General features: G+C 48.5%; 2 protein-coding genes and 1 pseudogene across 5 annotated transcripts; 2 read left to right on the forward strand and 1 right to left on the reverse strand.

The window, feature by feature from the left end:
* The first annotated feature begins 727 nt into the window (after positions 1-727).
* Positions 728-16,783, forward strand: COIL (coilin). Of its 2 annotated transcripts, XM_041001088.1 has the most exons (7): positions 728-984; positions 7,197-8,304; positions 8,413-8,499; positions 9,072-9,119; positions 11,151-11,220; positions 14,897-14,985; positions 15,812-16,783. In XM_041001088.1, exons 1-7 carry the CDS (start codon positions 740-742, stop codon positions 15,881-15,883), a joined length of 1,719 nt encoding a protein of 572 aa, XP_040857022.1. In that variant the 5' UTR covers positions 728-739; the 3' UTR covers positions 15,884-16,783. The 2 variants fall into 2 exon arrangements, with proteins under 2 accessions (XP_040857022.1, XP_040857023.1); XM_041001089.1 differs by lacking the exons at positions 11,151-11,220; positions 15,812-16,783 and having other exon boundaries at positions 14,897-14,977.
* Positions 16,784-20,692: 3,909 nt separating this feature from the next.
* On the reverse strand, positions 20,693-21,120 carry LOC121170018 (annotated as a pseudogene).
* Positions 21,121-21,849: 729 nt separating this feature from the next.
* TRIM25 (tripartite motif containing 25) lies at positions 21,850-40,629 on the forward strand. Of its 3 annotated transcripts, none has more exons than XM_041000284.1 (8): positions 21,850-22,507; positions 24,965-25,060; positions 28,104-28,337; positions 29,870-30,038; positions 31,928-31,987; positions 35,196-35,279; positions 35,364-35,456; positions 37,698-40,629. In XM_041000284.1, exons 1-8 carry the CDS (start codon positions 21,914-21,916, stop codon positions 38,219-38,221), a joined length of 1,854 nt encoding a protein of 617 aa, XP_040856218.1. In that variant the 5' UTR covers positions 21,850-21,913; the 3' UTR covers positions 38,222-40,629. The 3 variants fall into 3 exon arrangements, with proteins under 3 accessions (XP_040856218.1, XP_040856219.1, XP_040856220.1); XM_041000285.1 differs by having other exon boundaries at positions 35,214-35,279; XM_041000286.1 differs by lacking the exon at positions 35,196-35,279.
* The last annotated feature ends 16,988 nt before the right edge of the window (positions 40,630-57,617 follow it).

Genomic DNA, 57,617 nt, shown 5'->3' on the forward strand with positions numbered 1-57,617 from the left:
ATTGCTTTCCCAGGCCACAAGCAGGGAGCTGGATGGGAAGTGGAGCAGCCGGGATTAGAACTGGCACCCCTGTAGGATGCAGGCACCTGATGGGGGAGGATTAGCCAACTGAGCCATTGCACCAGGTCCTGACTCTCGGGTTATAAATCTTCTGAATGAAGATAACAATTCACACCCTTGTCACAAAAATTAAGAGTTAATATATATTATGCAGGAAAACAAAAAATTCTACTAAGAAAACAACAAATAATGTGAATTTTTGCACTTACCTATATACAGATAAATAACTTATTTTTGTATTTGATAATATGGATGCCGTGGGAATTAAAAAGGTATTTATAGCTCTCTGGGTATATTTACAAGAGCGATTCATGAGTCTGCTTTCAAATGTCAGTCTTGACAGCATGCTAGAAAAGACATTTCTTTCAACTCTTCTGGGTGGAAAAAATGGTCAACTAAACCTATTGGGAGGGAAAAAGTCTCTGAAGTACCTTAGAATACCACTGGTGACTAGTGCTGGTTCATCCAGCGACTTGCTCTAATTTGAGCTGGAAGGAAAGGAATTTTTTAAAAGCATTTATTTCTCTCTTCCCTTGCCCTGTCCCGAGGGGAGCTATCCGCGGCGCTCCTGCAGTGGCCGCCTGCTGCCGGCAGGGGCACGCCGAGGCGGCTCCGGGGGGCGGGCCGCCGGAGCACGAGAGCTTTGTGGTCGCTCTCGGCTTCCGTTGAGGACGGCAAGATGGCAGCCTCCGAGACGGTTAGGTTACGGCTTCAATTCGATTATCCGCCGCCAGCCACTCCACACTGTACAACCTTCTGGCTTCTGGTCGACCTGAACAGATGCCGAGTCGTCACGGATCTCATCAGCCTCATCCGCCAGCGCTTCGGCTTCAGTTCGGGGGCCCTCCTGGGCCTCTACCTGGAAGGGGGGCTCCTGCCCCCGACGGAGAGCGCGCGCCTGGTGAGGGACAACGACTGCCTGAGGTGCGCGTGGCGGCGGCGTGGACTGGGGGCCGTGGACTGTGGGCGGTGGGCTGTGGGCCGTGGACTGTGGGCGGTGGACCGTGGACTGTGGGCCGTGCGCGGTGGGCCGTGGACTGTGGGCCGTGCGCGGTGGGCTGTGGGCCGTGACTGTGGGCCGTGCGCGGTGGGCGGTGGGCGGTGGGCGGTGGGCCGTGCGCTGTGGGCGGTGGGCTGTGGGCCGTGGACTGTGGGCGGTGGGCCGTGGACTGTGGGCCGTGCGCGGTGGGCGGTGGGCGGTGGGCCGGGCGACCCCGCGGCCCCGGAGCCCGGCGCGGAGCTGGGGGAGGCGTGCCTTGTGTTGCCCAGGCGTTGGTTAGATCACTCAGGTGTTTGGGGTTCAGGTAGAGGAATGGAGACATGCAAAGATAACCCCAAGTGTGCTTTTGGAAATTAAACAACAAAGGTTGCACGGGTTGCCTGTCCAGGAGCCGCCGGATGCGTGGACTGTTGTGTGGCTGCCTGGAAGATGCGAAGTGGAAATGTGGTCATTCCAGTTCAGATCGTTCTGGGGCTTCCTCACTTCCCCTGCTCCACTTTAGACTTTTTTTTGTTTTTAATGTATTTGAAAGACAGATACCCCATCTGCTGTTTCGCTCCCCCAAATACCCACAGAGGCCAGAGCTTTACCAGAAACTCAGTGCAGGTCTCCACCATGTGTCAGGCAGGAATCCAGCAAGAGTCGTCACTGCCACCTCCAGGGGCACGGATTAGCAAGAAGCTGGAGCCGGAGTCGGAATGGGCGTGGAGCCCAGGCATGGGAGAGGTGGGCAGGCATGGGAGTGATGGGCATCCCAAGCAGCAGCATCTTTTTTGAAGTTTTTTTTTTCTTTTTTTTTTTTTTGAAAGGCAGATTTTACAAAGAGGAGAGATAAAGATCTTCTGTCTGCTGATTCACTCCCCAGGTAACTGTAATGGCCAGAGCTGAGCTGATATGAAGCCAGGAGCCAGGAGCTTTTTCTGCGTGTCCCATGCAGATGTCTCCCAGGTATAGGGTCCCAAAGCTTTCGGCTTGATGCTTTCCCGGCCACAAGCAGGGAACTGGATGGGAAGTGGATACAAACCGTAGCCCAAATGGGATGCCACCACCTCAGGTGGAGGATTAGTCAGTATTCCAGCCTCTCTACTTTTTAAAATGTCCAGCTTCAGGTAAATTTTAGCAACTGAAAACAGACAATACTGTGTTATGTTCTCAGAGTTAACCTTAATGTTGTTGGAGTAGACCAAAATACATATTTTCATGATTCTAAATGTTACCTTCTCATGTGATACAGATAGGTCGAATAGTTAGACTAGATTACACTAAGAACAGGAAATAGTTGAGAAAGGAGATGTTACTGTTGGAATCTCAGGGTACATGTAAGGATGGATAGGAGCTGCTGAGTGGTCCAGGTGCAGCTATGCAGGCAGATGCCAGCCTGGCTTGGGGGAGAGATGCTTTCAGCCAGCAAAGGATTCTGTGGAAATGCAGGAGTTCCTGAGAGAAATTCGGGGCAGGCCTGAGGAATAACCTTGAGTTTCTAGAGGCATCGCTGACTCTTGCCCCAGGGCTCTGATGTCATCTGCTTCCAGGCTGAGGAGGGTGAGCTCCTACAGGTGACACCTGACTCTCCTGGGAGGAGGAGGTGCTGCCCGAGAGGGTGCTGAAACAACACCGCACACTGTGGCTAACTGGACCGTTTCAGCCGTCCAGGATCAAGGTGCTGGCAGGTGTCTTTCTCCTGAGGCCTTTCCCGTTGGCGTTTGGACGGCTGCCTTCTCCCTGCATGGTCTCACAGTCTTGCCTGCTTGTAAGGACACAGGTGAGATGGAACTAGGAGTTACCCCAGGGGGCTCATCTTGACTTGATCCACTCTTCAAAAGGCCTTGACTCCATATAGTCACATTCTAAGGTGCTGGGAGTTAGAATTTCTTTTTTTTTTTTTTTTTTTGAGATTATAAATTTTTTTTTAATATTTTGACAATCTTTACATAGTTAATTAGGGTAAAAAGGTTCAAGGGCTATAGGAAAGTGGGTAAGACTATTACTTTTTCCATATTGTTTCCTTCCTGTTTAAAGGGGGGTATTAAGGGAGAAGGCCCACCCAATTTCCCACCCTCCCCATGTCCCAGATGTAGGGTCTGCTCTGAGGTTCTTGCTCAAGTGGATTCGATATTTCAACAGTTACGAATCGCTGCCAATCTTGCCACTCCAAGCACTGTGAGGTCCTTGAAGAATCCACTGATTGACATAGTCCATCATAGAGTCTCTGTTTGCCTCGTATTTCGTTGCCAAGATATAGCTGAGATGATTGGTTGACCTGTCTTTTCTCTTTTCTTGGTTAGGGGGGAGTTAGAATTTCAAATAAGAATTTTAATGGGATGCGGCCAGCTCATAAATTCCCCGATGAGAGCTGGTTACAACAATTGATTTGGAGAGTGACAAGGTAGAATAGAGATTTCCTTCAGGAAAGAAGTTAAGGGCATTCTCTTTTAGCTCTTTGAATTCTATGGCATTTAGTGTCCAGTGAAGTGGTACCGATGGGTTCTCATTTCATGTTACTGTTAAGCGAGGCTCCTCGGATGTCCACTCAGGCCATGTCGGTGAGGCACAGGGATCTCGCGCAGGGTGAGGACAGTTGGCTTCCTGGAGCCTCGAGTTGCGGTTGCCCACGCTTACACAGCTCTCAGTCAGCCGACCCTGGGTGTTGTCTGCAGCGCGCTGGCAGTTTCTGGGATGTCAAATACAAGAGCTGTTCCCTCATGTCAAGGAGCATGCCTGTCTAATGCCCATGGATAAAGTTGGACATAGACTGCTTTTGTTTCTGGAGCATATATAACCATTCCTTTTCATATTTCTCTTAAACAAAAAATTGTTGTTAATAGTTTAAGGGTCCCATGCTGTAGCATAGTGGCTAAATCCGCGTCTTAATTCTCACCTTGTAAGCGCTGGGATCACCTATGGGTGCTGGTTCATGTTCCAGCTATTCCACTTCTTTCAAGCTCCCTACTTGAGGCCGGGGAAAGCAGTGAAGCATGACCCCAAAGCCTTGGGACCCTGAACCCATTGGGAGACCCGAAAGAAACTCCTGGCTCCTGGCTTTGGATTAGCTCTGCTCTGGCCATTGTGGCCACTTAGCAAGTGAACCAGTGGATGGAAGATCTTTTTCTTTGACTTCTTTCTGTAAATTTGACCTTCCAACAAAAATAAGTCTTTTAAAAAATTATACTTTAGGGCCTGGCGTGGTAGCTCTGCAGCTAAAGTCTTTGCCTTGCATGTGCTGGGATCCCATATGGGCACCAGTTCTAATCCCGGTGGCCCTGCTTCCCATACAGCTTCCTGCTTGTGGCCTGGAAAAGCAGTCAAGCATGGCCCAGCCCTTTGGGATCCTGCACCTGTGTGGGAGATCTGGAAGAGGCTCCAGGCTCCTGGCTTTGAATTGGTGCAGCTCTAGTTATTATGGCTACTTAGGGAGTGAACCATCAGACAGAAGATCTTCCTCTCTATCTCTCCTTCTCTCTGTATATCTGCCTTTGCAATAAAAATAAATAAAAAAAAATCTTAAAAAGCACAGATTGAACAAACAAAAGACAAGGAAAAGTCTGGTATTCTGATCTTCAGTACTTTTTTTCTCCTAAGATTCATCTATTTTAGAAAGGGGGAGACAGAGATTTCCACCTGCTGCTTCATCTCCCAGATATGCTCCTATGGGATGCCAGCCTCACATGCAGCCCCTCCTTTATAGTTCTTGATTCATGAGACGCCAAGCTGTCATTTGGCAGTTCAGGAATTACTTTCTTGGGGCTGGCACTTGGAACAGTGGATTAAGCTGCTGCCTGCAAAGTCAGCATCCCATGTGAACAAATGTTATATCAAGTTCCAGCTGCTCCACTTCTTTTTGCATATCTTATTTATTTTTATTTTAAAGGCAGAACAGATTTCCGAGGACGCAGAAAGATCTTCCATCTGCTGGTTTACTCCCCAAATGGCTACAATGTTTGGAGCTGGTGCATCCCGAGCCAGAAGCTTCTTACAAGTCTCCCACATGAGCACAGGGTCCCAAGGCTTTGGACAATCCTCCACTACTTCCTAGGCTATAGGCAGGGAATTGGATGGGAGGTGGAGCAGCTGAGACACAAATTGGCAACCATATGGGATCCCGTCGCGTGCTCGGTGAGGGGATTAGCCATTGAGCCATTGAGCCATTATGCCAGGTCCCACAGGTCCACTTCTGATCCAGCTTGCTACCAGTGGCCTTGGAAAACAGTAGAGGGTGGACTGAGTACTGTGTCTCAGCACACAAGGGGGATCTAGATGAGGCTCCTTGGCTCCTGGCTTTGTCCTGGCCCAGCCCTGGCTGTTGTAGACGCTTGGGGGGTGAATCAGCAGATGCTCTAACTCTGCCTTTCAAATAAATAAATAGTTTTAAAAGGAAGGGAAATTACCTTCTTATTGTTAGTTGCCCAAGTTTCCAGTTGGGAACAGAGGGGAATGTGTTTTTATTGTTTAAGTTCCTGGTCATTCAGAGTTGATCTTATTTCTGTACACTAGCTCTTTATCTAGATTTGTATATGTCTGGATAGTTGTGTTTTCTGAAGAATTTTTTTTTTAATTTCCACATTACTGTACTTTTAATATATACTTTTATCATTTATCTGCACCTTTCCCTGGTAACTAAAAAAGGTTGGATGAAATACAAAGCTAGATGTTAATGCAGCATGAGTTTAATGTGTGTTTTAGTATGCATTTTTGAGATCCACTGTTTGCCCCACATTGAGGATACTGTCAAACTTGGCATCATCAGGGTGCACATGAAAAGATTAGCTGTTGCCGGTTCGTGGAGGAACAACATTGCCTTGTAGTAGTGAAGTAGTTATGAATGAGTGTGTATTATAGTTCTTCAGAGTCATAGAAAAATGAAAGATGCACACACACACAGACACTATAAGGAATTGTGAAGGCTGAGACCCCATGAGCTGCAGTTGATCAGCTGGAGAAGGAGGAGAACCTGAGCTAAATCGCACAGTCAGGCAGTAAGAGCATTTTCGCCTTACTTTGGCCGTTGTGTTCTCTTTTAGGTCCTCCTGGGTTGGCGGAGGGTCATTGCACTAGGGAGGCAGTTTGCTTTAGCCAGCTACCAGTTTGATCTCATTCAGAAACACAGTCACTGACATACCTAGAATAATGCTTAACCCGATATCTAGGCATCCTTAGTCTAGTCAAGGTGACGCACACAATTAACCATCACAGAATCAGAATGTCATGGAATATTATAGGTGGCTGTAACTACATCACAGAATGTAAGTTGCTCAGTATCTCCCTAATTGTAAACAAAATGAACACAAAACCTAGTTCTAAAAACAACTTGCATTTCTTCCTTTAAAAAAAGATTCATTTTTTTTTTTATTTGAAAGATAGATTTTACAGAAAGAGAAGGAGAGATAAAGTCTTCCATCTGCTGGTTTACTCCCCAAGTGGCTGCACAGCCAGAGCTAAGATGGTCTGAAACCAGAAGTTACAAGCCTCCTCCGGGTCTCCCACATGGGGTGCAGGGTCCCAAGGACTTGGACCATCCACTGTTCTTTTCCTAGACCGTAAGCAGGAAGCTGGATTGGAAGTAGAGCAGCCAGGACATGAACTGGTGCCCAGTTCATATGGGATGGCAGCATCACAAGGTGGTGAGTTAGCAAGCTAAACCACTGTGCTGGCCCCAAACAACTCACATTTAAAAGCAAAAAAAGATAAATCAGTATAATCCCCTTTTAGGTTTGGTAGCATACACATAGATACAGTAGAAAGACTATGTGTGTATGTTTGTTTGAAGTTAGACAAATTGAAGATCAGTTGCTTTTCTGCTTTTTATCAGCTGGATTTTGGGAAGATTGCTTGTCTAGGCTGTACTGAATATGATTCGTAAAGTGAAAGAACTTCTCCTTTGTGGTGGTTTTTAGATTAGAGATAATCTGTAGGGAATTTTTGGGGTGTGGTCAGTATTGGAAAGTTGAGCATAAGTGACATCATCTAGGCCATTTTGTCCAAGGCAGTCCTTTGTCCATAAGCAGTGCAACATTTTATCACTCTTACCAGGAAGGAGGGACAGGTCAGTGACACTGTGCAGCATCCTCTGGATGTATAGCTAAGCCCTGGAGACGTATTTATGCAGTTCTCATTCTAGCTTTCTCTTTTCTTTTGACAGAGTTAAATTGGAAGAGAGAGGAGTTGCTGAGAATTCTATAGCAGTCAGCAATGGTGATAGCACTAATTTATTACCTAGAAAAGCAAAGAAGCGGGCATTTAAGTTGGAGGAGGATGAAGAAGCTGACATGGGTAGCAGGTATTCAAAGAAGCATTGGAAAAGTCAAGAGAACAGTAACAATAATGAGAAAGCCTTGGTTCTGCACACAAAAGCTGTCACAGATCAGGCTGTGAGGACAAAAAAGAAGAGAAAGAAGAAAACAACGTGTGTCACAGTGGACAATGAAGAAGACACCAAAAGGAAATCGCCAAAGAAAAAGGAAAAGTGTGAATATAAAAAGCAGACCAAGAGTCCCAAGTCTCTGAGAGTGCAGGTGGCGAAAGAGTGGCGCACCCGGAACTGCAGTCCTCCAAAGAGTCCTGCTAAAAACAGCCTGGTGAAGGCCAGAAGGAAAGGTGGTGCAGGCACTGCTTCCAAAGACATTCCCACTTCCTCCTCGGAGTCAGAGTCCATCCATGAATCCATCAGCGATGGGCTCAGCAATGCCCCCTCGGATGTCAGAAATTCCTCAGAGACAGCAGCCACTGAGTTAGCGAAAGAAGAATCCTCTACCAAAAACGTCCCTGCAACCAAACTGCCTGCCAAAGGTGGCTTTAGTCTCACTCCAAGCCAAGGCAAGGCCACCAGAACATCATCCTCTAGTTCAGACTCCAGTTCGGACTCGGATGACCAGCGTGTGTTGTCTAAGAGCACCTCAGAGGGTGCTGTAGGCTTCTTCAAGACAGCTGGCCTCTTTCCAGCCAAAGTCTGCCCAGGGCCAGGACTGTCCTCGCAGGTGCCAAGTGCTGCCGGATGGAAGTTTTCCGACCTAGGTGGTGGCAGGCAGGCTCCTGGTCCTCCTTCCATCGCCAGTCTCTCCACTGGTCTAGGAAGAGGATGGGGTCGAGGAGAGGACCTTCTTTCTTTGAAGGGAGCCAGGGGTCGGGGCATGCGGGGCCGGGGGCGGGGACGAGGGCATGCTGTGTCAAGCGTTTTAAACAGAAATGCTGACTGTCAGAAGCAGAGGCAGTTGAATGAAATAGTAACAAACTCATCAACTTTTATCCAGGTAAGTATGATGACCTTTCTCCATTCCCATGGACTGTGTTTAGAGTTCATGTTCTGAGTTTGGTTTTTCATCAGTACCCAAGTCACTTGACTAAGAACTGTTTTCCAGAATCCAGTAGAGACACACAAGAAGGATTACAGTCTGTTACCACTCTTAGCAGCTGCCCCGCAGGTTGGAGAAAAGATTGCATTTAAGGTATATTTAATTTTATTTATCCATTTAGTTTTTTTTTGTTGTTGTTGTTGGAGAGACACAGAAAAGAGAGAGTTCCCATCTGCTAATTTACTCCCCAGATGCCTCCAGCATGGCTGGACCAGGCCAGAGCTGGGAACCTGGACCTCAGCCCACGTCTCCGAGCTGGGTGGTGGGAACCCAGTCCCTAAGCTGGCACCACTGGCTCCTGGGGTCTTCGTTGGTAGGAAGTTGGAGTCACGAGCCATAGTCAGGCTTCAGAGCAGGTACTCCGGAAGGGAACATGACTTTTTGAATGGTGTCTTAACTGTTAAGATAAAAAGTCCATTCTTATGGTATGTTTTAAAACAACAAGAGTTACAACAAAAATGGCTAACTGCATTTCCAAATAAACTTGTCGGATCACCTGAAATGGTATTTGTAAGATCCCTTCTCCCTGAACCCCCGACTGTCACAGATTGATAGGTTGTAGGGCCCTCCTGGTTTATTGTGGATGCAGTTACCCTTCATGGGAGGGAAGAGCTATGCAAATGTGCAAGTATAAGTGAGCTTGTGTATCTGTGGCTTTTTAACAGCTTTTGGAATTAACATCCAATTATTCTCCCGATGTCTCTGACTACAAGGTAAGGTTGTTTATTTAAAAATCATTAAGCTGTTAACATATTTAATAAAACTAAAATCATATTTAATGCTACTCATGTGGATAATATAGAATTTTTGAGTAAACTATGTTATAAAATTGAAAAGTAGCAAATGAAAATACTAGAATATAAATTTTGAATAATTAAAACCTTTCTATACTGTTTTCCTTGTCCTTGAAAGGAGTGTGGAATGCGAATTGATGAGCTTTGTTTTTCGTTAAATTTTTTCTAGTCAGTTTGAACACAGAAACTTTTAGAATATCCACTCCCTCACGATCCTAAATTTTAATTTAAAAATAGTAAATAGCTCTCACCCAGAAAATTGGATTATTTTTATCATGGCACCTACTTTATATATTTGTGAATGTCTTTTGGTTCTAATAGTCTAATATGGTCCCTTTTGCATTATCAGTTAACCATGGTGCATTCACAGGTATCATCCTTGAAATTCACTCTTTATCTGTGTGAGACCTGACCCTGACATATGAGCTTTCTCATGATTCAATAAAACCTTGTCTCAATCAGTAGGATTGCTTTTCCTGCTCGCCTCCCCCCCACTACTTTTTTTAAAAAATAATTTTATTTTGAAGAGTTTTATTTTTATTTGAAAGGAAGAGCTACAGAGAGAAAGAGAGACAGAGAGGGATAGTCCATTCACTGATTGACTCCCCAATGGCCACAGTGGTTAAAGCTGAGCCAATCTGAAGCCAGAAGCCAGGAGCTTCTTCTGGATTGGCCACATGGGTCCAGGAGCCCCAGGACTTGAGCCATCTACCAGTGCATTCCTAGATACGTTAGCAGGGAAATAGAGCAGCTGGGACCTGAACTGGCACCCATATGGATGCCAGGGCTACACCACAGCACCAGCCCCATTTGTTTCTCCTTTTTCCAGCCACAAAATTTTGTTAGTCTAATAAAATAAATACATAACTCCTAATGTGTACAGTGTTTATAACAAAATTTTTTACTTTCTTTTCTTGATATGATATATAGGATGATGTCTGTTTTTAATGTGATCATTGGTGATTTAACGCAGCAGTGTAGTTTGATTTCATCTGGATTAGTACCTTGAAACACTTAAAACTCCTGGTAAAAACCTTGCCTCAGAAACAGGCTAGAAGAGTCAGTTAACAAAAAGTCCTGGTAGGTTAGTTCTGGGTAACAAGTATTTTATCTTCTTGTTAGTTCTGGGTAGCAAGTATTACATTTTATCTCCTTAGCCATTTAGTATCTTCTGTGGCTAGGTGAACATATAATTTATCATCAGGGGATTTGTGAGTGAAAAGGGGAACACTATTAAAAATCATGCTGGAGGGAAGGATGTTCTGAAATAGCTTGGGAGACCAGGATGTTTCGTTAGCCTATCATAGATGATTGATTTGATTCTGTGATGTTTGAGGGAGTGACATGGAATATTGAATTGATAGATTTCATAAACTCTAAATTATAATCTTTTGGATTCTGTAGGTCAGTGCCTGCTCTGTGTAATTCAAATGCTTCTGAGAATAATTCTGGTTGTTCTTAATTCACAGTGTTAAGTCAATCTATAATTGTATTTAAAGACTTATTTGTTAGGTTAAGTGACAGAGAGAGAGAGGTCTGCCTACTGTTTCACTTCCCAAATGGCCACAAGTGTCAGGTCTGGGCTAAAGCAAGCCAGGAGCCAGGAACTCCTTCCCAGTCTCCCACATGGGTGCCAAGGGCCCTCATTCTTGCAGTGCTTCCCCAGACACATTTACAGGGAGCTGGGTTTGGAGCAGAGCAGCAAGGCCTGGGACCAGTGTTGCAGTGTGGTGGTGGCTTCACAAGCAGCAGCTTAATGCACTGTGCCACTGAGTTAGTCCTCCATGTTTACTTCCCCTGCTCGTTGATTTACTTCGTTTTTAAAAATTGAGGTAAAATTCATTTAATGAAGAATTTGCCAGTTTAAAGTCTAATTCAGTGATTTTTTTTTTTAGTATATTTACAATGTCATATGTGTTGACTTTTGACTTGGATTTTTATTTTTGAAAGGAAGGAAAAATATTAAGCCACAATCCAGAGACCGAGCAAGTAGACATAGAAATTCTTTCATCCTTACCTGGTGAGTCTTTTAGAAATGAACTTAAAAATTCAGCTTTTGCATACCTCAGTGGTTTTCTAAATGACCAATTGGGAGACGTTGTCTTTATTGTCCTCCACTTGGCTGGCCACCGCAGTGGACTGGCACTGTGTGCACACCCGTGTGAGCCCGCTGCAGCCCCGGGGCTGGTAGTCCTCCTAGCGGCATGTATGCAGGCTGAGAGGTGTGGGATTGTTCTTAAAGCTGTCGGGCAAGTTCTTACGCTTTATAATTACGTACTTTTATAAGAGTTGATATGAATGGAAGAAAACCAATTACAAAATAATTATTTCTTAGGTTGAGTGCTATCTTAGCATTACTTTAAAAATGCTGTTAAATTATGTGTGAGTGAGTCAGCTGTAAGAGATTGGGAGCCATTCTGAAAAAATTTTACAAGATTCTGTACTTAAATTGCCTTGCAAGTTTTGGTGTTCTTGAATACATTAAAAAAAAAAAAGAAGAAGAAGAAGAAATTGCAGGTAGTATATTAAAAGGATATGGGTTAGTTAGTGAACTCCTAAGGCTTAGCTTTATTTCAGAAGTTTGGCAGATGAACATACTTTTGTGTATTAAGTCAAAGCAAAATTCTTATAAATGCTTCCCTGTTTTATCCCTAATTAAGCCACTGTTGGTTCTGAAACCCGGAACAAGAGGGCTTGTGCTAACCCTGAGCTGGGCTGGAGGGTCCCTGACCAGAAAGCAGATGCACCTCTGGATCTTGTTCCTCCCTCCCTCCCTTCTTTCTTTCCTTCCTTCCTTCCTTCCTTCCTTCCCAGACCCTGAAACAACTATTTTTTTAATATTAATTTTTTATTCATTTGAAAAGCGGAGTTAGAGACACAGAGAAAGAGAACATTTTCCATTTCCTGGTTTCCATTCACCCCAAATGGCTGGGGCTGGGCCTGGCCGAAGCCAGGATCCCAGAGCTTCTTGCAGGTTTCCCCTATAGGTGCAGGAGCCCAAGCACTTGTGCCATATTCTGATTTCCTGGGCACATTATCAGGGAGCCGGATGAGAGGTGGAACAGCTGGGGGACCAGCACAGTGGCTCAGTTGACTAGTCCTCAACTGGCAAGCAACAGCATTCCTATGGGTGCTAGTTTGTCTTCTGGCTGCTCCACTTCTCACCCAGCTCCCAGCTTAGGGGTTGGGAAAGCAGTAGAGGATGGCCCAAATCCTTAGAACCCTGCAGCCACATGAGAGACCTGGAGGAAGCTACTGACTCCTTGCTTCAGCTCAGTTCAGCTCCAGCTGTTGCGCCCACTTGAGGAATGAACCAAATGGAGGATCTTGCCCTCTGTCTCTCCTTCTCTTTGTAAATCTGCCTTTCCAATGTGTGTGTGTGTGTGTATAAATATCTTTGAAAAAAAAAAGCTTGAAGAAGTAGCAGCAGGTAGAACTTAAAGCATCATCTATATGGGATGCTGGTACCTCAGGGGGCAGTTTTATCTGCTGTTTCACAATGTAGCAGCCCTGTTTTTTGTCTGTTTTTAATTAAGGTAAGGAATAAGAGATTCAAAATTCTAGTAGATAGAAATGTCACAGGGCCAATATGGTGACCTATCAGGGTTAATTTTCTGCTTGTGGCACCAGCATTCCAAATGGGTACTAATTTGTGGCTTGGCTGCTCTACTTCCAATCCAGCTCCTTGCTTGTGGCCTGGAAAAGCAGCAGAGGATGGCTCAAGTCCTTAGATCCCTGTCCATACATGGGCGCCCCAGAAGAAGCTTCTGGCTCCTGGTTTCAGATTGGCTCAGCTCCGGCCATTGCAGCCCTTTTTGCAGTGAACCAGTGGATGGAAGACCTCTCTTTCTCTCTGTGAATCTGCCTTTCAAATAAAAATAAATAAATCTTCAGGAAAAAAAACAAAGGATAAAGAAATGTAACAAGGTTTTTCAATAGAATTCCTATCTGACCTATACAGTATTAAGCAAATGATAGGACGTAACTTGTTTTTAAAGATTTATTTTATTTATTTGAACAGCAAAGTGGCAGAGGGAGAGGGAAAATGAAATCTTCCAACTGCTGCTTTACTTCCCAAATGACCCCAGTGGCTGGGGATCGGCCAGGCCATAGGCAGCAGCCTGGGTGGAGCTCCATCTGGGTCTCCCACGTGGGGAGCAGGAGTCCCTATATTTGGGTCACCGTCTGCTGCTTCCACTGCTTTCCCAGGTGCATTTCACAGGGAGCTGGATCAAAAGTGGAGCAAGTGGCACTTAAACTGGGGCTCTAATAAGGGACACCAGTATTGCAAGCAGCGGATTAATTCACTGCACTGCAACTCTGGCCCATGGATATACTACTGCAGTTTTTAGCCTCTTTCTGGTGAGGCTGCATTTGTAGAGGCCCCTTTCTTGGGAAGGGTAAACAGAGGAAATACCCTTGGTCAGATTCCCCAGCCATAGCCTGTCAGGTGCTGGCTGGTGATGGCAGTCAGAACTTCTCTCCGGGACACCAAGAAGTGGCTTCTTTTGTTCTCTAGTACAAGTACAAGGATTTTAGTTACTGCCCTTTAACACCAGTCTGCCAACACTGCAAGTCCACAGAGTACTGCTGGCTGTTCAGTCCACAGGTCTCTGTAAGTAACACATAACTCGTGACCAATCATATCTCTTTCCAAGTCTGTCAGGGATGGGTCATGGTACATGTGACACTGGGCTTACTTACACAAGCAGCAGAGTTGTACTGCCTCCTTAACTTGGAGTGACAACCCCACACAACAGTTTACAAAAATGGGTCATTACCATAGAGGATTGAGCAGCAAAAATAAAAGCACAGTGAATGAAGAGCAACAAGTGACAAAAAGTGATGATATTGAAGGTGCCATGCAAACGGAATTGTAGCGGCATTATAGAAGAAATGGCTGGTGGAGCGACTTTTGACAGCACTCTTCATGTGAACTGATTGACACGAACAAAGTAGCTGCGAGGAATAGGATGCTCGTGGTTCTGGACATGGCCCTGCCCATCCGAAATTTTCCATGAAGATGTCACAAAATGAAGAGGAAGCACACTTGCATTGCTATGTTATATTACAAGTTCAGAGGATAAAAGTGCTTGGAGCTGATTGAAACTTAGGTGGGTGCAGGGCAGTGGTGCAAGGAAGGCATAGAGAAGACCTCCCAAGTCATCGGACAGGAGGGCAAGCAGCATTCAGACCACTCTTGATGTATTTCTTACAAAGAAATTAAAACACTAAATTTTGATTTCTAATGTTAACATATGTTTGTTTCGGTGAAAGCTTTTGAAGCTCATGAGACCCCCATCCTCTTTCCCCTTGCAGTGATTTTGCATGGCTTTAGCTTGCATGGTCACATTCCACTGGTCTCATACCACTGTGCACATAGGTGCCTGGTGGGGGCAGGGCAGCACTGCACGTCCGCTTCCAAACACAGAAAGGCTGTCTGGGGATTGTCTTGTTCCCCTTTCTATCCTGGGACTGCTGGTGACAATTCCTCAAGCTCGTTTCTTTCGGATCGCCTCTGGCCAAGATGGCGCAGGCTGTTCCATGGTTTCCTGTCCTACAGAGCATCCCTTGCTTTTGTTTTCACACCCAGCTGTCTTACTGACCGCTGTTGTTGTCCTAATGATGTAACGTCCCTGCAGCTTGGGACTCATGAGAGGAGACTTATGTCTTTCCTCCCTGCCTTCTGGTTTCAGCCCTAAAGGAACCTGGGAAATTCGATCTGGTTTATCACAATGAAAATGGCACTGAGGTGGTGGAGTATGCTGTGACGCAGGAAAAGAAGGTGGGTGTGTCTCTCTCAGCTGATTACCTGGATCCTGGGAGTTGGCCTTGCTGTTTCCCAGACTGCCTGTGTTCAAATCATAAAGTATTGAAGTCCCAGGGGAGGAGGCCTCTCCTGTGGGGAGGGCAACAGCAGGTCCAAGTGTCAAATCGAGGCTCCGTCATGGACTCCAGAGAGCCTGTGGAACAGTCGTACCAGCAGGGCTTTGGTGGGCCCATTTCCTATACTCATTTATTTGCAGTATATACAGTCCCACATTTTTGATGAAATGTATTCCTGGAAGCAGTACTGGAAAATTGAATCTTGTAGGCTGCTTATTCCTGTATGAAGCAATCCTGAAGTAGACGCAAACGCCTGTAATCACCTTTTGTGCCGCTAGATGGCGCTCTCTATTCATCCATATGGCCAAGCATCAGGGTTGTTTTGTCCTATGTTGGTGTAATAGTTGCTGTTTTTAGGCAGCTTAGAGTAAGGGATGCTGGACTGCACAAGAGGGCATCAGTGGCCTGTGATGTTGCCAGGGCTACCTCGAGCTTTCAGATTTGGGGCCTCGTGCACTGGACAGATCAGATGTCCTGACCACCTTGGAGCCGGCCCTTACCGCAGCCTCCCACTCCCCTGCTTTTAGATCAAGGAAGATGAACTATGTGTAACATAAGACTTAGTTGCAAATTCTGGGTAAATGAGTTCCTGTACCCTGATTGAATTCAGTTTCCTTAGGACTCAAATGATTCTGGTTCTTGCTGTTAAGTACAAATGGAAATTTACTTGACTGAATTGTTTTAATTACTGAAAACTGTATGATCTGTTTTATGTCTTTCCTCAGATCACTGTTTTTTGGAGAGAGTTAATTGATCCAAGACTGATTATTGAACCTGCAAGTAATACCTTGCGTTAAGGACTCGTCAGAGTACAACTGTTCCAGTCTTAGTTTGTAAATGTCTTGTCTGTGAAAGTGGCTATAACCTGAAATTTTAAAAACAAAAAAAAAATAAGGATTTGAAAGTTGTATGGGTTTTTGTGTTATCTTCACTGCATAGGAAAAAAATCTACCTCATCATCTGAGAAACATGGGTATTGGTTTTGTAGGCTTTCCTTCTTCTCCTCCTCCTCCTTTTCCTCCTTCTTGTTCAGGTTAATTCCAGTTAACAAAATTCAAAACAGGACATTCCATGCAGGCATTGTGGATACCAATGTTTATGACTTTGTATTTTTTGGGCCGTCAACTAGCAACCATCGGTAGGAGTTAGTAATATCAAGTACAAGACAGTGCTGCATATCTTGTCTCAGTAAGTTTTATTCAGTAACATTCTAAAGCACTAAAGCATGTTACCTGACCTAATTTTTAAAAATATTTGAGTTCCATTAAATGTGGAATAACTTATAAATTCCAAGTATACTGTACTTGAAATGGTTGAGAATGAACAGTTAGTTAAGGACAATGTGTTAAAGAATCCTTCCACACCTTTCCCAGTACTAAAGTGAAGGATTCTCTAGCCCCTGTGTAGGGCCACAAAGCCAAGACCTCTTGCTCATGCCTGGAGAACAGGCTGTGCTTGTGAGAGAGCATGCGCCATCAGCTACAGGGCAGGCGGCAGGCTCTCACACAGCAAGAGGCCGAGCCTCTGGCTCCCGTGCTGCAGCAAGCACCAGACAAAGAAACATCCTTTTCTGTTACTATTCAACACAGAGCTTAAAAAGGCTGAATATATGCTGTAAAAATCGCTTTCTTCTATCAAAAGATCATATCCCTCCTTCAGCTTTGCAAATTTTTAAATAAAATCATCTCAAACTGAAAGTCCATGCCGGGTCCTCTTGTTGAGCTAAGCGTGGCAGGTCATGCTGCTGGTCTGCAGTCGCAGGAATGGCAGGGTTTGCTTTGACGAAGGATCTGGCGTTATCACAGTTGGGCCACTGTGGAATTCTCCAGATCCAGGAGCTGTGTGACCAGGGAAGGTGCCATTGTGGGTTAATTTGCTTGCACCGCTTGTGTGTGTATTACAGTTGGCTTTGTGTATTTGGGTGGAAAGGGCACCCCAGGAGGAGAAAGATTCGCGTAAGTGGTCTTGAATTTCGAACCATATTCAGTGTATTCAGCTTTGCTCTGTAGGACTTAACATTCCATTTACATGGAGCCACATGTCTTCTGGATCACCACAAGGTGCAGATGTATTTCTCACTGCTTGAGATTGAGAGGCTCAGGGTTGTATTCTATTTGGATTGGGAAACCAAGTAATATCACTTATCAGTGTTGAATGAGAAGAGGAGAGAGGAAGGTGAGGGTTTCGCATGAGAAGTACTATTGGGGATTGACGTTTGGCCTTGCAGTTAATATGTTGGTTAAAATACCTGTATCACGGGGCTGGTACTGTTGTGTTGTAGGTAAAGCCACTGCCTGCAGTATCTATCCATGTGGACACCAGTTCAAGTAACAACAGCTCCACTTCTGATCCAGCTCCTTGCTGATGTGCCTTGGAAAGCAGCAGAGGATGGCCCAAGTGCTTGGGCCCCTGCACTCATGTGGGAGACCTGGAGGAAGCTCCCAGTTCCTGGCTCTTGACTTCAGCTCTGGCCATTGCAGTCATTTGGGGAGTGAATCAGCAGATAGAATCTCTACCTGTGTGTGCAACTCTGCCCTTCAGATAAATAAATAGGTCTTTAAAAAAAGCAAACTTGTACCACACATGAGACTCTGGAGCAGCTCTGGCTCCTGGCTGTAGGCTGCTTCTGACACAGACGCTGAGGGAGTGGTGATGGCTCAGGTCATTGAGACCTGGATTACATTCCTGGCTTTCAGCTTTAACCTGATCAGACCTAGCCATTGTGAGTATTTGGGGAGTGAACCAGCCGATGGGCACAGCAGCTGGCTGGCTGGCTCTCTGCGTCTCAAAGAAGTCCGTGCCAGGGACCTTGCTTCATGGCTCCTGAGCTGTGGTCCAGATGCTGGCTTCCAGATGAGGAAAACAGGAAGTACTCGTATGTCAGCTCCTGTACCTAGAGGGCTGACCCATGGCTTTAGAGCAGTGACTCAGACCACCCGCTCAACCCAGTGCTGAATGACTGCCCAAGAGCTCCCAGGAGGCAGAGGGAGCACTTGGTGAAGTCACAGAGCAGCTCTCTGTGTCCCCAGGGTGCTTTGGTGACCATGCTGTCCTGAGATAGCTCTGTCCTGGACGTGAGTGGGAGCAGCCGTAGAGCACCTGCCTCAAATGCCCACCTCTCGCCTTGGGAGCTAGAATTTGTGACTTGGCCTCTACCACCCCCTGTGACTCAACTTTTTGTCCATATTTTGATTTTTAAGATGTTATTTATTTGAAAGAGTTGAGAGAAAGAGGGAGACAGATCTTCCATCTGTTGGTTCATTCCCCAGATGGCCACAGTGGCCAACGCTGGACCAGGCTGAAGCCAGTAGTTTCAGTTTGGCTTCCTAAAGGACTGCCAGAGCCCAAGCCCTCGAGCCACTTTCTGCTGCTTTTCCTAGAGAACTGGATTACTCCATGAATGCACAGCTGGTTTGATATTCAGTGTACATCATTTGTCACATTATCCATACATAGAAGAAACAGGATCACTGTTGCTTAGAAGATGACTTGATCAAGTTTAAGAGTGCCTCAGGTAAAGCATGATCATAAGGTTATGGAAAAGGTAACAACTTCACACTTAGGTTCAAGAACACGTCTGGTAATTTCCTCTTGGGAGGTGGACACCACAGGGCTTTCCACTGAGTGCATGTCAAAATCAGGAGGCCAGCAGCCCAGGGCCTTCCCCATCTGTAGGCGCTCTGCAGTCTTTTCAGGCCATCCTGCAAATAGGAGCAACAACCCACTGCCTCCCTAAGGGTTTTAGGATTGCAAATTGGATGCTGGCACCATGGCCACACTCTGAGCATCAATTCCTTGAGGGTGGCATGAATGGGAGTAATTGACAAATAGTTATATTGGCAGGTGAATTAGGTTTATCAAATCTGCTCTCCCTGTTTAACATTGCCAGCCAGGTGCTAGCTAGCCCAGGCCACATGTTCCCTGGTGACCAACAAGTTCACCTCTGACTTGAGAACATTGTCCTACTGGGGACCCTGATGATGGATACAGCCTATGTCCCCGAGCAGTCCAGGCTCACTGTAAGCCCAGGGCTCACGTGCCTGGGGCCCCGTTGGCACCCAGGTCTGCTGTGCCTGTGCTTCCTTTGTGCCCACAGTGTCTCCACTTGGGAGGCACCACTCGGCTCCACAGGAGAAGGCCAGGCTGTGACTGCATCTTGTTTCCCCCTTCAACACAAAGGCTGCTGTACACAGTGTGTGGCCTTCTGCTAATCTGGGCCCTTCTAACCCTCTCCGCGTGCTGGCCTGAGAACCAGGCCATCTCCCCCACGGTAACTAGTTAGAGCGCATGTCACAGCTTTCACTTTCTGGAAGCTGCTCCAACTCCTTCCTGCTTGCTTCCATGGCTCTTTGTCTTTCTCCTTTGCCTTGGAACAGCAGTAAAACAGAACCACTAAGGGAGCTAGGGTAGCCAGAGCCTGAATGCCAAGGTCAGTAGGCACGTAACAGTTGTAGGTTCCTGCTGCATAAGCAGCTCTGGGTGGTGAGATGACAGGCACACCTGGCCCAGCCCACCTCCAGGACCCTGCATGTGTGGTCAGGACTATGGAATCTGAAACTGGTTTTGTCATTTTTGCTGCCCAACCTGGCTCCAATGTAAACTCCATGCAGCTCCTCCCCAGACTCTGTGACACTGTCCCTTTTGCTCTTGAACACTTCAGCTTCTTGGGCGCATCCCCATTACCTGTACCCAGTTCAGGGAGGTGAGAAACACAGCTGAAATCATAAAAGGAAATGAGTTTAAAGGCAGTTTTGAAGAGAAAGAAAAAAAATCTTAAATTCCAATGATCTATATGTGTGTGTGTGTATGTTTGTTCGGTTTGGTTTCTCCAAATCCCAGAGATGTGATCACAGGTATTTTCAAATGCATCATGCTGTGCTAACAGAATGGGAGATCTTCCTGCCCATGTCTGGAGGTGTGGCCATGGGCTCCAGGCTTCACGGACTGTATGCTGGGAGAGCTGAGTGAGGAAACAGGAAGTATATGTGTTAAAAGGCAGGGTCACTAATGCCAGTGCAATGGCTCAACTGCAAGCCCCAGCATCCCATATGAACATTGGTTCGCATCTGTGCTGCTCCATTTCGCATGCAGCTCCCTGCTTATGGCCTAGGAAAGCAGTGGAGGAGATGGCCCAATGCCTTCGGACTCTGCACCCCACGGAAGGCCTAGAGGAAATTCCTGACTCCTGGCTTTCCATTGGTTCAGCTCTGGCTGTGGTGGTCATTTGGGGAGTGAACCAGCAGATGAAAGATCTTTCTCTGTCCTCTCTCTAAATCTGCCTTCTCAGTAAAAATAATTTTTTTCTTTTTTAAAAAGATTTGTTTATTTTTAATTGAAAGATATACAGAGAAAAGGAGACACAGAGAGGAAGATCTTCTGAGCGATGATTCACTCCCCAAGTGGGCACAACAGCTGGAGTTGAGCTGCTCATAATCCGGGAGCCCAGAGCCTCTTCTGGGTCTCCCATGCGGGTGCAGGGTCCCAAGGCTTTGGGCTGTCCTTGACTGCTTTTCCAGGCCACAAGCAGGGAGCTGGATGGGAAGCAGGGCTGCTGGTGCCCATATGGGATCCTGGTGCGTGCAAGATGAGGACTTTATTTATTTAAGTTTTGTGTTTTGTGTGTTTATTGCATTGCCACCGCTGGCCAGGCTCAGGCCTTGACCGCATACTTGCGCAGCGGGTACAGCCGCTCTTTCCGCTGCTGCCTCTTGGTCTTGAGGTTCTCCTCGTGCTTGTTGAGACGGTGGCGCATGGCGCGTGTCTCCTTGGGCTGCAGGTCCGGGGGCTTGTACTTCTTGCCCTTGTAGAACTTCCTCAGGTTTTCTTTCTGGGTCTGGTTGATGACTGTGAGGACCCGGGTGATGGACTTGCAGACAACGCGGATCTTGGACAGCTTGGACACCACGCCGCCGGTGACCTTGGCGACACGCAGCGGCGACAGCTCCACTTTGAGGTCAGCAGCTCCTCCTTCTTCTTGCCCCGGAGGTCCCGAGCCTTGATCTTGGCCATGACTGTCTCTGCCGCTGCTGCTCCAAGGGAAGGATGAGGATTTTAACCGCTAGGCTATCATGCCTGGTTCTTTCTCTCTCTCTCTCTCTTTTTGTTAAAGCAATGCCATTTGAACAGCTCCCACAGTGTACTTGTTTTTCAACTTTTGTTTACTCAAGAGAGAAATGGATTCCTTAAAGGATTACTTAAATGTTCACAAGGTCTGGGCCTGGAGCAGGCTGGAACCAGGAGTTAGAACTCAATCCAGGTGTCCCACATGGGGTGGCAGGGAACCAAGCACTTCACCCCACCTGCTTTCTTCTAGGGCCTGGGTCATCGAAAGCTGGAGGTGGGAATCTAGAAATACCACCGAGGGAGAAGGTTGTCTGAGTCACTAAATGGCCCCTGTCAGCCTCAAAGACAGAAAGGGGGAAGTCAAGAAGGGAGGATGAGGAAGACAGGAGAGGAATGCCAAGAAAAGAGATTAAAGAAAGGGAGACAGACACAGAAGAGAAAGTAAAGGTTATTCTTAAAACTGGTTGGAAACAGTAAGATCCACGCTGGAGTGTGCACCGCCCGGGGCGTTCTGCACCACCTAGGAGTGCCCCAAGAATACCAGGGAAGCCCAGGCGACGTGCGCCTCCCCACCCCCAGCCTTCTCGCCACCCCTCCCACCAGGGAGCGACCTCGGGCTCCCCGGCCGGTTGGGGTCCGCCCTCTCCCCGCCCCCACGTGACTTCCTGGAAAGGTACCTCCCTCCCCTGCTGAGTTTCTTTTTTCCTCCGGAGCCTCCGAGAGATCACTCAGCTCGCTGGCACCGTCAGGTCGGCAGGAACGCGATGGCGGAGCTCCCACCCTTAAGTGAGGAGCTGTCGTGCTCCATCTGCCTGGAGCTCTTCAATGAGCCGGTTACCACCCCGTGTGGCCACAACTTCTGCGGTGTGTGCCTGGACAAGACGTGGGCCCTCCAGGGCCCGCCGTTCCTGTGTCCACAGTGCCGCACCAGCTTCCAGGTGCGCCCGCAGCTGCACAAGAACACTGTGCTGTCGTCCTTGGTCAAACGGTTAGGGTCCGCGGAGCAGGCCCAGGCACCCCCCGACGGCTGGATGCCACCCGTGCGCCCCAGGGCCCCCAGCGTGGCTGCCCAGGTGGCCTGCGACCACTGCCTCAAGGAGCTCGCTGTGAAGACTTGCTTCGTGTGCACGGCCTCGTTCTGCCAGGAGCACCTGCGGCCGCACCTCGACAGCCCCGCTTTCCTGGATCACCCGCTGCAGCCGCCGGTCCGCGACCTGCAGCGCCGCAAATGTCCCCAGCATAACCGGCTGCGGGACTACTTCTGCCCAGAGCACGGCCAGTGCATCTGCCACGTCTGCGTGATAGAGCACAAGACCTGCTCGCCTGTGCCCCTGAGCCAGGCCTGCGCAGACCTGGAGGTAGCGTGAGAAGCGTCGGCGATGGGGAGCGGGGTGTGCACGGGGCCTTTCTGGGTGGTGCAAGGCATCTCTGTCAGGTCCTGGTGCTCCTGCAGACAGACTTTGCTGGGGCCTGAGATTGGGGGCAGACTGTTCTTCCTGGTGACGCAGTCCCCACCTGCCCAACCATCTCCCAGGTCCTACACATAAACCCTTTATTTTGCAGGATGAACATTGATGGCCTGCTGGAAAGGTTGCTGGCTTTAAACCCAGCCTCCTCCACTGGTGTTCAGGAGTGGTTACCCCTTTTCCCTCATTAGGTTCTGGCAGCACCCGGGAGGCGATTGCTCCAAGTTTCATTTCCTAGTTGAGTCAACTGACGTCAGAGGATGGTTAAGTTAACCTGAACCAAGGCAGTGTGACCAAGCAGATGCTGGGCTGACCCATGGTTTTTCTATTCAGATCTGTGGGATCCAGAGCATGAGATGTCTCTAGAGGCTTAAGAAATCTTGTGGTCTGAGCAGAGGCCTGAGCAGAGAGCTCTGGCAGGGGTGCTGGAGGTCTCTCTCTCTCTCTCTCTCTCTCTCACACACACACACACTCACCCCACACCATAGTCAGCTGGGCTGAACTTTGGCCCTGGTTCCTCTGCTGGGTGGTGAGAAGGAGGAACCAATGCACGGTGGGTGGTGAGGAGGAGGAACCGTGCGAGATCTTCTAAGCCTGAGATGGTTGTAGTTAGTAGACAGGGGAAGCCAGACCCCAGCAGGAGACTGCAAAGGTGTCACCCTACCCCCAGCCCGTTGACTTACACAGGCTCTGCTCCCCACTGTTCTTGGAGCCCACTTGCCTGTCCAGGAGAACAAAAGGGCAAAGACTGGCCTCAGGTTACAAAAGGACACCTGGGCCTGGGGCGGGTCAGCGCGGAGCTGGCAGCTTGTGTGGCGCAGGGGAGAGGTCTGGCTCACTCCTGGCCACAGCCCATGTTTGCTTTCCTGGGTCTGAGCTGGGCTGCTCTGGAGCTGGACTTCAAGGCATGTGATCTGCCTGGGTGCGGGCCCCTACCTTATCTCAGCCCTGTTAAAGGCCACAAAGGGAAAGGCCCTGTGAGACATCATGGGGTCACGGGCTTTCTGGCTTGAGTGAGTTTGGCCCTGGGTGCCTGCTTCCATTCCTTAGATTGTTCATTTCTAGATTCAAGATGAGGGCTGATCACAAATATGATAGGTATGGTAGGAGAGGCGGCCTGCTGCTTAAAGGAAGGAAATGTTTTTTTCCTGGACTTCTGGCATGCCCGGTTTGGATATGTGTCTGTGAATTTCAGTCGCAGCACACTCAATGGCATTGTCCTTGGTTTTAAAGTAGAATTGTGGAAAGCAGGGCAGAGATCTGGGGTGCCCATGGTTGAGGATTTTCCTTCCCATTTCTGGGCCCTGGTGGCTCATCTGAGCAGGGTTGTGTCTGTCTCACTAGCAAGTGATCATGCATGACCAACCCTTGTTTCTGGAGGTGGCCAGGGGCCACACCATTCTCCATGAGCTCAACTCGGGTCAGGAACCAAGCTGTTGGCGCCTGGGTTTCTCCAGATGAGCCTTGGAATTTCAGAGGCTGGCAGTGTAGCTACCTAATTATGCTCCTTTCCTCAATTTTAGCAGCTATAGAAGGGATAGGATGTAGAACATTAGCAGGAATGTGTGGAGTACAAGGTCCTTGCCTTTGCATCAAGAATTCAGGTGTGAGCGAGGGAGCAAGGTTCTGCTTGGGGAGTATCCAAGACACCTGTAACGCCTTCCTCCTTCCCCTCCTGCTGCCGGGTGTAAAGTAGGTACAGTTCTTCCTGAAGTTTTATTGCCAAGTTTTATCAGACTGGGTAGCTGACCTGGTACCTGGCATTGGGGATTCCCACTAGGGTGCTTTCCTTGGGCTTTGCAATGCTGTCAGGCTGGGTAGCCCATTGGTACTGGGCAGAGAGGATCTTGTAGGGTTCCTTCCTTGGGGACAGGAAGCAGGGAGGGAGCATCGTGGTGTGAAATACAAGGCTGCTGGAGTCTGCCCGATTCCTTTCCCCAGCTGCTTTGTTTACCTTGGGTCCCCTCACACAAACTAATGTTTAACTTTGTGCCTGGCCACAGTTCCAGTGCAAGTTGAGTGTGTCCACTGTTCCAATGAATCCTCCTAATAGCCTGTAGGGTGGCAGTGGTTGTATTTATTTTATGGCCATGGAAACAAAGGTTGTGACAGTTGTACAGCTAAAAACTGGAGCCTGAGCTGACATGTTCTGTCTGACCCCAAATCCTTTTCTTTTTAACTTCCATACTGTACGGTTCTCCCAAAGGCTGGAGGATTGCCTTAAAATGTTACACTCCAGGCAAAACTAGGGCTGGCCAAGTATCTGTGGTATAGAGACTGGGATGGCTCCTGGTGCAGGTGGCAGGGTGAGGCTGAACACAAGCTCTCTCTCCTTTGCTTTCCTTGCAGAACAAGCTGCGACATAAGCTATCCATCATGTTCGGTCAGATCAATGGAGCATCGAAAGCTCTGGGTGAAGTGCAAGCCAGAAAACAAAGTGTGCGGGTGAGTGGCCAGGCCGTTTTCCACCAGGTCAAATTTGGGACTTTCAGGCATGGTAGGGGTGGCTCTGACCTTGACCAGGCTGGTGTTGGGTGCACTCACAAAAACATTGGAATTCAACAACAGCAAGCGAAAAACTGTGTCCAGTAGAAACCCTCTGCAAAGGCAAACTGAAAATCACCTACAGGCCCATCCTTGGAAAGAAATCTTCAGAACCGGAACTGGGAGTGGATGGTGTGGTGCATCAGATTAAAACACTGTTTGGAGGCTGGAGACATTTGGCTGAAGAGTTGGGTCCTTCCACACACACAGCAGAGCCAGGTGGAATTCTGGGCTCCCAGTGCCAGCCTGGCCCAGCATTGGCTGCTGTAGGCATTTGGGGAGTGGATGGAAACTCGCTCTCTCTTTCTGTTTGTTCCTTTCTCTGTGTTTTGCCTTTTAAATCCATAAGTATTTAAAAAAAAAAAAAAAAGAGGGGAGGCAAGATGTAGGAATATGAAAAAACAATTTGGTTACAATCTGAAATGGGAGAAAAACAGGAAGGGAGTCATCTAGTGCAGTTGTACCAGGCAGGAAGGGTAAGTTTCCTGGGGATGTTGTAACAAATTGTCACAAACTTGGCACTTACACAAAAGAAATTCATCCTTCCACAGTGCTGGAGGCCTTGGGTTCCAACGCCTGCCTGGGCAGGGTTAGCCTCCCTCCAGGGACAGTCCTTCTTTGCCTCTAGCAGCTCCGCCCTCTCAGGCCAGGCTGGGTGGTGGCTCTGGGGCTCCAGGCTCCAGGGTTCCCCTGTTCTTGGGTTTAGGGACCACCAGCTTAACCCAGGAACATTTCATTTTGGGATCCTCAATTTAGTTACATCCCCAAAGACTTTCCAGAGGGCAAAAGGTGGCGATGGGTGAAATTTGACCCACTACAGGAAGTGTAGAAAAAAAAATTGAAAGGAAAATCATGAAAGAATAAAGTGGAAGTTGAAGTGGTAAATTTGGGATAGTCTTGTTCCTTTAATTAAAGAAAATTAATAAATTGCAATAGCCTTTAAATTGAGAGAAGATTTTATTATTTTTCTAAAGATTTCTTTTTATTAGAAAGTCATATCTACAGAGAGGAGAGACAAAAAGATCTTCCGTCCGCTAGTTCACTCCCTAAGTAGTCGCAATGGCCAGAGCTGAACTGATCCAAATCCAGGAGCCAGGAGCTTCTGGGTCTCCCATGCAGGTGTAGGATCTCAAGACTTTGGGCCGTCCTTGACTGCTTTCCCAGGCCACAAGCAGGGAGCTGGAAGGGAAGTGGAGCAGCTAGGATACGAACCAACACCCATATAGGATCCTAGAGCACAGTAGCAAGGACTTTAGCCACTAGGCTACTACGCTGGGCCCATATATATATATATATTTTTTTTTTAAAGATTTATTTTATTTTTATTAGAAAGGCGGATATACAGAGGAGGAGAGACAGAGAGGAAGATCTTCCGTCTGATGATTCACTTCCAAGCGACCGCAACGGCTGGAGCTGAGCCAATCCGAAGCCAGGAGCCTCTTCTGGGCCTCCGAAGCAGGTGCAGGGTCCCAAGCATTGGGCCGTCCTCGGCTGCTTTCTCAGGCCACAGGCAGGGAGCTGAATGGCAAGTGGGGCTGCCGGGATAAGAACCAGGGCCCATATGGGATCCCGGGCATGCAAGGCAAGAACCTTAACCACTGCGCCATCGCGCCGGGCCCCTAAATGTATTTATTTCTGAGAGAGAGATCTTCCATCAGCTGATTCGTTCTCCCAATAGCTACAGCAGCTGGAGCTGGGTCAGGCTGAAAGCAGGAGCAGAGAAATTCATGAGCCTTTTCCCCAGGAGAGTACGGGTCTAAGCACTTGGGTCGTCTTCCACTGCTTTCCCAAGTTCTCTTAGCAGAGCTTTGGCCAAAGCTGAGAGCTGGACACGCCATCTAGGTCTCGTATATTATGGGTGGCAAGAACCAAATTACTTGAGCCAATATACTACCTCCAAGGCATTGGCAGGAAGCTGGAGTTAGAAGCTGAAGCTCGGAATTGAACTCATACGTTCTGGTGTTGGATGTGGGCATCCTGACTGCTGTTTGAACTGCTGGGTTGAACATTCAGCCCATCCATGCATTCTTTTTTTAAAAATATTTATTTACTTTGATTGGAAAGTCAGATATACGGAGAGGAGAGACAGAGAAGAAGATCCTCTATCTGCTGGTTCACTCCCCAAGCAGCAGTAATGGCTGGAGCTGAGCCAATCCGAAGCCAGGAACCAAAAAGTTCTTCCAGGTCTCCCACACAGGTGCAGGATCCCAGGGCTTGGGCCGTCCTCCACTGCTTTCCCAGCTCACAAGCAAGGAGCTGGATGGGAAGTGGAGCAGCCAAAATTAGAACCTGCATCCATATGGGATCCTGGCATGTGCAAGGCAAGGACTTTAGCTGCTGGGCTACCACGCCAGGCCCCCATCCATGCATTCTTTATGTCTTATTAAATACATATGCATTCTGTAGCAATAGAGTCTACTATTCTATTTGTTTCTAAGCTTTACATACAGAGCCTCTTGTACAAGCCTGTGTTGTCTTCAAGTTATTTTTTTCTGTCCTAGAGATCTGCCCCCCCCCCCCGCGTATAACTCCAATTTGCTCATTTTTGTGACTATTTGACTTTCCATCCTATGAATGACACTGCTTCTCAAGTCTTCTGTTGATGGATTTTTCAGGTTGTTCCCAGGTTTCTGCTGTTGTAAGTCAGGTTGCTTCTGAACATTCTTGTGTGTATCTTCGAGGCAGGTGTCTGGGTATTTCCCCAGAGTACAATCCTAGGATTGCTGCTATGAGCCATCTGGCACCAACACCTGCACATTACCCAGACACTGCCGAGTTGCCCTTCCTGGTGGTCATGCTGTTTTGTACTCTTGTGGGGGCCCAAATCAGTTTCTGGTGCTCCACTTCTCTCACCCACCCCAGTGAGGGAGCTGTAACAAGGGTTTCTTTTTGTTTTTTGTTTTTTTCTTATTTCATATTCCTCCTGTTGCCTTGATCCTCTTAGGATACCAGCAACAGGAAGCTGGAGCAGTTGCGACAAGAATACCAGAAAATCAGGGCTCTCATCGACTCCACGGAGGCCAGCTCAATCCGGAAGATCAAGGAAGAGGAGAAACGAGTCAGCAGCAAGTTCGACACCATTTACCAGGTTCTGCTCAAGAAGAAGAGTGAGATCGAGGCCCAGAAGGAGAAGGTCGAAGAGGGCCTCAATGAGGGGGATGAGTTTGAATTTCTGGAGGTGGGTAGTGAAGCCTGGCATCGCCAGATCTGGTAGTGGGGTGCCAGGGCCTCATGGAGTGGGATTGGAAGAGGTCCCGGAAGAATGCCCTGACACATGGTCTGTGTTAGTGTCCTGTGTTGTGAAACAGCTTCCTGCAGATCCCAGGGCTTAGAAGAGCGGCCAGCAGCCCCCTGGCCCAGGGGCATGGGTGTGGCTTCATCTGGGTAGGGTCTCAGGAGGCGGTAATCCCGGTTTTGGCCACGCTGTGTTCCTTCTGAAACTCGGCCATCTTCCAGTTCACCTAGCTTTTGTAGGCAGAGTTGATTTCCTTAGGATTGAAGGATTGAGGCCCTTTTCCTTGCTGGCAGCCAGCTGGGACCTCTGTCGGCTTGCTGACTTTCTTCTTCAAAGGCAGCAAGAGAACTTCCCCTCAAGAAAGGCCTGGTGCCCCTGGCAAGGGACTTTCTTTTACCTGACTAAACCTGCTGCACCTGAGACAGTCACCCAAAAGGATCACCACCAAATCAACTGATTCAGGATTTCTTTTTTAAGATTTTATTTATTTTTATTGGAAAGTCAGATATACAGAGAGGAAGAGAGATGGAGAGGAAGATCTTCTGTCTGATGATTCACACCCCAAGTGGCCGTAATGGCCAGAGCTACGCCAGTCCGAAGCCAGGAGCCCAGAGCCTCTTCCAGGTCTCCCACACGGGTGCAGGGTTCCAAGGCTTTGGGCTGTCCTTGACTGCTTTCCCAGGCCACGAGCAGAGAGCTGGATGGGAAGCAGGGCCACCAGGATTAGAACTGGCACCCTACGGGATCCTGGTGCATATAAGGCGAGGACTTTTAGCCGCTAGGCTTTCGTGCCAGGTCCTAGGACTTATTTATTTATTTATTAAGATTTATTTATTTAAAAAGCGGAGTAACAGAATAATACACACATATACATAGAGATCTTCCATCTGCTGGTTCACTCCCAAAATGGCTACAACAGCCAGAGCAAAGGCAGGAGCAGGAAGTCCATCCAGGTCTCCCACACACTCAGGCCATCCTCTGCTGCCCATTTCTATACTGTGTGAAAGCTGGATTAGAAGCAGAGCATCCAGGACCTTAACCAGTACTCCCAATATGGGATGCTATGTCACGGTCACAGTTCTGGTGGGGCATGCCTTCCTCTTTCCTTAAAACAGAACTTAAGGGGCGTGGAGTCTTGCCACATTCCCCATCCATCCGGCACTCAAAGTTTGCGGTTGTATGGGGCGTGTCCCCCACAGGGGTAGGCATTGTTGGGGCCATCTTAGATCTTGCCTTTTTCATACCCTTATCCTCTTGCTCCAAGCCTTCCTCTTCACTGTCCCCACACCCCTATCTTTCCCTGATTAACCAGATGGTTAAACTAGGGTGTTAACCTCGAGGTGACTTCTGACCACCTGGAGGTCGCACTTTGGGCACAGGGAGGTTCCTCTTGGGGCTCATAGGGGTTTATGAGGACTGAGCTGATTGCCTGGCCTCCCTGGAGTTGTCTGCAGTAATCCCCTGGCTTCTTTCAGAAAGCATGGAAGTTGCAAGCAATCTCAACCAAGTCGGTGTACATCCCCAAGGTGGAGCTGAATCACAACCTGATCAAGTATGTCCACCAGGGCACCGTGGACCTTCAGAATGTGCTGAAGGAGTCCATCAAGCATTTCGAGAAGAAGACCAAAGACCTCCAGGGCCCAGGTAAGCCTCAGCAGCTTCCGCTGACCCCTGTGCAACCTGGAAAAGATGGGGCTCCTCGGGGTTTCTGCGTAGGAGGTGGACGTGATCCAGAGCTTGACTCCTAGGGGTCGCCATCCATTTGCCAGGTAGTAGGGAGTCTTTGTTTTACCTTGACTTTGTACTGTCCTTTGTAGTCTACATAGTAGCTTAACATAATCATAGGACGTCCCGGACATCTCTCTCAGGCCCTGAAGGCAGCCTGCATAGGTTTAAATCGCCTCAGGGTTGTCACTGTGTGTGGTGGGGGGCCGGGTTGATGAGGTGGGAATAAAAAAAAATGCCTGGGATTCATCGTCAGCCCAGTCTGTTCCCCATACCTCCCCATCCCCAGATTTCACCTCCTTCATCTTCTCCCGGCCTTGTCCACTGGTCCCAGGGTCAGCCACCACTCGGCTGCTCTCTGGCCATCACCTGTGCCTTATGACTGTGGCAGCTTCCTGATCGCTGTGTATCCACTCTGAGGCAAAAGGGAGGGGAGAGTGCAGCTCTGCCCTCCTGGGACCTGCCTCCTTCACGTCTTTCAGAGGCTTCAAACCCTTGACCTTGGCCTACAGAGTAAGCCAGCCTTGTCTGTCTCCTGAGCTCTGAGGAGCCCCCAAAATCTTTTTTTTTTTTCCTTTGAGAATTTACTTATTTTTTTAAATTTTACTTGTTTTTATTATTATAATTTTATGATACAGTTCCATAGGCCCTGGAATTTCCCTTATCCGTTTCCCAATTCCCTCCCCCCTCACTGAGTTCCCCTATAGCATTACGGTAGTATAGTTCTTCATACATTTTTACTTATTTCTTATTGGAAAGTCAGATATACAGAGAGGAGAAGAGACAGAGAGGAAGATCTTCTGTCTGTTGATTCACTCCCCAAGTGGCCACAATGCCTGGAGCTGAGGTGATCTGAAGCCAGGAGTCAGGAGCCTCTTCTGGGTCTCCAACGTGGATGCAGGACCCCAAGGCTTGGGCCCGTCCTTGACTGCCTGTCACCTGTCCAGGCCACCAACAGGGAGTTGGATGGGAAGCAGGGCCTCCAGGATTAGAACCAGCATCCATGTAAGGCAAGGACTTTAAGCACTAGGCTACCACGCCGGCCCCGCCCCCCCAACTCTTTGTATGCATCCACTTCCTCAAACATACCAAGGTTCCTGCCTAGGAACATGTTCTGCCTGTTTCTCAGAAAGCCCCCTTCTCCGCTGTCTTCTCTGTCAAGAGCTCCTCAACCTTCGCAGAGCAGATGAGGCGTCACATGTCTCCACTGGCTTCCCTGCCACCACTGCCACTCCTGACACCTGGTCCTGACCCTTACCATGCTGCCAGGGCCCTCTTCCTCGAACTCCTGCCTGTCTACCCTACTAGCTTGTGGGCCCTGCAGGCAAAGGCCCATGTCCTCTTCCTGTGCAGCACTGTTCCACAGCACCTAAGCAAAGAACCTCATGTGTCACCCAGGACGTAGGCTTGAGTTTCTACTTGCCTGCTCTAGTATCCTTGTAGAAGTGGCTTCTGAAGCAAGTGGTGGTGCTGCTCCACCTGGAGAGTGGTTTGCTGGGGATGAGCTGCTGGTGATTAGCCTGTGGGAGGAACCAGCAGTGCCTGAACTGGCATGCTACCCCAGGCACCTTCATCCCACACAGGGGCCCTTCCCATTGCATGTACAAGGAAACCAAAATTAGAGAGGTCTTGAGGTTACAGGATTGGATGCTGGTGGAGAGAAGGGAACCCCCGACCTGGTCCTTCCCTTACTCTGTGTGTCCCTTGAGGGTGGGATGGACAAGGTCAGCAGAGGGACCATCTGCACCGATCCTCTGCCTGCCTGCCCTGGTGAAGAGCTGTGGCTGAATCCTCCTTCTCTGGCACAGGTGACTCTGGAGACCCTCCCAAGGAAAAATCCCCACACCCTGCGAAGAAGGTGACGACAAGTAAGTATCCCTACCATGTCCCATGGCTTCAGCATGGCCGCACTGGCTTGTGCTCCAGCTCACTCAGATAGGCACACGGGGAGCCTGGTCTTGGCTGGACAGAGTGGAAGGGCATCTTGTTCTGCCTGCCCTGCCCCTGTAGAGGTGCTGTCCCCCTGGGAAGACACATGCTGCTGGGCATTGGGGCAGGAGGGTGGACCTCAGGCTGTCAAATGGGGGCTGTCGTAATCTCGTGCTCCCTGGAGTTTCCACAAGCCTTGGAACATGTCAGATCTCCTTTCTTTCTTTTCTTTTCTTTTTAGGATTTATTTTATTTTTTTGAAAGGCAAAGTAACAAAGGGAGATACAGAGAGCTAGATCTTAGATCTACTGCTTCACTTCCCAAATCAAATGACCACTCTTAGTTAAACGAAGGGGCAGGAACTTGATCCAGGTTTACCAAACACTTGGGCTATCTTCCGCTGTTCCTCCAGGTGCATTAGCAGGGAGCTAATAGAAAGCAGAGCAGCTGTGACCTAAACAACACCCAGAGGGATGCTGGAGTTGCCAGAGGTGGCTTAACCCCTTGCTCTGCAACTACACCTGCCCTATGAGAGGCCTTTATAAGGCATACATGTTGTCTTTTATCGTTGCCCTGAAAGGAGTGAGAAAAGAACCATTGTATCCCAGAACCCTTGGATGGCCAAAGATGAGAGCGCCCCTGTCATGCCTGGTGGAGCTGAGGTGGTCTTCAGCTGACCCCTGGTGGAAAAGTCAGGTGCCAAGAGACATGGTACACACACAGAAGGGAGCCCTGGGCTGAGTGAGGTGACACCAGTGGCCCCTTAGGGTGGAAAGGGCAGTGAAGGCAAAGCTGTCCCATTCCCAGGCCAGCTTCACTGAGCTGCACAGAGCACAAACAAGCTGAGCCTGGGACCCCATTCCTGCCTCCGCAGGGTGAGCCACTTGCTAAAGACTGGGCCCTGACAGTTTACAGAAGGGCTCTTTTGTGTTCAAAGTGGCTCAGAGTAAACCAGCCGGCATGAGCAAACAGGTGACACGGTCCTGGTGCAGTGTCTGTACAGGGGCTGGACCTAGGCCAGCTTTGCTGCCTGGAGTCCTCCCATGTTCTGGGAGTAGGTAGGGAAGAGGCAGAGGGAAGGAATAAGGGCCAAAGTCCAACCCCCTGAGTGAGACAACACAGAAGGAAGGCATGAGAAGCAGGGCTTGGCTGTCCAGTCCAGTGTCCTGTGGGCCCAGGAAATGAGATCCCAGATGACTCACTCCATTCCCGTGACAGGAAAGCTGGACCTCCCTGCTGCTTGAGTGTGCCACGGCTCCCGCAGGGCTTACAGCCACCAGCCTTGGGCCTCACCCCAGGCCATGTGACTCAGTGGGACTGCCTGGGTCCCAGGGTCTGCATTTTCTTAAGGTTCTTGGGGAGGTACAGCAGCTGCTCCTGGTTTGGTGTCCACTCACATAGAACAACCATTGGGGCCAAACTCAATTTCATGCGCAAACGCACTCCAGAAATTTTTTCTCAAAACAGTGGTGATATTTGGCAAACAACTGTTGTATTGACTCCCCATTTGTATTTTTGTCTACTTTTTGGGTTTTTTTCTAAAAGGGATGTAACCTACCTGCAATGTTAAACATGCATCTTAAATATAGGGCAAAGTTTGGCAGTTGATGTCTGTGTACCCATTACCCTGAATGAGATCAGGCCTTATGGTCAGGAATTCCTCCTTGCTCCTCCTCAGTCTTTCCCCTGCTACCGCCCCCCTATTCACTAAGCCATGGGTGCTGGCTCCTATGACCACTATACATTCATTGTGGCTGTTTGACCCTTTCATCTCTCATGTTAAAACTACCTAGCTGGGCCCGGTGCCATGGCTTAGTGGCTAAAGTCCTTGCCTTGAACACTCCTGGATCCCATATAGACGCCGGTTCTAATCCTGGCAGCCCCGCTTCCCATCCAGCCCCCTGCTTGTAGCCTGGGAAAGCAGTCAAGGATGGCCCAAAGTCTTGGGACCCTGCACCTGCGTGGGAGACCCAGAAGAGGATCTGGGCTCCTGGCTTTGGATCAGCTCAGCTCCGGCCGTTGCGGTCACTTGGGGAGTGAATCATTAGATGAAAGATTTTTCTGTCTCTGCTCCTCTCTATATATATCTGATTTTGCAATAAAAATAAATAAATCTTTAAAAAAAACTACCTAGCTGTATTAATATGAGTGAGATTCATGCAAAGAATGTTGTTTTTTTAAGTGTCATTGGTTGCGGAGGAACGCAGTGGCATAGCAAGCTAATCCTTTGCCTGCAGGTAGCTGTGTCCTGTATGGATGCCAGTTCATATTCCAGCTGATCCCGCTTCCCACCCAGCTCGCTGCTTATGGCCTGGGAAACAGTGGAAGATGGCCCAAAGCCTTGGGTCCCTGAACCCATGTGGGAGGCCAGGAAGAATCTCCTGGCTTCCAGCTTTGGACTGGCACAGCTCCGACCATTGCAGCCATTGGGGGAGTGAATGAGCAGACGAAATACCTCTCCTTCTCTCTCTAAAAATCTGCCTTTCAAATAAAAATAAAGTGTCATTATGTTGCTAAATCTTAATTCTGGAAACTTTTTCTTTTCAATTGAGAAGAAAATCAATCCTCATAAGTTGTTCATGTCTGCATCTTTTTCTTTCTAAGATTGATTTATTTGAGATACAGCATCGCAGAGAGAGAGAAAGAGGGAGGGAGAGATATAGAGAGATTCCATTCACTGGTTCATTTCCCAAATGGCTGCAGCAGCTGGGGCAAGCTAAAGGTAGGAGCCAGGAATTCCATCTGGGTCTACCAGGTGCATGGCAGGAACTTAAGTATCCAAGCCACCATCTACTGCCTGCTGAGACACTTGAGCAGGAAGCTGGGTTAGAAGCAGAGCAGACTGGACTTGAGCCAGCGCTCTAATGGGGATGCTGGGGCCGCAAGCAGAGGCTTGCTCCCCGACACCATGGTGCTTCCCCGCTTGGCTTTCTTGAGCCTTGCCTTAAGAGGATTTGCGTTTTATGATTCTGTATTGTGAAGCAGGCAGGCCTGAGCGGGGAGGGGAGGGCAGAGAGTCCTGGAGAGACTCCCCAGTATGACCTGGCTGGGTGGGGTGTGTGGGGAGGCATGTGAGCAGCAGCTCTTGATAGTTAGCTGCTGTGTGGCATGCCATGTCACCTCATAGCTCTCCTCCATCATTACCAGCTGCCATCCCTTCCCCAGCCACAAACCGCCCCATCTTCGGAGCCCCAGGACAAGTGGTACATTTGAAACCAACTGGCCCGGAGGGTGAGTTGCTGCCAGCCATGGGCAGTGGGACATACAGCTGGGGTTTGTTCTGAAAGTAACCTTTTGTTTACTCTCCACCTGCAGCCAAAGCCGACCCCATGCAGTTGAGCACATCAGCGGTCAAGGCCAATGTGCTGAAGGCCTTTTTGGAAAAGACCAGAACCGAACTTCTGGCATGTGAGTGGCGTGGGTGACAGACTTGGGGCCATCAGCACCATCTCTCCTGCACAGCTCCACATGCTGCTTGCCTCTGGCTGTGTCTGAGTCCCAGTGAGCTGGGTGGTCACAGGAAGCTGCCCTCCACCTGCCCTCTGCCTCCATCCTTCCTTACCCCTCTTCCTAGGTAGCTTCAAGTCCATGGTCAGTTCTTGCTGTCTCGCCCTTGCTGTCCAGTCTGAACCCAGCAGGCCCCTGAGTCTGAGATCTGCCAAGCAGGAGTGTCCCTGTACTCAGTACCTGCCCCACCACCCACAATAGCCACCACTCCAAAGCTTTCCAGCTACCCCAGCTAACCGTCCTCCTATCTGTGTCCTGTCCTCCCCCCACCCAGTGCTTGGAGGGACTCCTGGGAGCACTGCTTCATCTTCTCTGTCTGTGTCTTACCTGCCTCCTCTCCTCTTCCTAAGGTCTGCACCCTGGGGTCACCCTTCTTGTTCTCCATACCCTCACACTCTTCATTAGGCCTTCACCCATCATCTCTTTGTTGTCCCTTCCGCGGCAGGGCCTATCAGGCCCAACACATTCCAGTCTCCCTCTATCCTCACAGACGCCTCTCCTGCCCCATCATATCTTTCTTAGCTTTAGCTCTACTTGTCACCTCCCTTTGTTCTGGATACCCATTACAAATGCAAATTCTGGTGGTCTAGGCTGCCAAGACCAGAGTCCAGGGGACCAGCATGGAGGGCTACACGCTCAGCTCACTGCCTTGTGGGCCCTTTTGAGGGTGTTTGGGGGGACTTGGCATTTAGTGGGCGGCCCACACTGATGCCTGCTGACATGTCCTGGGAAGCCTTTCCCAGACCACACCCTGGGTCTGCTCTATCACCCTCAGTTTTTTTAGCCCACAGTCAAGTTCTCATCCCTCTGCAGTCTCTGTTCCTGCCCTTGGTCAGTGGCTGACCTCTGCCCAGGGGCCTCGGTGCCTGGGATCTGAGCTGCTGTCTTCCCTGAGCTCCTGGCAGCATTCTTCCTCCTACCGTCACTTCCTCTCTGGAGCCCTGAGCCACCACCCTCCCTCGGGGCTCCCCTGACCCCTGTAGCCACTGCTTTCACAGATTCCTTTGCAAACGTGTCTTCCTCTCTCATTTGGAAGCAGCTAGAGTCCCTTCTTGGATGCCAGGACACACTCCCTCCCACCCCTCCCTGGCCCGCCATCCCTCTTTCCACCGCATTTGTGCCCAGTGCTTGCCCTGCTGCCCCTTCCTTTCACACTCACTGCCACACAGCAGCCACAGCCCATCTTTGTAAAATGTACCTCTGGCTATACCTTTTTCTGTAGCCCCTGAGGTGTTGATGGGGGTCTGTAGGTGCCTTGGCTTCTCAGGATATGGCCTCCCCAGAGTCCCTCACTGTCCCTGCATCCTATGGGAGGCCAGGGCCAGTGCTAGGCTGGAATTGTCGCCTTGTCAATGATACAGAGCCGTGTGTTCTGGGAGCCTCCTCTGCTCCATGGCAAGGCCACGTAAGCGGAGACAGTAAACACTGAGCAGCTCAGGGAACTGCAGAACATTTGCCCTGCCTGAGCATTCTCTCTGGAGGACGCTCATGACTTGCTGGGAAGTACCAAACCCAGCCCACCTGCAGCAGGGGTGGTGAAGATCCAGGCTCCCAAGTTCAGGGGTTCACCCTCTACCTTACTGTCCCCCCACCTCCTTCCCTTTCTCCCAGTTGGTCCTGTGAAGGAAGGGGCTGGTACAGGGAGATACAGTATGGTGACAACACTTGAATTCATTGGAATTGTCAGGAAAGGTGGGGAGGGCAGGCAGGTGTCCCAACCAAAGGCATACTTAGCTCTTTGTGTATTTACAAATCTTGACTTCTTGCTCCCATTGGTTAAGTCCAGGCCAGTCTCACTCTCCCTTCTCTCTGTTGCTCCTCTCCCGCTCCCCTGTCTGTGTTTTCCCACTTCGCAACCTTCCTTAGGCCAGAAACAGGTGTCCATCATCCTGACTCCATGGTGTTGCCCTCACTGTGCCCCATTCTGGGCAAGTGGGTGCAATGGGTAGACACAAGTGGGTGAAATGAAAGGAGGGTTGAGTAGATGAATGAATGATGGATGGATGGACAAGTAGACGAACGAACAGATGGGTGGGTGGACTGGTGATAATCAGTGAATAAACAGGCCATGTCAGGGCAAGGTCTCAAACTGAGAGCTCTTGGGGCCCCTTGTGATTAAATCCTTGGCTGGTGTCTCCTCAGATTCTTCTAAAGTCATCTTGGACTACAACACTGCCCACAACAAGGTGGCTCTGTCTGAGAAGTACACCATGGCCTCTGTGGCTGAGGAACCTCAGAACTACCAGCCACACCCCCACAGGTTCACATACTGCTCTCAGGTGCTGGGTCTGCACTGCTACAAGAGCGGGGTCCACTACTGGGAAGTGAAGCTACAGAAGAACGACTTCTGTGGGGTGGGTATCTGCTATGGCAGCATGCAACGCCAGGGCCCCGAGAGCCGTCTTGGTCGCAATAGTGCTTCCTGGTGCGTGGAGTGGTTCAACACCAAGATCTCAGCCTGGCACGATAAGGTGGAGAAAACCTTACCTGTCACCAAGGCCACACAGGTTGGTGTGCTTCTGAACTGTGACCACGGCTTTGTCATCTTCTTTGCCATTGCTGATAAGGTCCACCTGTTATATAAGTTCAAGGCCGACTTCACCGAAGCTGTGTACCCAGCTTTCTGGGTGTTCTCCACTGGAGCCGTGCTCTCCATCTGCTTCTAGTGGGAAGCCTGTGGACACTCGGGCTGAGTGCCCATAGAATGTCCAAGACTGTAATGAAAATGCCGTATGGGGAATGCTCCTGGGAGAACTTCCTGGAGAGTCCCCCATGGTTAGAAGGGTTGAAGGAGTTGGATGGGTGGGTGGGTGGGGACCTGAAATGGGGAGGGACTTGGCCAGGGAAAGAGGTGGGGGTCCCTGTGTTGTGGAGTGAGGAGGAGAAGGCATCACTTCTTCCTGTGCCACTTGGGGCAAGGTGACCTCTTCTCTGCTGTGCCAGGCCAAGCTTTGGGTAGGAGTCATTGAGTACCTCTTTTTTCTAAGAAGTCTGTGGCCATTGCAGGTTCTTTCCCAGGCTCTTGGTATATGGCCCTTTGGTTTCTGGGTAGGGTTCAGATTTTGGAGTTTGAATGTCATTGCATCAGAATGTTCCCAGGCCAGTTACCCGTGAAGTGTGTCCTTTTCCTTTACTGGAAATTAGCCCTACTACCCTGCCTATCCTGTTTCCCCATGACCTCATGGATGATGTCCAGTGGTCTTCATACCAAGATCTGAATCAGGCCTGTCCTGATTTTGTAATTCAAGGTCCAGATAGCCCAGGTCCAGTTTGGACAGAAACCCCTCCTGCTTCCAAATGTTACAGGCAGCATCTTGCACAAGTTCTTTGGCTGCTGCCATGGAGCTGCGTCCAAGCCTTGCTTCCTGTAGCCAAGGGTGAGGGAATTTGCCTGCTCAGTGTGATCCTGGTCTGGGTCAGCACAAGAGTGGTGGCTTTGCTCTGGGAGCAGTGTCTTGTCTTCTGACACTCTCCTAGGCAACAGCACCCCCTCTGCAGGACTGTAAGCCGTTGGGCTGACTGGCATGGATCCCACGTTGGCTGGCACCCAGCCACCTCAGATAACTGGAGGCTGCTGCTGTGTTGACACAGCAGGGACCATACTAAAATAACTTTTGGGGTGACTGCTGAAGGCCCAAAGGGCCTTACTCCAGACCCCATGGGAAACAGTAAACATTTCTTCCCACCCAGCACTGGCCTTTGTGTGGGTCAGAGGCCTGTTGGCAGCTCTGACCCTTCTGTCTTCCTCTTTGGAGCCAATTCCAGAGGCTCACTTTGAGCAGGCTAATGTCAGAAAGACAAGGACCAGGGAAGGAATGAGCTAATGAGGGGCAGACTGATGGCTGTGTATTCTGCAGTTTCTGTACAATGAAAATAACCCAATCCATTAAGGAGTAGGAATGAATGGATTGCTGGAATTTTCCCAAGCTCCTTATAGCTTGACATTGTCAGGACCCAAATTCCCATCCTGTGATGTGAGTCCAATTCTGGGTTTTCCTAAGAGGAGATCACTGGTCAAGCTTCTTAGGCTATGAAAATAGGTCACCATTGGGGAAGAAGACATCCCAGACCTTTTCTTGTGGATATTTGAGAATCTGGTGCACTTCGGGCCTTGTGCTGGAATCCCAGGGTGCAGAGTGCGTGGTATTCCTGACAGGTGCCTGATCTGTGTCATCTTCTCACAAGGACTGTGAGTTCCTTGGGAGAGCAACTCTTTGTAGGGAAGACATCCTTACGGTGTCTGATATGCAGTCCTAAAAGTTTTTTCTTCCATTGCTTCTTGGAAGAAAAGATATTTGATGACCTTGTCTATACTGGGAGAGGGTCAAGGTGGTCTTTATGGATGTCCTGAAACAAGCCTCGCCTGAAGCCCATTCGTACTTGGGTAGCAGCTGGGCTTCCAGGAGCCAAAGTTCTGATCCCTGCTGTGGCTCCCTTACGTGTCAGTGGAGGCCACAGGGGTGCCTCGTCCTCCCTGGCCAGCGGTGCCACTGAGACAAGGGAAGCACGGGTTCCCTTTGTGAGAGGCAGTTAATCAAAGCTGAGGTCTGTGCAAGGTACTTTGGAACTGTAAGTTCAGTCTGCTATGTGGTGAGACCTGGCCTTGCAGGGCCTCCATATAACCCTAGGGTCCTATAGCTGGACTGTGTCCACCTGTCTCATTTCACAGAGTGAGGTGGACGAGGGTGACTGTTCCACTCTGAACAGTTCAGCAGGGAGGAGAAGCTTCCTAGCATGACGGGGTAAAAGTCCTGGTATCAGAAATTTCTGGAAACACAAAATTCTGTTCCAAGACTGGGGGCTGATCCAGTCTGGTGAAGTAGAGCAAAGGGCAGGGTCTGGTCTCTGATTCGAGACAGATTGGCCAAGTCTTCATCTCTGTAACTGTGATAATAGTATGTTATCTTTTACCTTATTTCCCATCACTCTGCTGATTTTAATTAATCAGAAATGTTTGAGCTAATATTTCTTGAGCTTTTTAAATTTAGAGTTGATTTATTTTTCCCGGGGGATGGTCATTGCCAGAGACAGGGTCAAGGGGGCTGATGTGCTAGAGTCAAATGCAGCCAGTGGTGGGTGCCATTCTCTCTGGTCACTGCCTCATGAGCCCCTTTGGTCATACCCTGGCTTAGAAAACCCCAGCCCTATGTGATGAGAAGTTGTGAGAGGTTGGGATTCTGCTCCTCTCCCACCTCCAGGCAGGGACCCCAGGAGGGAGGGAGGGGACCGGGGGCCAAGCTCAACCATGTGGTGTGCAGCATAGTCAGCCCTGCCTGCAACAATGCACTGCCAGGGCCTGGCGCGATGACGCAGTGGTTAAGGTCCTCGCCTTGCACTCCCAGGATCCCATATGGGCGCAGGTTCTAATCCCAGCAGCCCCACTTCCCATCCAGCTCCCTGCCTGCGGCCCGGGAAGGCAGTCGAGCACGGCCCAAAGCTTTGGGACCCTGCACCCGTGCGGGAGACCTGGAAGAGGCTCCTGGTTTCGGATCAGCATAGCATCGGCCGTTGCGCTCACTTGGGGAGTGAATCATCGGACGGAAGAGCTTCCTTTCTGTCTCTCCTCTCTGTATATCCGCCTTTCCAATAAAAAAAAAAAAAATAAATCTTTAAAAAAAAATGCACTGCCAATGACACCTGGGGACATGGGGCCTCTGTGACACCTCCTGTTGTGAGTGTGCAGGGATCCCGGTAGGGGAGAACATTGAAGCCCTGTGTTCCAGACCTTCATGTCCTTGGTAATAAAACCAGCATTGTGAGTGCAACGCGGCCCTGTGTCCTGTGATTCCTGGGAACTGGCAGCTGACAGAGGGCATGGGGCCTCTTGGGCTTGCAGAAGGGGGCCAGTGGCCTGGGCCACCAAATCAGGACTGATGTCAATGAGGGTGGTCATGACGGGGACTGCTTTAGCCAGTAGCAACTGACCTTGCTGTGGAGAGTGAGTGATTCATCAGTTGGTGCCACAGCAGAGGTGGTGGGGCATGGCATGCTGCTCTGAATGGGAGCATCACACGCACGAGTTCTCTCCTGTGGGAAGCCTCCAGTGTTCAGCCTCTAGGCCCCACCTCCTTTTGGTAGCAGTTTGTTTCTTGCTGTCACTGTGCCAGGCAGAAAGAACTGAGAGACAGGAGGGCAGGAGACCCTCCTCCAGAAACTAAGGTTCTTGCTCTTTGCCTGAGCCACCCAACACCGCTCACCTGCATGACTTGTGGTTAGAGCACCCTGACGAAGTGGAATAGCCAAGCCAGAACAGCCTCGTGTGTAGCCGCATGTGCAGAGAATCCAGGGACAGATATCAATCATGGGAGTCACAATCATATCACCAGTCAACCTCCCTCATACTTCAGGAGGGAAAACACCAAACCAGGGGGAAAGGGTTATTTGCTTTGACACTTTGTCCCCTCTCTAGGAATGTGCATAAATAACCCTTCTACTATCCCTACTTAAAAAAAAAAAGACTTACTGATTTTTATTGCAAAGTCAGATATACAGAGAGGAGAAGAAACAGGAAGGAAGATCTGTCTGATGACTAACTCCCCAAGTGACCACAGTGGCCAGTGTTGTACCAATCCAAAGCCAGGAGCCAGGAACTTCCTCCAAGTCTCCCACATGGGTGCAAGATCCCAAGGCCTTGGGCCATCCCTGCCTGGATTAGAACTGGCAGCCATATGGGATCCCAACACGCTCAAGGCAAGGACTTTAGCCACTAGGCCACCGCACAGGACCCTACTATTCCTACTTTTGTCTCTGAACTATAGTCCAGTGAAAAGAAATCGGAAAGCTGGCTACCAGTTGAACACTAGTCCCTCCATTCACAGATGTTCCTTCAGTCATCACGGGACGCTTATTCCAACAAAAAGTTCAAGATGGTCCCCTTATGACTTAAGAAAGAAAAAGCAATCCAGGTGTGTGCATGAGTGCATATAGGTGTGTGTGGCAGGAGGGGACGAGGGGGCAGACAGGGCAGGGGCTGAATTTTAAGTCTCCGCATCTGTAGGAAGCATCCACTCTTCCTAGAAAGTCTTGAGACATTGTAGGAATGGGTAGCTGACCATTTTTGACTTTGGACTGACTGCCTACCTGCATTTCATCACGGACAATCCCACTGTTAAAATATAGGAAGGCTCTAGAGAAAGGTCTGAGAATGACCAGGGAAAGATCCAATGTAAAGGCTCTTCAAGGCCCGGTGTGATGGCTCAGTGGCTAAATTCTTGCCTTATAAGGACCAGGATCCCATATGGGTTCCCGTTTGTGTCCCAGCTGCTCCACTTCCCATCTAGCTCCCTTCTTGTGGCCTGGGAGTACAGTTTAGGATGGCCCAAAGCCTTGGGACCCTGCACCCACGTGGGAGTCCTGGAAAAAGCAGTGCAAAATTTTTTTCTGTGCTGTCTGCTGTCAATTAACCTGACAAGTGGGTGCAAACCATCAACTGGCTGCACCCTATCACAAAAGGGTATCTAAAGAGACTGGGGCCTGAATGGAATTTAGTATCTGCTTTCAAGGCCCTGTTTGGGGGTTCATTTCCAGAATGAACGCAGCAAAGAATGAAACAAGAGTCCCTCTTCTGAGGCACCTGTGTGTTGACCTCGACACCTAGAAGAATGCTGAGCTCTGTATGCCTGTTGGCAGAACGGCACAACGTCCTCACCGCTCAGCCTCCAATCTCCTGTCCACAAAGGTCTGAGCCTCCTCGTTGTTGAGCCACTGCCTCCAGACAGCTCCAGCTCCGGAGACACAGCAAGCTGGGTCCTCCACCTAGTATAGCAAGACTGTCCCCCTGGTTCCTACAAGCCACACATTTCCCTCAGCTCAGACCAGATGGCCGGCTAGATTCGTCTTGCCTTGTTTTTTGCTCATTTCTACATTAAAAAAAAATTTCTTACAAACTATGGGAATGTCAGAAGTTGCTGGGATCTGCCTAAAGCAGAAACTGCTTCAACTTCAAGCAAGACCTGTGCAACCTCGAAACTCAGCTTTGGAACCCAGTGAACTTGGATTTGAGAGTTGAGTCCTTCGTCAGCTGTTGGCCTCTGGGGAGCTGCTGAGCCTGCGTCTCCCGTTGTTGTAGGGAGGTACTGAGACCACAGGGAACTCGGAAGGGATGGTCAAAAAATGTTCGTTTCTCTCCTGGGCTTTTCTCTGGACTCCTTGGCCTTTCAATTTGTCTCCAGCGGAGCAGATTCCCACATGTATTAAGCTCAGCCATAGGCAGGCGCAAGAGCAGGCACTCTCCCATGCATCATCTTGTGTGATCTTCACAGCAAAAGGACCCAAGGACTGGCTATGAAGATCACCGACACATTTAACTGGTATTGACTTGTCTAACTTTGTTAGAGAATAGGACATTTTTTTAAAAAGATTTATTTATTTTTATTGGAAAGTCAGGTATACAGAGAGGAGGAGAGACAGAGAGGAAGATCTTCCGTCCGATGGTTTATTCCTCAAGTGGCCACATGGCTGGAACTGAGCCAATCGGAAGCCAGGAGCTTCTTCTGGGTCTCCCACGTGCATTCAGGGTCCCAAGGCTCAGCTGCTTTCCCAGGCCACAAGCAGGGAGCTGGATGGGAAACTGGGCTGCTGGGGTTAGAACCAGCGGCCATATGGGATCCTGTTGTGTTCAAGGCAAGGACTTTAACAGCTATGCTATCACGCTGGGCCCAAGAACAGGACATTTTGCCTACATTTTTCAGATAGTTTGCTGACTTCTTTTGCACCACTTATAGTTTCAGAAAGTTATTTATTTATTTTTAAAGATTTATTCATTTTTATTGAAAAGGCACATAGACAGAGAGAAAGATCTTCTGTCTGCTGGTTCACTCCTCAAGTGGCCAGAACATTCGAGTTGAGCCAATCTGAAGCCGGGGGCTTCTTCTAGGTCTCCCATGTGGTGCAGGGTCCCAAGGCTTTGAGATGTCCTCTACTGCTTTTCTAGGCCACAAGCAGGGGGCTGGAAGGGAAGTGGAACAGCTGGGACACCAACCAGCACCCATATTGGGATCCTGGTGCATGCAAGGCAAGGACTTCAGCCACTAGGCTTCTGTGCCAGGCCCGTTACAGAAAATTTTAAACATTCAAAGGAAGGCAATTCAATGATGTCCACATATCCCTTACCATCTTGAGTATTCTGATTTCTCTCTCTTAAGCTTTGCCTCTTCTCCCACAGTATTTTAAAGCAACATCCAGAACAATATTTCATCTGAAGCTTGCTTTTTTAAAATAATTATATTCATTTAATTTGAAAGGCAGAGAAGACAGAGCTTTTCCATATGCCAGCTCACAGACCAAGTGCCCACAGCAGCTTGGGCTGGACCAGATGGCAGCCAGGAGCCAGAACTCCATCTGCGCCTCCAGCTGAGTCATCCAGGGCTGCCTCCAGACTCTGCCTGAACTGACAGCTGGAATCAGCAGAGCCAGGCTCTACCCCAGGCACATCAGAATGGAATACGGCCATCCCAACAAGGGTCTCAGCCACTGTGCCAAGTGCTTGCTTATCCCCAAGGAAATTCAAGTGAGGGGTGCCTTGGAAGTTGGGACAAAGTGCTGTAGATAGCTACAGGGCCATTTTTTTTTTTCCCTTCCCTCAAGTAAGGTGTGCAGGTATTGCTACCATTCCCTTTGTGGACTCAGGTGGAGTTCTTGTGCCTGAGGGCTCCTCACAGGAGTGAGACTCCCTCTCTGCGTGTTTGTATTCTAACTTCACCATTCTCCTTCCTGCATTCCCTGTCGCCTCCAACTCAACATCACTGACTTGCGTTTGTTCTGTGAACCACAAATAAGACGTGTGGACTCAGGCCTGTTTGCTTTCCTTGAACTTCGTCCCCGATGAGGGGTAGGCAAGGAGACGGATGTCCTCACTTAAATCTTAAATCTTAAAACAAAAAAAGATTCCCAGATACATAAAAAGCTAGCATTTGCCCTTCAGTGCTGATATTCGTTAATGACATTGCAGTGTTCGCTACCCCTGATGCTCCTGGACCACCAGGTGCAGGAATCCCTGAAGTGACACGAAGAGGTGATGTCTCCTGTTTGAAGCACAGAAATTAAGTCTTCTTTTATTTATGTTTAAATTTTAGTTATTTATTTGAAATGCAGCTGTAAGGAGACAGAGAGAAATGTCTTTCATCTGCTGGTTCCAGCCCCAAATGGTCATAATGGCTAGGGCTGGATCAAGTGGAAGCCTGAATCCTGGAATTCCACCAGGTCTCCCACATGAATGGCAGGAGCCCAAGTACTTGAGCCATTTTTTGCTGCTTTCCCAGGAGCACTAATGGGGAGCTGGATAGGAAGCAAAACAGCCGGGTTCAAGCCAGTTTGCATCTGAGATGTCTGTATTGCAGGAGGAGGCTTAACTCACTATGCCACAGGGCCTGCTTCAGAAACTAAATTCTTCAATTGCCAAACCCAATTTGTGCTTCTTCATATGAAAGCACTTCCTAAAGAACACAATGTAGAAACTTAACCATCCTCACCTTAGAAAGTACTCATGGCTTATCAGAAAGCAGTGACAAAGAATTATCACTTCTTTATGCAGACAAGGCTGAGAAAGCTTTTTTAACTTTACCTTTTAGATATTTTTTAAAACATAAAAATGAATTCATTAATGACGTAGGAAGTGCTAACAATCATTAATCAGACATATATGTCAGCAGTTTAATCCTAAAAAACCAGGAGTAGGTTCAGGTCTTGTGGCCCCGCTGTTTAAGCTGCTGCTTGTGATGCTGACATTGGATTGCCAGTTGGAAGTCCGAGAGACTCTGTCTTTGATCCGGCTCTCTGCTTATGCACCCGGGGAAGCAGAGGACGACAGTCCAGGTGTGTGGTTCCTACCCCTGACCTGGGGGTCCTGAATGGGAGTTCTGGCTTTGGCCCAGGGCAGACACTGTGGCATTTGGAAAGCGAACCACAGATAGAAGACTTCTCTCTGCCTTTCAAATAATAAGTAAATCTTAAACTGGTGAGGTTGTTTGGTGTAAGAGTTAAGATGTTGGAATGCCTGGGTTCAAATCCTGGCTGTGCTGTTGATTTTAGTTTGCTGCTAATGTGCAGCCTGGAGGTGTCTGGTGACAGTGCAAGTTCATGGGTTGGGACTGAGTTCCTTTTTCCTCGTTTTTGCCATGCCTAGGAGGGCATCTGAGGCGTGACCAATGGGTGGGAGCCCTCTCTCTCTCTGTGTCTCTCAAACAGGTCCTATGAAATGTAAATATACCAACTTCTGGGTTCATTTCCTAGTATGTAATTGTTACTCAGTTTTGGACTTTGTGATGTGGACAGGAGTTCTACCTGTTAGGTGGGGCATTTTCTGTTTTGCTTTTGCTTTCCTGTTCTCCATGAGTCACCATGAGACACTCCTCTTTATGCCTAACTGTTTAATAGGCCTCAAGCACAGATTTTTAAAACATAGTCTGACAATAACACATAAGGAGAAAGAAGGAAAGAGAGAGAGTGCCATACACTGGTTTGCTCTCCAGATGCCAAGCTGGGCTGGGGCTAGAGGTAGGAGCTGGGAACACATCTCAGATCTCTCACTAGATGGCAGGAACCCAATTACTTGAGCCAACCCCACTGCTTCCCAGGATCTGTCAGGAAGCTGGAATGAGGAGCCAGAGCTGGGTACTCAACCTAGGAACTTGGACACATAGGTTATGGGCAATTATGGGCTAAATAAATGCCTGCCCTGTAAATGTTATTTTAAGCTACTAAGTTTTCAAGTAAGTTGTCACAGGTGTGGTAACCAAAGATTCTTCTAGTGAGTAACAGGGCCTGGAGTGGAACCCAGGCCCACAGGACTATAGCTGTCACTCAAGACCTCTAGGCAGACAACACATGAACCTGCCTTCAGATCTGAGCAGCCTCAATCAAGTCTACCTGTGCTGATGTCCCAGTGTAACCCGGAGTATCCGTTCCTCCCAGCATGCTGGCTCCTGTGCCCGGGAGCAGCCCTGCTACAGTACCATGGTGAACTTGCAGGTATCCACGCCCTGAGTGACTTGAACTTCGAGTCTTGGCAGAACGCCCAGGAGCTTCCCAGAAGTGGCCTTGGAGAGGCCTGTCAGAAGCTCCTACAAGGCCATCTTTCACCTGCCTCCTAGTCGCTCCTGGGAAGTGTTCCCAAGGCAGTGTCTTGGGCAACCTGGTGAAGCCAGCTGCTTCCTGCCCTGACTGCTCAGACATGGACCTTCAAAACATCACACCTGTCACCCAGACGTGGCTCCTCAGCCATGGGCAGCCACACAACTCCCATAGCAGCCGGACTGCCCTTGTATTTTGATGTCTAACTTGCTAGTGTATGAGACAAGGGTTGTTGGGAGCTGGCACATGTGACTTCTTCTTGCTGCCTATTAAGTAACGAGTTATCTGAATCTTTAGCAACTCCTTGTAACCTGCTGGCTACAAGTTCTCTTGGACTATCAGGTCAGGACTTGGCCCTGGACTTGACAAATACATGAACTTGATGCTCAGTGCTTCTACATTTCTGTCATCATGTGCAGGGTGCACAGTAAATATTTATTGGATAAATCCATTCTTCCAAGGCTCAAAATCATCTTCTTCTCCTTCTTGATTGAAAAAGATCTTCCATCTGTTGGTTCACTCCCCAGTTGGCCACAATGGCCGGAGCTGGGCTGACCAGAAGCTGAGAGCCAAGAGCTGGGTCCTCTCTGTGGGTGCAGGGGCCCAAAGACTTCAGCCATCCTCCACTGCTTTCACAGGTCATAAGCAGGGAGCTGGATCAGAGGGATGCAGCCAGGACACAAATCCAATTGGCATCCATAAGGGATGCCAGTGCTATAGGAGGAGGAGGAGGAGGCTGTTGAGCCATGGTGCTGGCCCCACATTAATCTTTCTTTTAAGGTCAGCTCCTCCTGCATGAATGTTCTCATTTCTGTTCATCTTCCTGCTTCCGATCTTGTCCTTACAGACCATTGCTATAGTGTTCCCAGAGTATTCTTAGAGGTTGTGTTGTGGTGTCACTCTAAAGTTCACAGGCTAAGGCTGATCTGCTTTTGTTCAAAACCATAAATTCAGTTGTCTGCCATTTTTCCAAAATTCATCTTCTGTTCATTCTCTATATTTTCTTTTTTTAAAAGGTTTATTTATTTTTATTAGAAAGTCAGATATACAGAGAGGAGGAGAGACAGAGAGGAAGATATTCTGCCCAATGATTCACTCCCCAAGTGACCACAACAGCCGGTGCTGCGCTGATCCAAAGTCAGGAGCCAGGAGCCAGGAACTTCCTCCACTTCTCCCACATGGGTGCAGGGTCTCAGGCTTTGGGTTGTTCTTGACTGCTTTCCCAGGCTACAAGCAGGGAGCTGGATGGAAAGTGGAGCTACCAGGATTAGAAGCGGTGCCCATATGGGATCCTGGCGTGTTCAAGGCGAGGACTTTAGCCACTAGACCATGGCGCCGGGCCCCAAATTTTTGTTCAATTAACTACATTTATTTATGTTGAAAGACAGAGGGCCAGAGGTACACAGAGAAAGGTATTTCACTTACTGGTTCTCTTCTTCCAAATGCCTGAGACAGCCCGGCCTGGGCGTGGCCAAACCCAGGAGACCTTAATTTGGGTCTCCCAAGCAGGTGGCAGGGACCCAAATACTTGACCCAGCATCTGTTGTCCCCCAGGGGTGTATTAACTAGCAGCTGGATTTGGGAGCAGAGCAGGGACTCTCACCCAGGCAACCAAGCCTGCCCTCCAGCTGGGCTTCAGGGCCAGGAGACTGGAGGGGTAGCCTCGCTGTGTACAAAAAGCAGCTCACTAGTCCTCTGGAATGATAATGTGCTCTTTTGGAAAACAGAAATTATATCTGCTCTATTTACTCAATTGGGTTTTTGAAAGAAACCTGAAATACTTTATATAAGATTGTTTGCAAATGGTCAAATGCTCTGTAAATGTCATGCTATCATTTAACTCCAGTTTCCATTATGCCTTACTGTTGGGCAAGAGGTTCCTATTAGTCCCATCTGCCCTCCCTCTGGTCGCCTGGGTGTGCCACTGGTCCAGGTTCATGGTCATGAGTCACGGTCATCAGTCCGAGCTGATTTGTTTGTGGCAATCAGAAACTCCCTGTAGCTGGCCTACCTACTCCTGTAGGAAACGAGCACTTGATTTAAAGGAACGCCTCTCTAACCAGCTATGAAGGACTGGGTGATTTTGTATTTTTGATTTTTCTTTCTGAAACGTCATGCATCAGTATTTTTTTTTTTTTTAATGCTAAGAAAATGAAGAAAGGGTGAATGTTGCAGTGTAGTGTGTTAAGCTGCCATTGGGACACGCGCATCCCAGAGCATCCCAGAGCTGTACCTGGGTCTGAGTACTGACGACTCCGTGATCTAGCTTCCTGATAGCATTCCTAGGAGGCAGCGCATGGTGGCTGCCACTCACATGGCAGACATGGTGATGTTCTGGGCTCCTGCTTTCAGCCTGTCCCAGCCCTGGCTGGCATGGCAGTTTGGGGGATGAACCAGCAGATGAAAAATTCCCCCTCTCTCACTCTCTCTGCTGCTCTGTTCTTGAAATAAATACATCTGGAAAAAAAAAAAAAAACAGAAAAAGGAGGGCCTGGCGCAGTGGGCTAGTGGCTAAAGTCCTCACCTTGAACACGCCAGGATCCCATATGGATCCCAGTTCTAATCCTGGCAGCCCCACTTTCCATCCAGCTCCCAGCTTGTGGCCTGGGAAAGCAGTCGAGGACGGCCCAAAGGCTTGGGACCCTGCACCTGCGTGGGAGAAGTGGAGGAAGTTCCTGGCTCCTGACTTTGGATCAGTGCAGCACTGGCTGTTGTGGTCACTTGGGGAGTGAATCATCGGGCAGAATATCTTCCTCTCTGTCTCTCTTCCTCACTATATATCTGACTTTGCAACAAAAATGAATATGTCTTAAAAAAAACTGAAAAAGTATACAGAAGATACATACAAAATCTGTGCGTTTTGAAATGATTCTATTCAATGATCACTTGACAAAATAACTATGAAAAATATCTTAGCACCTATTTTCAACTTTTGTACTTATTTCTTGATTGATGAGAAGCGAAATATTCACAGGCCATACCTGAAATCGTGCATACTTAAAGGACACAGAAGTATTTTATAGAGAGACTCCCTGTGGGTTAATCTGATCGGTTGCTGTTCAATAGATGCATTCTCCTGGTCCAATCAGCTCCAAGGTGGACGTGGTCACACAGTGTAAACAGAACTCACTGGCAGAGTCTTTGTTTGGGGGCTTTTCCTGAGAGTAAGGCAGGAGATGTATGCCCGCAGCCTTGCGGTTTGATCACAGTGCCACAGCAGCTTCAGTTATTCAGAAATGGCTGAATTTCTCCGTCTCCTGGGACTGGAGGCCTTGTTTAAAGTCCTGCAGTATCTGTGCATCACATGCTTAACAATCCTGGCAAAGAAGCCGCAAGTCACTGACTTGGATTGCAGAGTTGCCAGAGCTGAGTTTTTTTGCCCTACCGGAAGCTCTGTCTGCATAGACAAATTTACATTTTTCTATCTAGTCACAGGTGAGAAAAATGTTTCAACAACAACAAAAAAAGATACTTAGAGGTAATGTGCTACTTTCAGCTCAACTAAATACCCAAATTGCTGCCAGGAGGACCTTCTTTGCACATGAACTTTTTCCCTGTAGAGAGAGTCTCTTTAAGGACTGTATCATCAAGGCCAGCATACCTTGTGCCCAGGACAAGACCATATCTGCCAATATGCAACAATTTTTTTTTAATATGGTTGTATTGCTGATGAAAAGCCATGAGCAGACTGGCTAGGAATCAACCACTAGCCTCCAAGTTTCCCTCTGTGAAATGGAATTAATAATGTCTCCTTCACAGAATTTTAAGCTATCACATGGTCAGAGTAGCAGCATCTTACATGGTACCATGGGCCCGATGCCCGTGTGTGTGTGTGTGTGTGTGTAAGCTGTTTGGGATGGGATGATCATGGGGTGACTTTGAGTTAACACAAGAGCTTTCCCAGTGAAGTTCATTCTGTGGCCACCATGGCCATGTTTGGAATTACCGATCAGGAAAAGGGGCCTTGTGTTTGGCACTATTTAGGAAAAGCAGGCAGGTGATCAGGGAATTTTTTAAGCTAGTGGAAAAATGGATTTTAGGGTAAAGACTTCAGAATAACATGGAAGCACAGAATCTCTTCCTTCCAACACCTACAGAAATGAACAAAAGTCACCTGCCACAAAGCCTTAGGTGAAACCCAGACTGCATCTGATAAACCATGAGGCTTTCTGAAAATCCCAATGCAAGAAAACACATTTATGCATATTTCCCATTGCTCCTTCCATACATAATTATCACATAACTTTATTAAAGACTATACATAGCCAATTCGTAACCAACCAATATTTTAAAACTGGATGTCATGGCAAAGGTCTAGCTTTCTGTCTTTTCTGGGAAGATGGATCAACCTCTCGCGTGGCCCACTCTCCTGCAGTCAGGTACTACTATTCACACACACTAGCTCCTTGTGCATCATCAGCCGCCCGGATCCCACAAGCATTTCAGACGATGAGCCCTAGTGGGTTCATTCCTGCTCCTACAGAGAAAAGAAAACTGAGGCTCAGGCAAAACAATGAACTTTCCTGATGTGAAACATTGGGGGTCTTGGGTTTCCAAAAACAGATATTTCAAATCAATTCTATTGTCTTCCACACTCAACCAGCTGAAAATAAGGTGAATCTGGAACCAGCCTCTTCTCTCTATTCCCTCTGATGCTGGTTTCATGAAGCCCTGTCTCCCACGCTTAGCTCACAGTTGCTCTGTTTCTGCTCTGGGGATTGCAAGTCAGTGCCTTACAACATTACTTACTTAAGGAGGGCAGTGGGGCAAGGGTCAGGCTGGCCTCACAAGACCCAGTGTCACCAGACTCAGACACAATGGTCACTTCACCTCTAGAGTTAATGTCCTAATGCTGACTTCATTTTCTTTTCTTTAAAAAATTCTTTTTAAAGATTTATTTTTATTGGAAAGGCAGACCTACAGAGAAAAGGAGAGACAAAAGGATCTTCCATCTGCTACTTCACTCCTCAGATGGCCACAATGGCTGAACCAGGAACTTCTTCTGGATCTCCCACTTGGATGCAGGGATTCAAGATTTTGGGTCATTCTCCACTGCTTTGCCAGGCCATAAGCAGGGATCTGGAAGAGAAGTGGAACAGCTGGAAGGGAAGTGGAACAGCTGGACATGCACCAGCACCCATATGGAATCCTGGCAAGGGGGAGGATTAGCCAATTGAGCCATTGCAGCAGGCCCTGTAATTCGTATTCAAATCCTTCGCAGGAACCCAGGGCTCCAATCGGACAATCTGACTATAGAACCCAGACAGACTGTCACAGCAGTCTTGGAACATGGTGATTCCCGTAGCTGACCAATCAGAAGGAGGTCATAAGCCCTAGAGAGCAACCAGAGACCTGCTCACAACTTGATTGTACACCACTTCATCCATAAGACCCAGCACCCTTTAGCTCCTGGCAGGGGGAGGGGGTGTTCCAGAATTGAGGCACAGCTACGTGCTGCAAACTTATACCTAGTGTCTCACTGAATCCCCAATCTTTAAGGAAGGTTAAAAGAGCTCACGCTACAAAAGAGAAAGCTGAGTCTTGGAGAAGCTGAATAACTTCCCTAAGATAATGGGTCCTATATCTGGCCTATCTGGTTCTAGAAACCAAACATTTCCTACAGGTAATGCTGCCTCCTGAGGGAGGAGTGAAGCAGTTTCCAGGAAATGAAACCTATGAAATGCCTTCTAATGCAATTACAGTGGGGTAGGTGGCTGGTGACTCAGCCCAGAATAGAGAATTCTCTTTTCCCAGTCCCTTGGCTTCTGGTGAAGGTGTTCTTGCTAACAGGTTCCTCGGGGTTAGAAAGGCTGATGAGACAGTGGAGATGACCAGCAGGGCCACACTTTATCATCATCAGACCTTGTGCAGTATGTATTGAAGACCCACTGTGCAATCGAGCAAGCCCTGAAGGAAAGAATGGGTTTGGGCCACAGTCCAACCTCCTCTCAGGGAGAGGAGGAGGAGGGCACAGAGCAGCTTGCATAAGTGGGGATCCTTCACGAGGCTAACTCAGAGCCAGGAGCACCTTCAGGGTGCTGTGGGCACAAAGGAAACACAGGCACAGCACACAGATCCGGGTGGCAACAGGGCCCCAGGCACATGCGCCCTGGGCTCACAGTGAGGCCAGGACTGTGCGGGGGCTGTATCCATCATCAGGGTCCCCAGTAGGACAATGTTCTCAAATCAGAGGTGACCTTGTTGGTCATGAGACCATCCAGGCCTGCTGAGGTCTTGGCCACACCTTCAGATGGGCGGCACCAGTATTGCCCACCCATTTCCTAACTGATTAACAGACCACCAATGGGGAATATCTTACCTGTGGGTTCTCTGCCCAACAAGGAGGGGTCAGAGAATGCTTAAAATCCCAAGACCCTTCCTCAAACCTTTGGTGTCTCTCCCTTCCTCCCCTTTCGAGAGGCACCCCACCTCCCGGCTTTCCCTCTCTGGAGGCACTTTCCCCTTTCCTCTCCCATCCAGCTCCCTGCTTGTGGACTGGGAAAGTAGCACAGAATGGTCCAAGGCCTTGGGACCCTGCACCTGCTTGGGGGACCTAGAGGAAGCTCCTGGCTCCTGACTTTGGATTGGCTCAGCTCTGGCTGAACCAACAACAGATCTTTTTTTTTTTTTTTTTGTCTCCCATTTTCTCTATAAATCTGCTTTTAAAAAAAAAGCAACTTTTTGGAAAATTGCAGACCCAAGATCCCGCAGACCCCCAAGGGAAGCAAGGCAACAAGTTTGCCTTTGTATTGGCAGGATGACTTCAAGGGAAAAGGGAAGTTAGCGGAAATGGGAAGACGATTCCAACAGCCCAGTGACTGAAACTCAGGTGTTGACACTGCTCAGTCCCCTCTCCAGATGTGAGGATTCATCAAGGGGGAGCTGGTCTCAGGCATCCGTGCTATCCACCCCTGGCCAAGATGGTCCTGCTGCCCAGACAATGCTGGGAGGCAGAGCCCAGCCCTAGGAAGGCCTGGCAGGAGGTGTGTGCATGTGGCAGGGTGTGTGTATGATAGGGCGGTGTGTGTGTAAGAAGGGCAGTGGGGGAAAGGTAGAGGCTGTGAGCATGTGGCAGAGTATGTGTGCAAGGTGGGGTGCTGGGGGAGGTGGGCGGGTGGTACTTACAGCAAAACCTACAGCACCCTTCTAGGCTGAGGAGATACCTTTGTTAGCCCAGGGACAGAGTAAGTAGCAACACCATTCTTTTAAAATCTCCGTGAAGTTTTTGTGTCTCTACTTAGCACTCCATGCTCACAAGCTAAGTAGGACAAAGAAAGTTGTAGGTGAAGAGCTGCCTCTTGCTTCAGTGCCATTTCAAAGGAAAAATCACACAAGCTCTCATCCACTCTGTTGACCATTTTGGCTATGTATGCATTCAAATCTGCATTATCTGTAACTGGATAAAACCGAAGTTTCCTAGTTGGTGTAAATTAAAAACCCTAAACCTATACTTGAAATACAATTTTATTGCATATTACAAATGCCAGTTCATCTCCCTTTGACATGCCGGAACTACCCACTTTCATAGCAGAAGCAGAGCCTGACGGTGAGTGACTGTATGATTTACTGCTCTAAGGACCAAGTTTGCTTCAAAAAGCAAACACTACCCATTGTTATACACCCTTAAGTAACAAAAGTAAATGATCTTGTCTGTAAAATGCTTATAAACACTATTTCCACTAAGGGCTCATGGCTAATTGCTGCAGAAAACCTACAGCGCAGTAACATCAGACAGTCCTACCACAGGCCTGAAACCACAAAGCTTACGAGGGGTCAGGAATGTGTCAGGACAGTTAAAGCTAGCTATTTCTCCCTGAGAAAATAGTTTCTGAAATAACACAATTTTAAATAAACCATAAGACAATAGTATGATAAATTATTATTTTTTTTAAGTATAGAGTCCCTGGTACTACAGACAGCTATGATTGTTAACACCTAGCTTAAAGACATGACGTCTCATTGAAAATGTATGAAACAAGACACAGACTCATACACTTCGTGAAACGCTAGGTAAACGGGCCTAAAAATACAGGGATTTTTAAAAAAGATTTATTTTTATTGCAAAGACAGATATACAGAGAGGGGGAAAGACAGACAGAAAGATCTTCCATGTATTGATTCACTTCCCAAGTGAACACAATGGCCAGAGCTGTGCTGATCCAAAGGTAGGAGCTTCCTCCAGGTCTCCCATACGGATGCAGGGTCCCAAGGCTTTGGGCCGTCCTCGACTGCTTTCCCAGGCCACAAGCAGGAAGCTGGATGGGAAGTGGAGCTACCGGGATTAGAACCGCTGCCCATATGGGATCCTGGCACGTTCAAGGCGAGGACTTTAGCCGCTAGGCCACCAAGCTGGGGCCAGGAATTTTGCTAAGACAAGATTATGCCATGTTTTGTGATATTCTGAAACAACTTTCCTAAGGGCAAATTAATTCTGAACATGAGAAGAAGACAGCAGGAAAGTTTATGAAGAATCAAAGATTTGTTTGAATAAGTGAGGGCATTATACATAAAGCTGTTCTAAATTGTGTGTAACATGATAGTTGTTTTTAGCAATTAAAAAAGGCACATTGTCATTTTAATTCTGACATCCTGAATTAATTTATCTTGCTTCTACTATAAGTAGTGTACCTAGAAATTATATGTAAAATATTACCTGCAGCAAAGAGAATTTAATAGCGTTATTTCTAAAATGTAGGATCTGTAACAATTCTGATCATGAGTGAAAGCATGAACTTACTGCACTTAAAACATGATCTATCCCTCACAGAAAAATCTAGAAAACCCTTGCACCACTACCACTACCGCCAGCACACAGTTATTTCCTGTTAAAGGGTAATAAGCTGAGAACACAGTGTCTCACGTGGCCTTCCAACGTGAGACTTCAGCGTGCCCCATGGAGATTTGAAGCTGGTAATCTGGCCAAATACAAGCATTTTGTATAACGAACTGACTGTCCGCCAGAACAGTGTGGGTCAGGCATGACACAAGTGCTAGCTTGGGGCTGTTCACAGGCAGTGATTCCTGACAGACCACTGCTGGGACCCCTGGTGACTGGGAGGATGCATTCTAACTCTGCAGAGTTTAATGCCACAGAGCCCACAACAGCCACTTGTCAGACAACACGAGGCTGGGAGCGCACAGCGCCTGCTTAGCCGCTAGGGTCTGTGGGCGGGCTGGATAGAAACAGCAGCAGAGCGCCTTCTGTGTGTAACCATGAAACCAGCCCCTCGATGGCTTTTAGCAAACACGCGGCCAGTCTCTCCGTGTCCCACAGCACTTTGCCAGAGCTTTGCACACAGCTTCCCACGCTCTCCTCTCCACTTCCCCCACCCCCAAAACCCACTGCAGACTGTTTCTGAAGAATCAGAAATAACTAGGAAATAGATTTGCTAGAGGAACTAAATTAGGATTTTACTTACTTAGTCAACAGGTTCAATTCTTGATTGTGACTAGGAGAATCAAGGTGATCGATTGAACTTATTGAATAAACTATATAATGTGACCTCCAGATACAGGAGTTATAAGGAAAATAATAAGTTAAAGATATATATATCTTTATATATATATCTTCCTCCCCTTTCGAGAGGCACCCCACCTCCCGGCTTTCCCTCTCTGGAGGCACTTTCCCCTTTCCTCTCCCATCCAGCTCCCTGCTTGTGGACTGGGAAAGTAGCACAGAATGGTCCAAGGCCTTGGGACCCTGCACCTGCTTGGGGGACCTAGAGGAAGCTCCTGGCTCCTGACTTTGGATTGGCTCAGCTCTGGCTGAACCAACAACAGATCTTTTTTTTTTTTTTTTTTTTTTGTCTCCCATTTTCTCTATAAATCTGCTTTAAAAAAAAAAAGCAACTTTTTGGAAAATTGCAGACCCAAGATCCCGCAGACCCCCAAGGGAAGCAAGGCAACAAGTTTGCCTTTGTATTGGCAGGATGACTTCAAGGGAAAAGGGAAGTTAGCGGAAATGGGAAGACGATTCCAACAGCCCAGTGACTG

This window comes from Ochotona curzoniae, unplaced genomic scaffold (assembly GCF_017591425.1).
Source record: "Ochotona curzoniae isolate NIBS_2020 unplaced genomic scaffold, NIBS_Ocur_1.0 scaffold_2453, whole genome shotgun sequence".
Classification (NCBI taxonomy): Eukaryota; Metazoa; Chordata; class Mammalia; order Lagomorpha; family Ochotonidae; genus Ochotona; species Ochotona curzoniae.

Excerpts from the sequence above, each read along its gene's own strand:
- COIL (XM_041001088.1), top strand. The coding sequence starts at position 740 with ATGGCAGCCTCCGAGACGGTTAGGTTACGGCTTCAATTCGATTATCCG. Across the intron at positions 985-7,196 it reads AGGGACAACGACTGCCTGAG|AGTTAAATTGGAAGAGAGAG; the intron begins GTGCGCGTGGCG and ends TTCTTTTGACAG. Across the intron at positions 8,500-9,071 it reads GAGAAAAGATTGCATTTAAG|CTTTTGGAATTAACATCCAA; the intron begins GTATATTTAATT and ends GCTTTTTAACAG.
- TRIM25 (XM_041000284.1), top strand. The coding sequence starts at position 21,914 with ATGGCGGAGCTCCCACCCTTAAGTGAGGAGCTGTCGTGCTCCATCTGC. Across the intron at positions 28,338-29,869 it reads ATGAGTTTGAATTTCTGGAG|AAAGCATGGAAGTTGCAAGC; the intron begins GTGGGTAGTGAA and ends GGCTTCTTTCAG. Across the intron at positions 35,457-37,697 it reads CAGAACCGAACTTCTGGCAT|ATTCTTCTAAAGTCATCTTG; the intron begins GTGAGTGGCGTG and ends GTGTCTCCTCAG.